The following is a 72,089-nucleotide window of genomic DNA, read 5'->3' as shown; positions in this document are numbered from 1 at the left end:
GTGCATTTGGAGCATACATGCTCCTTTTTTAGGCCTGACAAGCATTGCCCACTTCACTTGTGTGAGTTGCTAACTTGTTGCTGTCATTAAAGCTCTTAATCGCTACCCTTAGATGGCTCTGCTTCTTCTCTTGTATCTTCTAGCTCTTCCACAGCGGCTGCCACTAAGCTAGCACTTTGGAGTCTCACCCCTATGTGACTGTTTTTTTTATTCATCAGTTTAGTGTTATTTTGGGACTTGTAACTTTTAGTGCGCTAGATCTCTTCTCCTCTTGCACAGGTTTGGGAAACAAAGGGCATGAGGAGCTGGGTACTGCCATGGGGGCATGTAACAATGAAAAAAAATTCGAAGAAGTCTCATACAGCGAAAAGAGTGTCGTGCTTTTATACAACATCAAGGACAACGTGGAAAAAAACTATAATATGCTATTACATGTTTGGAAGATGAGATTTGTAAAGGTTTCACAGGATCTGTGGAAGGCAAAATGCGACCCCCCAAGTCTATGGAAGATGAATCTTTGAAAATAAATAGAACAGTAGGCAGCACTCCTTACCACTAAAACTAAATTGTAATAAAGCACCAAAACACAATGTGGAGTTCAAATGGCTGCAGCCCTTTTTTAATGGCTAATGGTGTGTAAACTTGTATAATATTAGGCCATGAGTGGCTTTCATTCCAACATCGCCAAACAAATGTACACTCACATATATTGTATGTGAACTCCGTTACAATGACTTGAGGCTGAATGAACTAAAATTTTGCCATCAAATATAACCAACCACTTCATAAAAATCTGATGAGGATCACGTTGCAATAAGGATGGAGGGAGAAGCTTGCTGAAGATCCAACCACCAGCTGACAACTGCAGCATGTCCCCATCAGTTAAAAGCAGAAGGTCCATGAGTTTCAATCAGAAATCCAGGTGTCTTCTTGAGCATGGATGTTAAATATTTCTGTAGCACTGCCCCCTTAGGGGTCACTGAGTATAGATATATCTTGGGTCTCCCTCTGATTACCCTGTTGCCAGATACCAGGCATTTTCACATACTGCCAGGTACACACACACTTTCCTGCTTGTTGTCTCCAATGACCAGTCTAGGGAATTTGTTTTTGGTCCTTTATTTGGAGAACTTGGATAGGAGAAGGGATTAGTAGAATACTCCACAACTTTGTACAGGTGAGGACAACTCTCACGTGGCCTCATTTAGCAAAACTGAATAGCAAATCTTCTGCTGAATCATACAGCTCTTATTTGAGAGGAATAAGTCCTTTGCCTGTGTTAGCAGCAGACTCTGTATCTTACGGACACAATTAAGTATCCTCTTTAGCTTACATCCAGCACACTGACTTTCTAGCACCCAGAGAGGGGATTTTACTAGCAACCGTCTCCAGGATCCCTTGAGGGGAGTCTGTACTCACATGGCAGATCACCTTCCTCTGTGATACCAGACAAGATCCATGGACATCCTCCCTCGGTCAGCTCTCAAATGAATTCCTGTGTTTCAGCACTTCTGTTTCTTGCCCACAGGTTAACCACCTGAGGCCACATGACATCCTTTGCTGGGGAGAGGCAGCAGCCATCTCCCCACCTGGACCCCGCTCTCCATCCAAAGACCAGAAGCCCCATGTGCCCCCAGATATAAGTACAGTCACCCAGCATGCACCGAAGAACCTCCAATGCTTATTGGCTAGGGCTGTACAGATATCCCCTGCTATTATCTGCATGGCTTCCTCCCACTGTCCAATACACTTTATCACTATTGGATCAGTGTGAAACATCAAGCCAGGATGAGCAGCATCAGAACACGCTGGGCAGGTTCTTTCCAACAATCACAGCTCTTTGTTAAGCATACAGCTCCTAGATTTACATGGCTGTCTCTCTGTTAAGCAGAGAAACTAAAAATGATATACACCTACACTAGCACCTATCTAGGAAGGTGCTAAAAAACACTGAGAATAAACCAAATGCTGCCACAGGACCATGAGAGAAACAAAGCAGTCGCCTATGCTTTTTCTCTTATGGGACTGTAGGCAGCACCCCTTACCAGTATAACCAAAATGTAATAAAACACCAAAGATGTAAACCTCATGAATATTATGCCAAAAATTAATTTCATTCAAACATTCTCGAACAAGTGTAAACTCATACATACAGTAGTTTTAACCTGATTGATGTTGGGCTTTGGCTATATAAGGATAAATCTAACTTGCTTATTGAATTTTACATACTATATTTCTGTCTGATTTTTACTTTTCTTTTAATCTGCATTCCCCTTTTGGAAGGTTCCTTCTTCATGCCATGTAGCACATGAAAACCATTGCATCCAATAAGGTAGCACATACTTTGTACATTTAAACCTTAATGCTAAATATATACAGGCATACCCCACTTTTAAGTACACAATGGGACCAGAGCATGTATGTAAAACGAAAATGTACTTAAAGTGAAGCAATACCTTTTTTCATTTCTCAATGCATGTAAATACACTAACTCCATAGGAAATCTTGGTCAGCTTGACATGGCATTGCTCCCAAACCATGTGATAAGGACACCAAGCTTGGGGAGCATGTTAAGGGGATCCAGGACTATGACATGGTAGATTACCTAGGCAAGCTGGCCGGCCACAAAAAGGATATGTTGTAGTCCTGGGTCCCCTCTCTGTGCTCCCTAAGTGTGGTATCCCTGTCACTTATGGTTTGGGAGCAGTGCCATGTCAAGCTGACCAAGATTTCCTATAGACGCCAATGTTAAAAACCGGGAGTAGTGTCATGCCAAGCTGAACAAGCTGTGTCCTTACTCGCGAGTGTATGTAAAGTGAGTGTACTTAAAGCGGGGTATGCCTGTAATATGTTTTCTGGATAGTATTCTCCATAGTTAACTTCATAAGGGGAAGGATGGTTGGGAGTTTCCATCTTAGGCCCATTCATGGGTTCCTTTCCCTCTCATTAGCACATCCTGGTGATATTCTGTTTGGTGTATCCATATAATGGGATGCTGATTGTTATATTGCAATATGTTGTAATAATTGCATGATCTAATGATTTTGTCTAGACCAGGGATATGCAAACTGTGGCCCTCCAGCTGTTGCAAAACTACAAATCTCATCATGCCTCTGCTTCTCTGTGTCGTGCTTGTGGCTGTCAGAGTCTTGCTATGCATCATGGGACTTGTAGTTCTGCAACATCTGGAGGGCCACAGTTGGCATACCCCTGATCTAGACTATCCACTGCATAAAAATAATGGCTCCTGAGGAAGTGGACTAAGTCCAAGAAATGTGTCGGTGCACAATGAATTACTACTCATGGATATGATGCAATATGATATTGTAATGATTTTAGAATTCTTTTAGATTAACTTTCATTTTTGTAGAAACTCAAACATATATGAGCTCAGTCACTACAACTCAAGCTCAAATAAATATAACTCGCATCTCATCCATTTTCAACAGCGTTGAACATCAATGTTAAATATGTTTAAACCTATATCAGACAAATACACACAATATCTTCTATAAAGGTCCGGATAACCCCCTTTGAGTTCCAATGATGGACGTAAAATCAATTGAGAAAAGGCTTAAATATTTCAGGGGACTTGTTAATTCTCTTTCTAATATTCAGAAAATATATTAATATTATGAAGGAAAGCTAGATGGATTTGGTAAAGGTCACTTTTAAGTTGAAAAATAATATCTTAACTTTGATTTTACCAGTATCATTATCCCTGGGATGAAAAACCTGTACATTGAAGCTAGCTAAACCTAGAGCAAATTTGAAAAAAACATTAAGGACATTGTGAATTCTCTTGCCTCACTGTCTAAGCCAGAAAAAGTTAAATTTATAAGATGATTTCTCCTTGAAGCTTTTAACACATCAGAAAAAAATACTAATATTTATTATTATTTATTTTCATTATATTTATTATTACAGCTATTTAATAAGTTTAAGTAAAAAATAAAATTGCAGCTAAACACCCTTTGTGACAGTACTCACTGTCACTGGGAATGAAAGACAGACAATATGCTAATATCATCAGCTCAACCACCTGTTTTCCAGACATCATTGAATATGCTGATGTACTCACCTGTTATCTACAATAAGTTCTATATTTACACCTATTGTTTGTGTATTGTATTGCAGGAGCTCTAGGACGGCCGTCTGCTCCTTAATTGACTCAGGTTGATTAAATTACTGTCATCTTTTAGTTGCTGAGTGGAAATATACTGTTTGTGTTGGTTGTTCTTTAGATATGTTAATTCTATTTCTGATTACAATTTCATCTGCATAGGATAATGTAGTCACGCAACCCCTGACCTGTGTGTAGTAATTTGATCAGGAGGGGGATGTGCTCATGTGTGTATAAATTGAGTGTGAAACTGTTCAATAAAGGAGAAGGTTCCAAAAACGTGTACAAGCTAAGTTGATGGCTAGCTTTGTATGAGGGCGGCTGAGAAAATCTGGTATATATGTTCATGACTACAAGGAAGCTATGTATTGACGGAAGACCACAAGTACAGTGTGGGTGGGCGGCTCCATTACATTGGTGGCAAGCAACGGGATGCTTCCTGCAGTCAGGGACATCCAAACCTCCACCGGGATCTAAGGTCCAGATAGCAGAAGAGGAGAGGTACAGATATCAGCTGCCATGGAAGAGGAATTCGGAAGGAGGTTGCGACAGATGCGGATACAGCACAGGAGACCAGTGTCAGAGCAGGTCCTGCTAGGATGGGATGATGTAATCAGCTGGGAACTCTGGAAGGAAGCACTAGCCTGTGAGCAGCGACACCAGGGAAAAATCCTCCCCTCCATCCAGAAAAGGTACTTGTTGCAGTATGGATTGCAGGAGCTGTTTTTGGGAGATACTCCGCACAAGGAGCAGACAGCTGAGTTAAGCAGGCTGGTCTGGGCAGAGATGCGGTTGGAAGAAAGCTATAGAGCCCTCCCGTGGCATGTATCCCAAACATGCCCTTGGATAGCAGATGACAGCCCAATGGAAGGCTTTGGCTATGGCGGCAGGGGACTGTTGTACGAGAAGCTGTCAGGGGACCCTAACTTTGGGAGCGAATTGGAGTGGCGGTTAGAGGAAATTATGGATTACAGAGAAAGGATTCTGAACATCTCGGAAGTGTTCTGGGCACTGGAAGATATGAGGTTTTTGGCCATTCAGGAATGGGAGTTAGAGATCGCCTACAGATGGCTTCTAGACTTGGCTCAGTGCCAGGGCTGGGCTCCCCTTGCCTGGGAATATCCAGAAGAACCAGCTGACAGTCCAGAAATCCTGACTGAAGAATCAAGCTTGGATGGAGGAATGCGTCTGTCCAGCCACTGGATAAAGGTATGGGAGAAGAGGAAGCCATCTTCATTCCCCAACCACGGATCACAGATGTAATTGACTTTTCATCGGAGGATGTTATGGATGATAAGTCACCTGCCAAAGTGTTGGCACTGGGCCTAAGTGCCACCAGCCCATGCCCTGGACTTTCAGCAATTCCAGAGACTGGGGATTTAACAGATTTTTCTGCTGAGGAGGAACGTCCCGGTGAGCCTGCAGCAGAAGAGCGGGCATCCAGGCCTATTGCTGCTGACCTTTGCCTGCAACAATTGGTGACCCAGGAAGATGTGTGCAAGGCCACTGACTTTACAGTTTACTTTCCTGCAGAGCAGCTGGCAACAGGGCAGAGTGCTACCAACTTCTGCCCAGCACCTGCAACTGCTACAGAGTTCCAGGAAGCTGGGGAAATCGGCCCCTTGCCCCAGCGACAAGCTGATGAAGTTAAACTTCTACACCCAGCTGAAGTGCTGGCAACTCTCTGCCCCACACCTGAGGCAGTACCGGAGGCCCAGGGTGAGAAGGGAGAGGAGGTTGTTGTCCTCCCTCCCCAACAGTCAGTCAGAGCGGAGGAAACTGTCTTTCCTCCCCTGCCAGGATCTGTGCATCTGGGAGACAGTACCAGAGAAAGGTTGTTCCAACAGCCAGATGAGGGTAAGGAAGATGTAACAGCTAACTTCCCTTCCCAGCAGACGGCGCCCCAGAATGATGACACCAACCCAGCAGAACAGCTGGCAACAGAGCAGAGTGCGGCTGGACTGTGTCCTCAATGTACAAAAGATGGAGTTCCTCAATGTACAAAAGATGGAGTTCCTGTGGTAGTGGATGGGACTACAGTCTTCACTTGTATACCCCATGGATGCTGGACAGTCAGCCCTGATCCCCAACAGCCTGACGAAATGAGCCCCACCACCCTGTCTTCTCTCCAGCGGCTGAAAGGACTCCTGGGAGAAGGGCCAGTCCACGGTTATCCCCAGTGGTGTGTATGTGCTACGAGAGAGGCAGAGGTTGGCTGGGGGAGTAATGCTGTTTTCCAGACAATTTGTTTCGGGTACTGGGTGGGTACAGACATTGGGGGGGCCTGTGGAACACAACCTACCTTAGAGAGGTTGGAAAATCGCTCTCTTAGCCCCCTAGGCCCCTCTAATGTCTAAGTTACCCTGTGTCTATTTGGGACACAGGGTGACCAAGAAGCCCAGTCTGACCTGCCCAAACTAGACTTCCACAGACTGATCGGCTATGAGAGCTCCATGCGCCTTGCCGAGACAAACTTACAAACTATGTGGAACTTTGTCTAGGAAGCTGCCATGATGGATTGACTCTTTGGGACTTGTTACCCGACTAACTCAGGCACAGACCGGTTGGAGGTCTGGTACCTGGTTAGTCTACCCGGGGGGAAGATATGTGACAGTACTCACTGTCACTGGGCATGAAAGATAGACAATATGCTAATATCATCAGCTCAACCACCTGTCTTCCAGACATTGTTGAATATGCTGATGTACTCACCTGTTATCTACAATAGGTTCTGTATTTACACCTATTGTTTGTGTATTGTATTGCAGGAGCTCTAGGACGGCCGTCTGCTCCTTAATTGGCTCAGGTTGATTAAATTACTGTCATATTTTAGTTGCAGATTGGAAATATACTGTTTGTGTTGGTTGTTCTTTAGATATGTTAATTCTATTTCTGATTACAATTTCATCTGCATAGGATAATGTAGTCAGGCAACCCCTGGCCTGTGTGTAGTAATTTGATCAGGAGGGGGATGTGCTCATGTGTGTATAAATTGAGTGTGAAACTGTTTAATAAAGGAGAAGGTTCCAAAACTTGTACAAGCTAAGTTGTTGGCTAGCTTTGCATGAGGGCGGCTGGGAAAATCTGGTATATATGTTCATGACTGCATGGAAGCCGTATACTGACGGAAGACCACAAGTACAGTGTGGGTCAGCAGTTCTGTTACAATCATCAATATGAAAAAAAAGAAAATCCCCTGTTGCATACACTGAATAATAAAAGATAAAAAAAGATTATCAGAAAACAATCTATTGCTAGGAGAAAAGGCAGAAATAAAGGAGCATTAATTTTGCCATGCGGCTAAATAATTAGCCCACGTAGATGAGGGGGGCAATATTGGACAGTATTACATCTAAACTTAGTTCCAAAGGTAGGGAGGGCATAACAGTCCTCCTTAGTCCACTTCTGGGACCAGAAATGGCAATTGCCAAATTTGTTCAAAGATGTCACTCTTTCCTTGGTCAAGTGCATTTGTTTCCTTCACCGAGTTCTTGGATGGTGGGTATCATGATTGACTACAGATTTACAAGAAAAAACATTTTTAGGAATTTTCTTTTTCCTTTTTTTTTTTAATTTAATTTTTTATAAATGGATGCCAAACGTTTGGGTGTCTTTATTTCTAGATTACATTTTTTTTTGTGAATGATTAGGGGTACTCATTCATGTGTGTGTGTGTGGGGGGGGGGGCAGTATATGGGGGCCTCTTATTTAGGTTTCCAGATTGCAGTAAGCCCCCTGCCTACAGGCCTCCACAACTCCTAAGTCAGGGCTGTGGTTAGAAGAGTTTGTCCTCATTATCAAGGGGATAAGCCCCCTCCCCTGGCAAGGTACCCCCCCCCCATATTGAGGGCACATGGCGTGGTATGGTTCAGGATGGGGGAGCACACAGAAGGTGGTGGATGTGAAGGTCGGCACTATAAGATCAGTGGTTTGGGCAATAGGAAGCATGTCAATTCTTTCTGGAAGGGACAGAGGAGGGGGAGCCTGATCATGTAACACAGCCCTAAGGCTTAGGAGGGCAGATGAGTTACGGGGTGGGCCACTGACAGTCAGATTGAGTAGAAAAGGGCTAGATGATGCTGTATTACCTCCAGCCAGGATATAAAGTAGGCTTTATCTGACCTGCTGCAGATTCTAATGCACATTGTGAGAAGCTCACAATGTGCACTGACAGCAGAATAAGCAATATCGGTACAGGAGAGGAGCCTGTACAACTGTGCAAGCTTGAAGAAAGGCCTGAGGTCAACTTTAAAGGATAATTATACAAAAGTACAATTATCATTTAACTATAATGAAGGTTGGAGCTGTATCAAGCAATTTACTATCAGCTGGAGGTTTAGGATTCTTTGGATACACGTTTTTTAATGTATTTATTTTTGTAACTTAGTTGAACTTGATGGACACATTTCTTTTATTAAGCTAGCTAACTTTGTAACTTTAACAAATATCTCTACAAACCACTGGAAACGCACAGCACACATGTCATAGTCACAAATATCACACAAATGATAAAAATAACTCTGACATACAATGTTGAGATGTTATCTTTTAAAATGTTCTTATGTTGTTGGGATTTTAAATACAGATGTAGATGTACCAGATATAATTCTTTTTCACATGGTCTCAATATACACATCAAAGACATATTGTAAATTCAAACAATATTACTATCTCACATCATGCCGTTTTCCTGGGCAAATTGATGAAGCTGTTAGTAACCCATGCAGCTTTCATCTGGAAAACATCTGACTAATCAGAAAAATGTACAACAGGTAACACAGATGGACAGCATGATACAGCTATAGGTACAGAGAGCTGGTTACAAGTTCCTACTGCTGATAAAACAATAGACAATAGTACAATGAGAACAACATTCACAATATAGAAGTGTATCTTTAGGCAAAGCCTTGTTTTTTAATTTTTGGATAGAGTGAAGAAAGTCTTATTTTTTAGCTTTTAGATAGGGTGGGGAAGGTAAACCCAATGTTAAGTCATTATTGCTGCTGTGATTCACCCTTCTATTTGTACTTTTGTACTGGTGACCATTGTCATCAAGGAAAAAAAACTAGGGGAAATCCAAAATGGTAAAGCTCTTGCCAGAACCCATGGTAAAAGGAAATCTTCCAATGGGGACAAATTTCTTCGTGTGTCTTTAATCAACATTACTAACTATGTAACTATGTAATGTCTAAAGCAGATGGTTAAGCCATGTTTTTACTCCCCTCCTCCCCCCAACCCTCCACCTAAAGAAGGGCATGCAGCCACTTAAGGCACCACTCAAGGCTGGCCATGGCCACAATTCTTTGCTTTGTGGTCTGGAACCATGTACAACGTAGCCTTTAAGGGTGACGTATTGCCTCCTCGCTGCCTTTATGCCATGGATTGCTTTTCAGGTGGGCGGCAAAGGCTGTCGCATATGAGAATGAGCACTAAAAGGGGAAGTTAGACCAACAGGAAGTTAGAGCAAATCTCTTAAAGTTAGTGGAATTCCCTCTTCGTTGGCCTCATTAAAAGATTTCCTCCTCACCTCTTCTTTTGGGAGCAACCCTAAAATTTAGAATTTTTACTCAGTGATAATGGTCACCAATACAAAAAAAAGAGTTAAAATCCACTGTAGAGACACAGACACCAATAAAAATTTGACAGAAGGTGTAACTGTAAAAAAAAAAAAAAAAAAATGGGCCTAGATATACACTTGGTTTTTATAAATTTTCTTGAAGTTCTGCTTTAAACCAGTACGTTAACTAATTACCAAGGACACCTAAAGTTGGAAACCTACCCACACATCTATCATTGGTAGTGGGAATCCAAAATTACCTGTTTTTTGAGTACGTTAAATCAGAGATCCCTTTAATAGTATTGGATTTAGGTAGGTACACAGTGTTCAAGGTCAATTGCAGGTTGGAGTGCCAGAATTTGGGCCTGTCAAATGAAAAGGGATGAGCTTCACACAACTGCATGTTGTACTGTAGATTTGAAAAGGTTAATTGTATTTTTTGATGATGGGTGAAGGAAGGACTGGGATGATCAGACTGCCTTTAAACTTGTAGGGAACGGTCTCACAACTCAAGTTTAGGTCCAGTTGGGGAAGGTCCAGTGGCGGCTGGTGCTCAAAATTTTTGGGGGGGCGCAAAAACAAAAATGTAATAGGTATTGCTTCGCGGCAAAAAACGCGGTAAAAAAATTGCATGACTTTGAGGTCATGGTACAGGCATGGCACATGTGATGGAATAGGCATGGCACAGATGGTACAGGCATGGCACAGGTGATGGAATAGGCATGGCACAGATGGTATAGGCATGGAACAGGTGGTGGAATAGGCATGGCACAGGTGATGGTATAGGCATGGCACAGGTGATGGTATAGGCATGGCACAGGTGATGGTATAGGCATGGCACAGGTGATGGAATAGGCATTGCACAGGTGATGGTACAGGCATGGCACAGGTGATGAAATAGGCATGGCACAGATGGTATAGGCATGGCACAGGTGATGGAATAGGCATGGCACAGATGGTACAGGCATGGCACAGGTGATGGTACAGGCATGGCACAGGTGATGGAATAGGCATTGCACAGGTGATGGTACAGGCATTGCACAGGTGATGGTACAGGCATGGCACAGGTGATGGAATAGGCATGGCACAGATGGTATAGGCATGGCACAGGTGATGGAATAGGCATGGCACAGATGGTACAGGCATGGCACAGGTGATGGTACAGGCATGGCACAGGTGATGGAATAGGCATTGCACAGGTGATGGTACAGGCATTGCACAGGTGATGGTATAGGCATGGCACAGGTGATGGAATAGGCATTGCACAGGTGATGGTACAGGCATTGCACAGGTGATGGTACAGGCATGGCACAGGTGATGGAATAGGCATGGCACAGATGGTATAGGCATGGCACAGGTGATGGAATAGGCATGGCACAAATGGTACAGGCATGGCACAGGTGATGGTACAGGCATGGCACAGGTGATGGTATAGGCAGGGCACAGATGGTACAGGCATGGCACAGGTGATGGAATAGGCATGGCACAGATGGTATAGGCATGGCACAGGTGATGGAATAGGCATGGCACAGATGGTATAGGCATGGCGCAGGTGATGGAATAGGCATGGCACAGATGGTACAGGCATGGCACAGGTGATGGAATAAGCATGGCACAGATGGTACAGGCATGGCACAGGTGATGGAATAGGCATGGCACAGGTGATGGTAAGGTCATGGCACAGGTGGTGGAATAGGCATGGCACAGATGGTACAGGCATAGCGCAGGTGATTGAATAGGCATGGCACAGGTGATGGAATAGGCATGGCACAGGTGATGGTAAGGTCATGGCACAGGTGGTGGAATAGGCATGGCGCAGATGGTACAGGCATGGCACAGGTGATGGTAAGGTCATGGCACAGGTGATGGTAAGGTCATGGCACAGGTGGTGGAATAGGCATGGCACAGGTGGTACAGGCATGGCGCAGGTGGTGGAATAGGCATGGCACAGGCATGGCACAGGTGATGGAATAGACATGGCACAGATGGTACAGGCATGGCGCAGGTGGTGGAATAGGCATGGCACAGGCATGGCGCAGGTGGTGGAATAGGCATGGCACAGGCATGGCGCAGGTGGTGGAATAGGCACTTACCTGGCGACGGCTCGGCTCCCGGCGGTGGCTTCTCCCCTCCTCGCGACTCCGACGTCCGTCCTCTTCTGCTCGGCTCCCGGCGGCGGCTTCTCCCCTCCTCGCGACTCCTCTTGTGCGGCGGGCTGCGGCGGGAAAGTGACCGGGCGGTGACGGTGAGTGACTGATGCACGCACCGGCACCGCCCCCAACGAGGTCACCATGGATGTCCTGAATCATGATTGGTCCAGGCTGGAGTCTGGACCAATCATGATCCAAGACATCACAAAAGGGGGTGGTGTAGCGCATTGCTCTGCGCTACAGTTACGCCCCAGAAGGCCGCCAATTGGCGCCTCTGCTGGTGGAAAACCCCACCCCCCATCGGCACCAATGCGACGGACGCCAAAAGGGGGGTGGTGTAGCGCAGAGCTCTGCGCTACAGTTACGCCCCAGAAGGCCGTCTATCGGCGCCTCTGCGGGTAGAAAACCCCACCCCATAGGCACCAATGCGCCCCCTATGGGCCGGCCGCCACTGGGAAGGTCCCCTCAATAGGGTTAGCCTGTCAAGGGTTACACCAGCAGTGATCTCCAGGACTCCTCTAGGCTTTCCTATGGTCTATGGCAGGGGTCCCCATACTTTTCAAACAAAGCCAATTTACTCTCCTTTAGACATTAGAGGGGGGGTGGATTGTGGCCAATGAAGGTGGAAACTGTCTCAACATCAGTGAGAATAAACATGGCTTTAGGGTTTGTGATCAGTAGGAAGAGGAGTAGTGCCTCACTGGTGATATTAGTGGGAGTAATAGTACCCCATCATTGGTATTAGTGGAAGATATAGTGCCCCATTGTTGGTGTCAGTGGGAGGAATATTGCCCCATTTCATTGGCAGGAATAGTGCTCCAAGGGGCAGATAAAGACAAGCAAAGAACTGCATCCGGCCCTCAAGCCACAGTTTGGGTACCCCTGGTCTATGGGAAGGAGAGCTGCTCCTATGTGACTGCACTGCCCACAGACAGACGAAGAAACAGACACAAAAAAAAAGAGTGATGGCAAACTGAATCTCCCGGCAAAACATGTTGCTTTTTCATTTGGGGTAGATCATGGAAAGGTTAGACCTTCTTTCAGGCTTTCATAACTGTCAGTGTCCCTGATGTCCCTATCTGCCCCGGTGACAATTGTCATCAGAACAGAAGGTGATGTCAAATTCAAAATTTTACACCTGTCACTCAGGCTGGAGTAGGTGGAGAAATTCCCCTAATGGGGACACCTGTTCTGGTAACCAGTGTCTACAGCCCTATCACACAGGCGTCAGTCTCTACAGCTCTCTGAAAATTGATCTGCAGTAGACCAGCAGCTTCCAGGCATTCAGGAGGTGATGATACTGCCACCTTTTGAATTCTTGCTTTTTTTTGTTTGTTTTTTTTTTTGTAGATTTTGTTTTCGTCAATTCCAATGGGTATTTGGTATTAAAATATTGCACCACAATAAATTTATTAAATGTGGTGCAAAATATTGCACCACAATCACACAATTGCACCACAATCGCTCATTGGGCAAGTTTGAAAGGCAGTGCTACCTATCAAATTGGACAAGCCTAGTTAAAGCATTGTGGCCCAGTAGGTGTACCAACCCCATCAGCTGTCATGGTGGGCTTTAGGTGAGCAGTTTAGCGGTGGTAAAAAGGAAGGCCAACCACCTGTTTTTACCACTACCTTGCTGCCCATGTGGAAGGGGCAAAAATCTAGCTAAAATTTAGCTTGGTGCTTTTTGAAGTGTAAAGCCCCGTACACACGTGCAGATTGTCGGCCGAAAAGATTCGGCCGATGACCGATCGGCCGATTTTCGGCTTTTTAGTATGATGCTTCCGCATCCGACAGCGCACTTTCGGCCAAACAGAATCTGTCGTGCAGGCATTAAAATTTTTGTATGCCGACACCAGAACGGACGATTGTTCGCCAGTCAGTACAGATTTCGGCCGACAGACAGCAGATTTGCAAGACTGGGCATGCTCAGAAAAGAAAAAAGACAAGGAAAGTTAACAATCACATGACATCACTTCTGCAGTCGGCTGTTGTTGGCCGACAAAATTAGTGTGCAGTCTTTTGCAGTTTTCAACAGACACGACAGCCCTGGACAAAAGACGGCCGATCGTTCGGCCGACAATCTGCACGTGTGTATGGGGCTTAAGAAGACAATGGGGAGTTTAAAATCTGGTGCAGCTCTGGAGCAAAACCAATCAGCTTCCAGGTTTCTTTGTCAAAGCCTAATTGAAAAAGCTAAAGTTAGAAGCTGATTGGCTACCATTCATAGCTGCACCAGATTTTTCACTCTCCAGTTGTAGAAAATAACCCCAATGACTTTTCTAAATTCTTTCTCTGAAGTATTAAAGGGTATCTCCATTTTTGTGGGGGAAAAAAAAATAGCAAACAAAGAAAAAACAATATAGCGTATACAATTGGGACTCAAAATCATATTGCAATTTAATGTTATTAAAAATGACCTTTCCTTTTCAATATGCAGCTGTTGTAATTTTCTGCAAATGCAATACAATATGGCCGCCTGGAGCTGTTCTGTACACAGAATGTATACTGACCACACCCAGAAACATAATTTCCTGCTTGTCTGATTGGCTCACCGATTTTCCCAGAAGTCTGCACTAAGATACAAGTCAGATTTCTGGCATCCCCTGCAACAAAAATGTAATTTTTGGTGAGATACTTCCAAAAGAAACACGTCTAAAGAGATGCAGGCCCAGCAGCTTTTCTCATCAGTGCACTGCAGCTGCCACAGCTGGTTGATAATTATGAAACCTCTCCCATTAGACCCACTCAGCACAGAGGAGCAAACAAGGATTTCTTCAGAATCACAAAAGGTAGGAATCTGCAACAAAGTTTGTTAAAATCCTTGTAATGTACAGAGATCACCCAGAGGGGAATGTTTTTTTGTCAACAAAAGCAGAGTTACGCTTTAAGAGCCCATTCACATTAGTGCGACTTGTCAGCCTTACAAGTCGCGGTATGTCACGGTCCATTGATTAGCACAGGACCCATTCCAATAGGAGCGACACAAGTCGCTCCGACTTAGAAAAAGGGTCCTGTACTACTTTGGGGCGACCTCGGAGCGACTTGCATAGACTTCCATTATGTGAAGTCTCTGCAAGTCGCGCCGAAGTCGCGGTGCACAGTGGTGCACGCGACTTCACAGGTCGCGCTAGTCTGAATGGGCTCTAACACTGACTGAACATGGAAGAAATGGGAAGGATCTAGCTAGGACTAAACTAAATAGTAATAAACGGGAGGGACACAGAGAGAGGTACCAAAAGACATAAGTAAACATAAGTAAAACAAGTTGCCAGAATACTACAGAACAATGATTGCCAGATGCAGTTCAATATAACACCGAAAAATACATATAAAAGGCATAGAGCAGACAGATATCAATCACAGTTTTGGAAAATAATTAAATTGATGGGTTTAGTTCCCCTTTAAGTAGCAAGGTAGACTGACCATCCCATCTGCCTTTTGCTAGATTCATGAGCGATATATATCATGCTTAAATCTATTCTAACAATACAATACCTTTATTTTTTACACTTTTTTAAAATCTTTGAACTGACAATGGTTGAGGATTCCAGAAACTCCCTGGGAACAGAAAAAGGAAGAAAAAAATGTTATGTTAACAGTCAATTCTAGATATGCACAGATATCTTGAAGGAGCAAAGATGTGTTAAACGTGCAGCTACAGTGGGGAAAGAAATCATTTGATCCCCTGCAGATTTTGTAGGTTTGCCCACTTATAAAGAAATGAAGGGTCTATAATTTTTATCATAGGTGTATTTTAAATGATAGAGACAGAATATCAACCAAAAATCCAGAAACAAAAAACACAATACAAATGTTATAAATTGAGTTGCAGTTCAGTGAGTAAAATAAAGTCTCGTACACACGCAATGAATTTCCGCCGACCGGTCGTCCGTCTTTTGTCCAGAGTGGTGTTTGTTGGTTGGAATGTGCTCTAGACTGCACACAAATTTTCCCGCGCGACAGAATTCTACTTCAGTAGTGATGTCATGTGTTGGATTGCTTTCTTTGTGTTCTTTCATCTCTGAGTATACTCATAAGATTTTTCCCCATCGAAATCTGTACTGACTGCACGAAAATCGGACGTGTTTTGACGGAGGACAAAGATTTTATAGCCTGCACACCAGGATTTTTTCGGCCGAAAAGTCGGAGTCGGTTGTCGAGAGCACCATACTAACAAGCTGAAAATCGGCAGATCGGTCGTCGGACGAAAATTCCCGGCCGAATTTCCACTCGTGTGTACGGGGCTTAAGTATTTGATTCCCTACCAACCAATAATAATTCTGGCTCGAACAGACTTGGTACAGTATGTGCTCATGTGGTACACAGATTAGTCCTGTCAATTTAAAAAGGTGCTCCTAACGACAACTCGTTATGTGCATAAAAGTCACCTGTCCACAGAATCTCTTTCTTCCATTCAAACCTCATCATCATGGGCAAAACCAAAGAGCTGTCAAAGAACATCAGGGACAAGATTGTAGATGTGCACAAGGCTGGAATGGGCAACAAGACCATCAGCAAGAAGCTTGGTGAGAAGCAGACAACTGTTGGAGCAATTATTTGCAAATAGAAGAAATACAAAAGAACCATCAATCATCCCCGGTCTGAAGCTTCATGCAAGATATTGCCTGATGCAAGATTTCACCTCATGACGTAAGAATGATCATGAAAAAAGTAAAGGATCAGCCCAGAACTACACAGGAGGAGCTTGTGAATGATCTCAAGGCAGTTGAGACCATAGTCACCAAACATACCATTGGTAACATAATACGCCGCCATAAATTGAAATTTTGCAACACCCGCAAGGTCCCCCTCCTCAAGAAGGTACATGTACAGGCCCATCTGAAGTTTGCCAATGAACATCTAAATGATTCGGAGAAGGATTGGAAGAAAGTGCCGTGGTCAGATGAGACCAAATTTGAGCTCTTTGGCATTAACTCAACTCACCTTGTTTGGAGGATGAAAAATACTGACTATGACTCTAAGAAAATCATCCCTACAGTCAAGCATGGATTTGAAAACATTATTCTTTGGGGCTGTTTCTCTGCTAAAGGTACAGGCTGAAATTTCCACATTGAAAGGCCAATGGACGGGGCCATGTTTTGTAAAATCTTGGATGTGAACCTTCTTCCTTCAGCCAGAACATTGAAGCTGGGTCATGGATGGGTCTTCCAGCATGACAATGACCCAAAACATACCTCCAAGGTAACAAAGGAGTGGCTCAAGAAGAAGCACATTAAGGTCATGGAGTGGCCTAGCCAGACTTCAAACTGTAATCCTATAGAAAATTTATAGAAGAAGATGAAACTTTGAGTTGCCAAGTGACAGCCAAGAAATCTGTAAAAAAGAGTGGACCAAAATCCCTTCTGAGATGTGTGTAAACCTGGTAACCAACTACAAGAAACATCTGTGATTGGCAACAAGGGTTTCTCCACCAAGTACTAAGTCATGTTTTGCTCGGGGTTCAAGTACTTTTTTTACTTACTGAACTGCAACTCAATTTATTACATTTGTATCATACGTTTTTTTCTGGATTTTTGATTGATATACTGTCTGTCATTTAAAATACACCTATGATAAAAATGATAGACCATCCATTACTTTGTAAGAGGGCAAACTTACAAAATCTGCAGGGGATCAAATAATTATTTTCCCCACTGTATTCTATAACAATCTGAGCAAGCAGCAGACAGTAGATCTACTTTCAGAGTATTTGTTGCAATATGAAACCAAAAAAGCTATAAAATGTCTGTATTTAAGGTTCATTATGGTTCTTTCTTTTTTCTTTCTTTGCAGTAAATGTGGTGTTCAGCTGAGGCCATGCGTGTAATAAAGACATATCATTATCTTCGCCATTATGTTTAGTAAGCAGATTGTATGAAACACCACTTTGCTAGTACTTCATAAAACACATATCAAGGTCAAAATCTGTCATTGTCGATACGCTAAGCATAATCCTCTCCATTTCTTTGTGGAATGTCAGTGGTACATGAAAACAATGGTGGCCAAACAAGAGCAAACATATTGCATTGCAGAATAAGAAGAACCAGGCGTCCCTCGCAGATAATATATTATAGATGTGTAGGGCTAATACATGACCTAGTAATGACAAGTGGTGGTGTCAGCGCTGCCATGCAGACTGATGGAGAAATAAGAAGTATCAGGTGCTCTGGTTTTCTATAGACCCATATTTCTTTATTTTGTTCAGTGCCCTTCATAGAGCCATTTTGGACAAGAACTGTCAGGTTGACCTTCTTTTTCTTAAAAAAATAGCCCCTATTGTTTTCATAGGCATTGCGTGTAACATCTAATGGTGCGAAAATAGTTTCCAAGTTTCCTTACATCTTATTATGTATTGTGGGGTTGATTAACTCGGTGGCGGGCGTGGATGACCCCTTGGGGGGATTCGTTACACAGGGAGATAGCCGAGAAGTGGTTGCAAACAACAGTTTGGTTTATTCATGCAATTTTCTTCACCAGACTGCAAGCGTCAAAAATATCAAAATAAAATAAAACACAAAATAAATCCTTGCCACTGTAGGCGGCTACCTTCTCACATACAGGAACCTACCTACGGACTCTGTCTCCAACCTACTGTTGGGAAAACTTTGCTGATCCTACAGCAGACACTCAATAGTCCATGTTTTTTCTCTTCACACAACAAATGTCCATTGAACATGTCCCTTTTCTCTTCACATAGAACACATTCCTTTGTTTGTCTCTTCACATAGCAACCATTCCTTTGCTTGTCTCTTCACATAGCAAACAGTGCATTTATTTCTTTCCCCATAGAAATAGTCCAAGACCTCACCTTGAGTAGTCTTCAGTAGGGTTGAGCGGACACCTAGATGTCCGTGTTCGACGGGTTCGGCCGAACTTTAAAAAAAAGTCCGGGTCCGTGTCCCGGACTTTTACCGAACTTTTCCCGGACACCGAACCCCATTGAAGTCAATGGGGACCCGAACTTTAAGGCACTAAAATGGCTCTAAAACACCAAAGGAAAGGGCTAGAGTGCTGCAAATGGCAGCAAAACGTAATTAAGAGCATGGCAAGTGCTCTGCAAACAAATGTGGATAGGGAAATAACTTAAAACAACAAAAAAAAACAGAAAAATAAAACAATGTTCTTCTTCATCTCTGAAGGACGAGGCCCATATGGAGTAGGAGGGAGGTTGAGGTGGTGGTGGATGTGGCGGTGACATAGGCGTGCGCACAGGGTGTGCTGGGTGTGCCTGGGCACACCCTAATCACCTAGGGCACATAGCATTGCCAGTGAGGAGATGGGAAAGATCTCCCTGGGACCTGCTCTGCTCTATTTCTCCTTGCCTACAGGTACATGGCCCCGATACATTACTCTCCCTGCTGGCAAACACATGCATGTGTATTTCCACTTTGGGGTGCACACCTTAATGCAATAGGCTGCGCACACCTATGGGCGGTGTAGGTGGAAGCGGCGGTGGAGGAGGACCAGGGCCGGATTAACAGCATCATGGGCTTGGTGCTGAGGATTTTGAAGGGCCTTAAGGGCCGTGCCTTGCCATGCACCCAGAGGAGGAAGGGTGCAGCCATGCATGCCTAATTCAACATGGGATGCTGTCTCTGAAGCCCATAAACACATCCATGCATCGCCAACTGTCCCTCCTTGTCCGGCCTTCACGCTGTGTGGGGAGGTTCTGAGGGTGCTGCCTGGGGAAGCGAGCATAGAAGCCAGACTTTTGTGTTTACAAGTGACAGAAGAGCGGTAACAGTGAATATGGCCAACCCGGGGCCTATATAAAAGGTAGGGGCCTGGAGCTGCAGCTCCAATAGCCCCTACATTAATCTGGCCCTGAGGAGGAGGACGAGGTAGCCAACACTGCTTCTTTTCAAAAATTTTAAATGAGGGTACACCCCAAAAGAGTGAGAAAGAGCAAAAATGGAACAATGGGTGGGTAAGGTCGGTATCCATTGCTATTCTGCATAAGGTACGGAAAAGTCCCGTGGGATCCATGCCTGGTTCATTTTAATGAACGTGAGCTTGTCCACATTGTCTCTGGACAGGCGGCTGCGCTTGTCTGTTATAACGCCCCCAGCCGTGCTAAATACCCGTTCAGATAATACACTGGCTGCAGGGCACGCCAGCACCTCCAAGGCGTAAAGGGCAAGCTCAGGCCATGTGCCCAATTTGGAGACCCAGAAGTTGAAGGGGGCAGACCCGTCATTCACTACATGTAGGCGTGTGCACACATACTGCTCCACCATGTTGGTAAAATGCTGCCTCCTGCTAAGACGTTCCATCTGAGCTGCTGGTGCTGCTGTTTGTTGTGGCGTGCTGACAAAGCTTTTCCACATTTCGGCCATGCTAACCCTGCCTTCTGAGGTGCTGGCGGTGCCCTGGTTGCGTTGGCGACCTCCTCCTCCTCCTCCTCTGCCTTGTGCTTCCACTGTGGCCCCGCTGTCAGATGGGAATGCCAGCAGCATGGCGTCTACCAGCGTGCGCTTGTACTCGCGCATCTTGCGATCGCGCTCCAGTGAGTGAATTAAGGACGGTACGTTGTCCTTGTAACGGGGATCCAGCAGCGTGGCCACCCAGTAATCAGCACAAGTTAGAATGTGGGCAACTCGGCGGTCGTTGTGGAGACACTGCAGCATGTAATCGCTCATGTGTGCCAGGCTGCCCAGAGGCAACGAAAGGCTGTCCTCTGTGGGAGGTGTATCGTCCGTGTCCTCTGTATCCCCCCAGCCACGCACCAGTGATGGCCATGAGCTGGCCTGGGTGCCACCCTGCTGTGAACATGGTTCCATCTCCTCCTCCAGCTCCTCCTCCTCCTCATCCTCCTCATCCTCCAGAACTGTGCCCCTGCTGGACAATTGCGTCCCTGGCGTTTGCGTGTGCAGGAACCCACCCTCGGAGCCCCTTGCGAATGACTGCCCTGAAAGCCTTGGAAATGTTACCTCTTCATCCTCCTCCTCCTCCTCATCCTGTGCCACATCCTCTTCCATCATCGCCCGAATTGTTTTTTCAAGGAGGCATAGAAGTGGGATAGTTAAGCTGAGAACGGCGTCATTGCCACTGGCCATGTTGGTGGAGTACTCAAAACAGCGCAACAAGGCACACAGGTCTCGCATGGAGGCCCAGTTATTGGTGGTGAAGTGGTGCTGTTCCGCAGAGCGACTCACGCGTGCGTGCTGCAGCTGAAACTCCACTATGGCCTGCTGCTGCTCGCACAGTCTTTCCAGCATGTGCAAGGTGGAGTTCCACCTTGTGGGCACGTCACATATGAGGCGGTGAGCGGGAAGGCCGAAGTTACGCTGCAGCGCTGCCAGGCGAGCAGCAGCAGGGTGAGAACGCCGAAAGTGCGCACAAACGGCCCGCACTTTCTGCAGCAGCTCTGACATATCGGGGTAGTTTTTAAGGAACCTCTGCACCACCAAATTCAGCACATGCGCCAGGCAAGGGATGTGCGTCAAACCGGCTAGGCCCAGAGCTGCTATGAGATTTCGCCCGTTATCGCACACCACCAGGCCGGGCTTGAGGCTCGCTGGCAGCAACCACTCATTTGTCTGCTGTTCCATGCTCCTCCACAACTCCTGCGCGGTGTGTGGTTTGTCCCCCAAACAGGCAAGTTGTAAAACTGCCTGCTGTCGTTTACCCCTGGCCGTGCTGAAGTTGGTGGTGAAGGTGTTACGCTGTCCGGATGAGGAGGCGGTAGAGGATGAGGAAGCGGAGTAGGAGGAGTTAGGAACAGGAGGCAAACTGAAGCGCCCTGCAATCCTCGGTGGTGGAAGGACATGCGCCAAATTGCTATCCGCCTCAGGCCCATCCGCCACTGCATTTACCCAGTGTGCCGTTAGGGAGATATAACGCCCCTGACCGTGCTTACTGGTCCACGTATCCGTAGTTAGGTGGACCTTGGCACAGATGGCGTTGCGCAGTGCACACCTGATATTTTCCCCCACTTGGTTGTGCAGGGAAGGGATGGCTTGCCTGGAAAAGTAGTGGCGGCTGGGCACGACGTACTGTGGGACAGCCACCGACATAAGGTTTTTAAAACTGTGCGTCTCCACCAGACGGAATGACAACATTTCAAAGGCCAATAATTTTGAAATGCTGGCATTCAGGGCCAGGGATCGCGGGTGGGTAGGGGGGTACTTCCTCTTCCTCTCAAGTGTTTGGGAGATGGAAAGCTGAACGCTTCCACGGGACATTGTGGAGATGGTTGTTGGTGACCCAGGTGGTGGTGTTGCTGACAGATCGTCTGTTTGCGGGGTGGCAGGTGCCGGTATCACTACAGATGTGGCTGGAGCGGCCGAGACTGCAGCAGAAGAGGAAGCAGGATGAGCCAGAGACGTTTCTTGGTTTTGAAGGTGTGTATTCCACTGCAGCTCGTGCTTTGCACTTAGATGCCTGATCATGCAGGTTGTGCTCAGGTTGAGAAGGTTTATGCCTCGCTTCAAGCTCTGATTGCACAGGGTGCAAACCACTCGTGTCCTGTCATCAGCACATTTTCTAAAGAACTTCCACGCTAGAGAACTCCTTTGAGCTGACTTTGGTGCGCTCGTTCCCTTGCTGCGTTGGGCAGTAGCGGGCGTAGTGTCTAGGGCACGGCCGCTCCGCTTCTGCACCCTGCTCCCTCTTCTGCTGTGCTGGTGGCTCTGTGCGACCACCGCCTCTTCCTCCAAACTACTCAGGTCACCTGCATGACGTTCATTCCATGTGGGGTCGAGGACCTCATCGTCCTCCACATCATCTTCCACCCAGTCTTCACCCCTGCCCTCCTTGTCGGTCTCCACAATGCTGAACGCCGCAGCAGTTGGCACCTGCGTTTCGTCATCATCGGAGACGTGCTGCGATGATCCTTGCATGTACTCATCTTGAGAAATAAGTGGTTGGGCATCGCTGCACTCAATCTCTTCCACTTCTGGGGCAGGGCTAGGTGGATGGCCCTGGGAAACCCTGCTGACAGAGTCCTCAAAAAGAATAAGAGACTGCTGTATGGCTTGGGGCTCAGACTGCTGGCCTGATTTGCAAGGGGGTGAGGTGAAAGACGGTTGGACATTGGCTGCAGGTGCCAACTCTGACCTTTCTGCAGTAGACTGGGTGGGAGACAATGTGAAGGAACTGGAGGCACTGTCAGCAGCAAACCAATCTACTATCGCCTCAACTTGTTCTGGCCTCATCACTTCTAGGGGCGTTTGATGCCCTACCAAATACTGATGCAGGTTCTGTCGCCTACTCACACTTGAGGAAGGTGTTTCACTTGTGCGTGTAGCTGGCACAGATCGACCACGTCCTCTCCTTGCAACAGGAGCTCTACCAGCAGCACCACGACCCAGGCCACGGCCCTTATTTGACGGTCTCCTCATATTTCTGTAATTTAAGATCTTGCCCTAGAAAGGTTTTTATTGAATAGCGGAATAGGAAATATGATCCAAAAAAGTGTATGTATCTCGCACGTACAAAACCACACTAGGCCCCAATTACTATTGTTTCTACCCCTAAAAGGATGGATGAGGAGTAGGAGGAGTATGGAACAGACAGCACCCTCAAATCTTCAGAAGTATGAGATGAACCCCAAAAACTTGGAAAGGTGGATCTCACACGTACCGACACAGACTATCCCGCAATTCAATTGATCCTCAAAGGTTTTTATTGAATAGCGGAATAGGAAATATGATCAAAAAAAGTGTATGTATCTCGCACGTACACAACCACACTAGGCCCCAATTACTATTGTTTGTACCCCTAAAAGGATGGATGAGGAGTAGGAGGAGGAGTATGGAACAGGCAGCACCCTCAAATCTTCAGAAGTATGAGATGAACCCCAAAAACTTGGAAAGGTGGATCTCACACGTACCGACACAGACTATCCCGCAATTCAATTGATCCTCAAAGGTTTTTATTGAATAGCGGAATAGGAAATATGATCAAAAAAAGTGTATGTATCTCGCACGTACACAACCACACTAGGCCCCAATTACTATTGTTTGTACCCCTAAAAGGATGGTTGAGCAGTAGGAGCAGGAGTATGGAACAGGCAGCACCCTCAAATCTTCAGAAGTATGAGATGAACCCCAACAACTTGGAAAGGTGGATCTCACACGTACCGACACAGACTATCTCGCAATTGAATTGATCCCCAAAGGTTTTAATTGAATAGCGGAATAGAAAATATGATCAAAAAGAAAGTGTATGTATCTCGCACGTACACCACCACACTAGGCCCCAACTACTATTGTTTGTACCCCTAAAAGGATGGTTGAGCAGTAGGAGGAGGAGTATGGAACAGGCAGCACCCTCAAATCTTCAGAAGTATGAGATGAACCCCAAAAACTTGGAAAGGTGGATCTCTCTCACACGTACCAACACAGACTATCCCCCAATTTAACTGATCCCCAAAGGTTTTTGATTAAATAGCGGAATAGAAAATATGATCCAAAAAAAGTGTATGTATATCACACGTACACAACCACACTAGGCCCCAATTACTATTGTTTGTACCCCTAAAAGGCTAGATGAGGAGTAGGGGGGGTATGGAACAGGCAGCACCCTCAAACCTTCAGAAGTATGAGATGAACCCCAACAACTTGGAAAGGTGGATCTCTCTCACACGTACCAACACAGACTATCCCCCAATTTAACTGATCCCCAAAGGTTTTTGATTAAATAGCGGAATAGAAAATATGATCCAAAAAAAGTGTATGTATATCACACGTACACAACCACACTAGGCCCCAATTACTATTGTTTGTACCCCTAAAAGGCTAGGAGTAGGGGGAGTATGGAACAGGCAGCACCCTCAAACCTTCAGAAGTATGAGATGAACCCCAACAACTTGGAAAGGTGGATCTCTCTCACACGTACCAACACAGACTATCCCCCAATTTAACTGATCCCCAAAGGTTTTTGATTAAATAGCGGAATAGAAAATATGATCCAAAAAAAGTGTATGTATATCACACGTACACAACCACACTAGGCCCCAATTACTATTGTTTGTACCCCTAAAAGGCTAGATGAGGAGTAGGGGGGGTATGGAACAGGCAGCACCCTCAAACCTTCAGAAGTATGAGATGAACCCCAACAACTTGGAAAGGTGGATCTCTCTCACACGTACCAACACAGACTATCCCCCAATTTAACTGATCCCCAAAGGTTTTTGATTAAATAGCGGAATAGAAAATATGATCCAAAAAAAGTGTATGTATATCACACGTACACAACCACACTAGGCCCCAATTACTATTGTTTGTACCCCTAAAAGGCTAGGAGTAGGGGGAGTATGGAACAGGCAGCACCCTCAAACCTTCAGAAGTATGAGATGAACCCCAACAACTTGGAAAGGTGGATCTCTCTCACACGTACCAACACAGACTATCCCCCAATTTAACTGATCCCCAAAGGTTTTTGATTAAATAGCGGAATAGAAAATATGATCCAAAAAAAGTGTATGTATATCACACGTACACAACCACACTAGGCCCCAATTACTATTGTTTGTACCCCTAAAAGGCTAGATGAGGAGTAGGGGGAGTATGGAACAGGCAGCACCCTCAAACCTTCAGAAGTATGAGATGAACCCCAACAACTTGGAAAGGTGGATCTCTCTCACACGTACCAACACAGACTATCCCCCAATTTAACTGATCCCCAAAGGTTTTTGATTAAATAGCGGAATAGAAAATATGATCCAAAAAAAGTGTATGTATATCACACGTACACAACCACACTAGGCCCCAATTACTATTGTTTGTACCCCTAAAAGGCTAGATGAGGAGTAGGGGGGGTATGGAACAGGCAGCACCCTCAAACCTTCAGAAGTATGAGATGAACCCCAACAACTTGGAAAGGTGGATCTCTCTCACACGTACCAACACAGACTATCCCCCAATTTAACTGATCCCCAAAGGTTTTTGATTAAATAGCGGAATAGAAAATATGATCCAAAAAAAGTGTATGTATATCACACGTACACAACCACACTAGGCCCCAATTACTATTGTTTGTACCCCTAAAAGGCTAGATGAGGAGTAGGGGGGGTATGGAACAGGCAGCACCCTCAAACCTTCAGAAGTATGAGATGAACCCCAAAAACTTGGAAAGGTGGATCTCTCTCACACGTACCAACACAGACTATCCCCCAATTTAACTGATCCCCAAAGGTTTTTGATTAAATAGCGGAATAGAAAATATGATCCAAAAAAAGTGTATGTATATCACACGTACACAACCACACTAGGCCCCAATTACTATTGTTTGTACCCCTAAAAGGCTAGGAGTAGGGGGAGTATGGAACAGGCAGCACCCTCAAACCTTCAGAAGTATGAGATGAACCCCAACAACTTGGAAAGGTGGATCTCTCTCACACGTACCAACACAGACTATCCCCCAATTTAACTGATCCCCAAAGGTTTTTGATTAAATAGCGGAATAGAAAATATGATCCAAAAAAAGTGTATGTATATCACACGTACACAACCACACTGGGCCCCAATTACTATTGTTTGTACCCCTAAAAGGCTAGATGAGGAGTAGGGGGAGTATGGAACAGGCAGCACCCTCAAACCTTCAGAAGTATGAGATGAACCCCAACAACTTGGAAAGGTGGATCTCTCTCACACGTACCAACACAGACTATCCCCCAATTTAACTGATCCCCAAAGGTTTTTGATTAAATAGCGGAATAGAAAATATGATCCAAAAAAAGTGTATGTATATCACACGTACACAACCACACTAGGCCCCAATTACTATTGTTTGTACCCCTAAAAGGCTAGATGAGGAGTAGGGGGAGTATGGAACAGGCAGCACCCTCAAACCTTCAGAAGTATGAGATGAACCCCAACAACTTGGAAAGGTGGATCTCTCTCACACGTACCAACACAGACTATCCCCCAATTTAACTGATCCCCAAAGGTTTTTGATTAAATAGCGGAATAGAAAATATGATCCAAAAAAAGTGTATGTATATCACACGTACACAACCACACTAGGCCCCAATTACTATTGTTTGTACCCCTAAAAGGCTAGATGAGGAGTAGGGGGGGTATGGAACAGGCAGCACCCTCAAACCTTCAGAAGTATGAGATGAACCCCAACAACTTGGAAAGGTGGATCTCTCTCACACGTACCAACACAGACTATCCCCCAATTTAACTGATCCCCAAAGGTTTTTGATTAAATAGCGGAATAGAAAATATGATCCAAAAAAAGTGTATGTATATCACACGTACACAACCACACTAGGCCCCAATTACTATTGTTTGTACCCCTAAAAGGCTAGATGAGGAGTAGGGGGGGTATGGAACAGGCAGCACCCTCAAACCTTCAGAAGTATGAGATGAACCCCAAAAACTTGGAAAGGTGGATCTCTCTCACACGTACCAACACAGACTATCCCCCAATTTAACTGATCCCCAAAGGTTTTTGATTAAATAGCGGAATAGAAAATATGATCCAAAAAAAGTGTATGTATATCACACGTACACAACCACACTAGGCCCCAATTACTATTGTTTGTACCCCTAAAAGGCTAGGAGTAGGGGGAGTATGGAACAGGCAGCACCCTCAAACCTTCAGAAGTATGAGATGAACCCCAACAACTTGGAAAGGTGGATCTCTCTCACACGTACCAACACAGACTATCCCCCAATTTAACTGATCCCCAAAGGTTTTTGATTAAATAGCGGAATAGAAAATATGATCCAAAAAAAGTGTATGTATATCACACGTACACAACCACACTGGGCCCCAATTACTATTGTTTGTACCCCTAAAAGGCTAGATGAGGAGTAGGGGGAGTATGGAACAGGCAGCACCCTCAAACCTTCAGAAGTATGAGATGAACCCCAACAACTTGGAAAGGTGGATCTCTCTCACACGTACCAACACAGACTATCCCCCAATTTAACTGATCCCCAAAGGTTTTTGATTAAATAGCGGAATAGAAAATATGATCCAAAAAAAGTGTATGTATATCACACGTACACAACCACACTAGGCCCCAATTACTATTGTTTGTACCCCTAAAAGGCTAGATGAGGAGTAGGGGGGGTATGGAACAGGCAGCACCCTCAAACCTTCAGAAGTATGAGATGAACCCCAACAACTTGGAAAGGTGGATCTCTCTCACACGTACCAACACAGACTATCCCCCAATTTAACTGATCCCCAAAGGTTTTTGATTAAATAGCGGAATAGAAAATATGATCCAAAAAAAGTGTATGTATATCACACGTACACAACCACACTAGGCCCCAATTACTATTGTTTGTACCCCTAAAAGGCTAGATGAGGAGTAGGGGGGGTATGGAACAGGCAGCACCCTCAAACCTTCAGAAGTATGAGATGAACCCCAACAACTTGGAAAGGTGGATCTCTCTCACACGTACCAACACAGACTATCCCCCAATTTAACTGATCCCCAAAGGTTTTTGATTAAATAGCGGAATAGAAAATATGATCCAAAAAAAGTGTATGTATATCACACGTACACAACCACACTAGGCCCCAATTACTATTGTTTGTACCCCTAAAAGGCTAGATGAGGAGTAGGGGGGGTATGGAACAGGCAGCACCCTCAAACCTTCAGAAGTATGAGATGAACCCCAACAACTTGGAAAGGTGGATCTCTCTCACACGTACCAACACAGACTATCCCCCAATTTAACTGATCCCCAAAGGTTTTTGATTAAATAGCGGAATAGAAAATATGATCCAAAAAAAGTGTATGTATATCACACGTACACAACCACACTAGGCCCCAATTACTATTGTTTGTACCCCTAAAAGGCTAGGAGTAGGGGGAGTATGGAACAGGCAGCACCCTCAAACCTTCAGAAGTATGAGATGAACCCCAACAACTTGGAAAGGTGGATCTCTCTCACACGTACCAACACAGACTATCCCCCAATTTAACTGATCCCCAAAGGTTTTTGATTAAATAGCGGAATAGAAAATATGATCCAAAAAAAGTGTATGTATATCACACGTACACAACCACACTAGGCCCCAATTACTATTGTTTGTACCCCTAAAAGGCTAGATGAGGAGTAGGGGGAGTATGGAACAGGCAGCACCCTCAAACCTTCAGAAGTATGAGATGAACCCCAACAACTTGGAAAGGTGGATCTCTCTCACACGTACCAACACAGACTATCCCCCAATTTAACTGATCCCCAAAGGTTTTTGATTAAATAGCGGAATAGAAAATATGATCCAAAAAAAGTGTATGTATATCACACGTACACAACCACACTAGGCCCCAATTACTATTGTTTGTACCCCTAAAAGGCTAGATGAGGAGTAGGGGGGGTATGGAACAGGCAGCACCCTCAAACCTTCAGAAGTATGAGATGAACCCCAACAACTTGGAAAGGTGGATCTCTCTCACACGTACCAACACAGACTATCCCCCAATTTAACTGATCCCCAAAGGTTTTTGATTAAATAGCGGAATAGAAAATATGATCCAAAAAAAGTGTATGTATATCACACGTACACAACCACACTAGGCCCCAATTACTATTGTTTGTACCCCTAAAAGGCTAGATGAGGAGTAGGGGGGGTATGGAACAGGCAGCACCCTCAAACCTTCAGAAGTATGAGATGAACCCCAAAAACTTGGAAAGGTGGATCTCTCTCACACGTACCAACACAGACTATCCCCCAATTTAACTGATCCCCAAAGGTTTTTGATTAAATAGCGGAATAGAAAATATGATCCAAAAAAAGTGTATGTATATCACACGTACACAACCACACTAGGCCCCAATTACTATTGTTTGTACCCCTAAAAGGCTAGGAGTAGGGGGAGTATGGAACAGGCAGCACCCTCAAACCTTCAGAAGTATGAGATGAACCCCAACAACTTGGAAAGGTGGATCTCTCTCACACGTACCAACACAGACTATCCCCCAATTTAACTGATCCCCAAAGGTTTTTGATTAAATAGCGGAATAGAAAATATGATCCAAAAAAAGTGTATGTATATCACACGTACACAACCACACTAGGCCCCAATTACTATTGTTTGTACCCCTAAAAGGCTAGGAGTAGGGGGAGTATGGAACAGGCAGCACCCTCAAACCTTCAGAAGTATGAGATGAACCCCAACAACTTGGAAAGGTGGATCTCTCTCACACGTACCAACACAGACTATCCCCCAATTTAACTGATCCCCAAAGGTTTTTGATTAAATAGCGGAATAGAAAATATGATCCAAAAAAAGTGTATGTATATCACACGTACACAACCACACTAGGCCCCAATTACTATTGTTTGTACCCCTAAAAGGCTAGATGAGGAGTAGGGGGAGTATGGAACAGGCAGCACCCTCAAATCTTCAGAAGTATGAGATTGTGTTCACTGTACCCCACAAAGATTGAGTTCACTGCACCCCACAATGATTGTGTTCACTGCACCCCACAAAGATTGTGTTCACTGCACCTCACAAAGATTGTGTTCACTGTACCCCCCAAAGATTGTGTTCACTGCACCCCACAAAGATTCTATTCACTGTACCCCACAAAGATTGTGTTCACTGCACCCTAAAAGGATGTTGTTCACTGCACCCCACAAAGATTGTGTTCACTGCACCCTAAAAGGATGTTGTTCACTGCACCCCAAAAAGATTGTGTTCACTGTACCCCCCCAAAGATTGTGTTCACTGCACCCCACAAAGATTGTGTTCACTGCACCCCAAAAAGATTGTGTTCACTGTACCCCCCAAAGATTGTGTTCACTGCACCCCAAAAAGATTGTGTTCACTGTACCCCCCAAAGATTGTGTTCACTGCACCCCACAAAGATTCTGTTCACTGTACCCCACAAAGATTGTGTTCACTGCACCCCAAAAAGATTGTGTTCACTGTACCCCCCCCAAAGATTGTGTTCACTGCACCCCACAAAGATTCTGTTCACTGCACCCCACAAAGGATTTTGTTCACTGCACCCCAAAAAGATTGTGTTCACTGCACCCCAAAAAGGATTTTGATCACTGCACCCCAAAAAGGATGTTGTTCACTGCACCCCAAAAATGATTTTGTTCACTCCACCCCAAAAAGATTGTGTTCACTGCACCCCACAAAGATTGTGTTCACTGCACCCCAAAAAGATTGTGTTCACTGTACCCCCCAAAGATTGTGTTCACTGCACCCCACAAAGATTCTGTTCACTGTACCCCACAAAGATTGTGTTCACTGCACCCCAAAAAGATTGTGTTCACTGCACCCCAAAAAGGATGTTGTTCACTGCACCCCAAAAAGGATGTTGTTCACTCCACCCCAAAAAGATTGTGTTCACTGCACCCCACAAAGATTGTGTTCACTGCACCCCAAAAAGATTGTGTTCACTGCACCCCAAAAATGATTTTGTTCACTGCACCCCAAAAAGGATTTTGTTCACTGCACCCCAAAAAGGATGTTGTTCACTCCACCCCAAAAAGATTGTGTTCACTGCACCCCAAAAAGATTGTGTTCACTGCACCCCACAAAGGATTTTGTTCACTGCACCCCAAAAAGATTGTGTTCACTGCACCCCAAAAAGGATGTTGTTCACTGCACCCCAAAAAGGATTTTGTTCACTGCACCCCAAAAAGATTGTGTTCACTGCACCCCACAAAGGATTTTGTTCACTGCACCCCACAAAGATTGTGTTCACTGCACACCAAAAAGGATTGTGTTCACTGCACCCCAAAAAGATTTTGTTCACTGCACCCCAAAAAGATTGTGTTCACTGCAGCCCAAAAAGATTGTGTTCACTGCAGCCCAAAAAGATTGTGTTCACTGCAGCCCAAAAAGATTGTGTTCACTGCAGCTCACACACAGAAAAATGGATGTGGATCACTGACACCTGCCTATCTCCAATCCCACACCACACAGCAATATCGATTGTAGTTTGTAGAACACAGTTTCCCTAAAATTCAGCAGACTCTGTCCCTAACAGGATTGAGAAGAGATCGTAGATCAGGATTGAGTGCAGATTCACCCCACCCCCCACACAGCAATATCGATTGTAGTTTGTAGAAGACACTGACCCTATAATTCAGCAGACTCTATCCCTAAAATGCCTACAACTCGCCCTGCCTAAACACTCCGACCTGTCCCTCAATTCTATCCGGACACAAATGGTTTTTTCCTGCCTATCTTTCCCTAATCAGCAGCCAGCACATTGATGTGTGCTCTGTCCCTTAGCTAAGCAGCAGAATGACGCTGCTGCGGCGGCTGCCTCGAACTTATAAAGACTTGGTCACATGCTTCAGACGGCCAATCACAGCTACTAAGACATTTGCAGGCATGGCTGGGATGGCTTAAGGCACACCAGTTAAACGATTGTTGATTGGCTGTTGAAAGCCCGCCATGAAAAGAGCGCCAAAGCATGCAAAACCCGGAAATAAAACGACCGAACACGGATTTTTACCCGAACATACAGTAAAGTGTCCGTGTCCGTGTTCGGGTAAAAAAAATCCAATTATTCGGTACGAACACGAATAATACAGTCCGTGTTCGCTCAACACTAGTCTTCAGTCTTAATTAATTTCCCCTTCACACAGGAAATGTCCATTGGTTTCTTTTCACATAGAAACGATCCTTGAGTAGTCTTCACACTTGTTACCCTCCTCAGCACACATAGCTTCAGGAGGTCTTCTCCCATGCTCACACAGCGTCGGGAGGCACACATCTGACTGTCCTCCTCTCCCCAGCTTCACACAGCGTCAGGAGACAGCAATCCTTCTCCCAGGCTTCACACAGCGTCGGGAGGCACACATCTGACTGTCCTCCTCTCCCCAGCTCACACAGCGTCAGGAGGCAGCAATCCTTAGACTTCCTTTGGACAAATTATAGAGGCCTTAACTTCCTCATTCCGAACAGCTGAATGGTTTTCAACTTCTTTACACCTTCCTGCTGCCTTTGCAGCCGACACCCTATAGTAATTGGTGATTTGTCTAACCCAAGCAGAAGTGTATCTCCTGTCTGTGACAACATCCACAGATTTACCTGACTTCCTGTCACAGTATGTTCTATGTTTTTATTAAAATAGGAAGCATGAAATATACTGGGTTATTTCAGAGGAATGCAAAAAAAGATTTGGTAACAATATTGTACAAAGCAATAAAAGGATTTAAACAAGTCTCAGGGTCTTGACTTCTGTGCTTGACATCCAAACATGTGAAAATGTGGTGAAAATCACCTACTGCTCTCAATTAAGGAAATATATCAGGTAACATAAAAGGGAAGACTATGGAGTAGGGAGAGAAGCAAGAGGATAGAGGGAAGGAATAGTGGTCCGTGAAAGATGGGGAGAATCCAGTGGAAGTGGAAAAAGTTAAGGGAAAAACTAAGCAATAAGGAGAAAAGCAATAGGATGGGGGGTGGAGGTGGGTGGGTCAGAGAAAGAAGGGAATAAGAGTTCAGTGGAAGTGGAAAATGGGAACCCAAAAGAAAAAACTTTGGAATAAGGGGAGAGAAAAGGAGGAATGGTGGACAGGGGAAGGAGGGAAAAATCCAGAGGAAGTAGAGAAAGGTAACCCAAAAGGGAAGACTGGGGAGTAAGGAGAGAAGCTATGGGATAGAAAGAAGAATAGTGATCATAGAAGGAAGGGAAAAATTCAATGGAAGTGGAAAATGGTAACTAAAAATGTAACAATGGGGAGTAAGGAGAGAAGGAAGGGGATAGTGGGGAGGAATGGTGGTCAGGGAATGAATGGGAAGAATCCAGTGGAAATGGAAGACGGTAACCCAAAAGGGAGAATTGTGGAAAAGGTAATCCAAAAGAAAAAAACTAAGGACTAAGAAGAGAATCAAGGGAAAAGACGGAAGGAATGGTGGTCAGAAAAAGAAGAGAAGAATGCAGTGGAAGTGGAAAAAGGTAAAGTAGTGTAGCTGAAGGCTGTAGAGAGGAAAAGTAAGCTTCTGAAAAGTGTATAAGAACAGGGTAGGATATACAAATATAAAGAAGGGGAAATATACTCAGCAAGAACTCAACAATTGAATGGAAGATGAATCCAGTTGTTTGAGATTGGAAAATGGCAAACATATTTCCAATTTTCACTCCTTGACATACCCCAGCAAACGATTACAGATCAGCTTACATTTTTAAACAGCTGCAAATATTTTCTGAGATCTCTTTTTGAAGGAACACTTCAGACAAAACTGCAACCATTAAACGAGCAGGGAGAAAACTCTACTGATTGATTAGTAAAGATTTTTATTAATAAATTACTGTATTGCTGTGCACAAAACTCTCTTCTATTTGTAATCTGGTGATCCTGGAGCACACACCTTGGTGAAGATAGAACGCTATTAATGCCTGATGTAGAAAAACATGTAAGTACTACGAAATGTATCCTGGTTATCAACTTTAACCACTTCCGCACTGCTCACTGTGCTGCTACTGCGGCACAGTGGCTCGTTATCGTCTGGCGACGTAGGTCTACGTCACCAGACATCCCCCTCCCTCGGCGGCGCGTGCGCGCGCCGCCAGAGGCTCACTCCCACTGTATTCAGTCACAGCGGGAGTCGGGCCAGGGGAGGAGCGGCGGTGATCACCGCTGCTCTTCCCCGATCGTCGGGGATCTAGTGTGGAAATCCGCCTGCTTGTGTAAACAAAGCGGGCGGATCTCCTAAGTGACAGGCAGGTTAAGATGGCCTCCTGAACTCCCATGGGAATTTGGCATCAAATCAGATTTCTACCTTCCCAGAGGGGACAATTCCTTTATCAAACTCCTCTTCCTCCTGCAGCATTAGCACAGTCAGGGCCGGCCTTTGGGGTGTGCGAGCTGTGCGGCCGCACGGGGCGCCATGGGCAACAGGGGCACCGTGCGGCCATCACAGCTCGCAGACTGTGAGTTGCAGACAGTTAGTTACTCACATCAGTGGAGTGGAGTCTGAACGAGTCATACCAGCAGGCGCTGTCAGGTCCCCCTGCCCTGGGACTGGGTGAAGACAGAGCATCGCATCGGATCGGATCGGCACCTGAAAAAAAAAATATGGCTGCTGCCGGCTCCCGAAGGGCACACTGCGCAGGCGCCGCTGCTCGAGAAAACCCAAACACGCTCGGCTATTCTCGGGCAGACGGCGCATGCGCAGTGGCGTTTAAGCGCCGGGAGGCGCCATTTTTAAATGCAAAGCCACCGTCCACAGAACGTTAAGTGTCACTGCTGTGTGTATCTAATTTTTAAGACAAATTAGGCTAAATACTTTTTATTTTATTGACAATGAAGGGGAGGATATAAGGGACTTAACTGTCTTAACATAAGGAAAAAAAAAAAAAAAGAAGTAAAATACAATAAAATAATACATAAAAATAATATGTTTACTACGTAATTGCATTGGTAATGGCAGTTACATACATGTATGTATTGTATACATGTATGTAATGCAATGTATGTATGTAATGTAATGTATGTATGTAATGTAATGTATGTACCGTATGTAATGTATGCATGTAATGTAATGTATGTAATGTATACATGTATGTATGTAATGTATGTAATGTATGTATGTAATGCAATGTATGTATGTAATGTATGTATGTAATGTAATGTATGTAATGTATGTATGTAATGTATGCATGTAATGTATGTATGTAATGTGTGTAATGTATGCATGTAATGTAATGTATGTAATGTATGTACCGTATGTAATGTATGCATGTAATGTAATGTATGTAATGTATACATGTATGTTTATGTGACCAGGGGGCGAGGGGTGAAGATGGGTGGGGGGGGTTGCCACAGGATTAGCTCGCACAGGGCGCCTGAACACCTAAGACCGGCCCTGAGCACAGTGCCACCTACAGGTAGGAAGAATGCCTGTGCCTGCTTGAACACATGGGAGTTACTTCTCAATGGCACAGAATCATGCCAAGACTATCCATTGAGCTTCAAATGTACGGCTGTACACTTATAACAATAGAGGCATGCACGGTCTCCTCTGTCATAAAAAAAAACCTACCTGTCAGCACTTGTTAATAAATGAACTTTAGCTCCACTTTAAGAACTCAGTAAACCCTCCCTATGAGAGTGTAAAAGGCCGATTACATTGTGCAGGTGAAAAAGATTAGAAAATGTTAATTTGTAAGAGTTTAATAATAACACACAAAATATACGGCTTGCAATTTAACAATGTTAAGTGGGAATTAAGTATTTTATAAACAGTGCAGAAAATGTACTTGTAAAATAGATGTCAGTGGGGACCAGGAGGGAATGGACTCTACTATTTCACTGTGACTTTCTGCCAATTGTTAAAAATGTGCTGTCCATATGAAATCTTATAATAAGCTGGAATGTTGGGAAAACCAATAAAGCTTTAGTGGTTTTCAATGTAATGAATAGAGTTTGGTGCTTAGCCTGCGTTTCATGACATGGTGAAATGAATCATAAAAGACTGTACCCTAAAACTTCTGCGTCTTTAACAATAGCCCAGGGAAAATTTACACTGTAATGAATTGTAATTAATCCACCTTCACAGTTCTTTTTATGGCTATTTTTGCCAATTACGATCATGTGTTTGGTAATGATTCATGAGGAGTGCGTGCCTTTACAAAATCAGGGTTTCTCTAAAGCCTATTAGCATGCAAAGCAATGCTAAGTATGTGCAGAGCAAAAAAAAATATATACTCAGGTAATATCGTCACTGAAGTGTGACAGCACCAAGTAATCTCTAAATGTTTTTCTTAGCTGCTTGATTACTGCCCACGGTATGCATAAGTCGCTAAAAGGGAGTCATGGCACTAAAAGAATGTTTATATAGGACACAGCATTTTTACTAGGGGGGGTAGGTGTGTCCCCCAGTGGGCACCTGAGGCTTGAGGTCAGGGTGTCACTGAACAGCCTCATGAACACAGTAAAAGCCTGGACAGAGTCTCCCACCTCAGCTGTAGATCTCCGCAGTTCATCCAGAGTGATCATGGGCCTCTTGGCTGCATCTCTGATCAGTCTTCTCCTTGTATGAGCTGAAAGTTCTTGCCCATGTGATCACTGTGAAAGCCAATAGAGTTGATCCTGAAATTCAAATGACATTAGATTTTAACCAAATTTTGTTAATTTCGTTGTCCCGAGATGTATTTGAATTTCTGTGTATAATATTTAAGTAGTTACGAGTCTCTAAAGCAGCCTTTCTGAACCTTTTTAACTTGGAAGAACTCTTGAAAGTTTCTTGAAATAACTTTCCAGGCTTGGGGGAACTCCTACTAATATTAATATATCTACAGCTCACATTACATTAGTGTGATGGTCAGTGGGAAGAATGCTCCTTACATTTGTGGTCATTAGGAAAATCCCCCCTGACAGATAGCTAAAAAGATCACCGGTGTCACTGGTAACTTACTCCGCCCACATCTGGGGTGTTCTGTCCAGTTCTGGTTGCCAATCCTCAGAAGGGATGTGCTGGAACTGGAGAGAGTCCAAAGAAGGGCAACTAAACTAATTAGGGGATTGGAGGACCTTAATTACGAGGAGCGACTACAAGCACTTCATTTATTCTCCTTGGAGAGGAGACGCCTGAGAGGGGACATGATAGCAATTTACAAATACCTCAATGGTGATCCCAGTATTATTAAGAAAACTATTTAGTCTCAAGGAGTGCAAGAGGACACATGGCCACACAATGAGATTAGAGGAGAGGCAGTTTAACCTTAAGCTGAGTAAGGAGTTCTTCACTGTAAGGGCGGTGAGAATGTGGAACTCTCTTCCACAATTGGTGGTAGCTGCGGAGAGTATGGCTACTTTTAAAAGACTCTTGGACGTACATCTCACAGATCACAACATTCAGGGGTATGGGAAATGATCACCCCACTGACACACACACACCTGCACAGGTTGAACTGGATGGACTGTTGTCTTTATTTAACCTCAAATACTATGTAACTATGTCATTTGAGAGATAGGAATTGCCCCTTGCTCAAAGAACCCCTGGCAACCTCTGGAGGCTTTTGAAAGAGGGGCCAAAGATTGCTCAAAAGGTTGTTTCTGCCTTATATTGTCTTCTGTCATCACCTGGGCATGCTTAGCCTGACTGCAAGAGCCACCAGTTCCCACTCTTCTATCTTAGTATCCTCCAAATATTTTTTTAGGAAGTGGCTCTGAGTTCTGAGTTATGAATATATGTCTGCCTGGCCACTAGAAGGTTTATTGCACACTGGAAGAATATAAATATTTATGATGACCTTGCAGAATCTCTGTTGCCTCCTGGGCATGTCTCAGGAGAGGAGGCTTTATGTCAGAGATTTGTGCCTTCCAGAACTGGGGTGAGGGCTCAGGCTAGAAGTGAGGCCAGGGTTTGTGGCTTAGAAGAGTCTGGGTTACGTTACTGAAGCATATAGGAAAGAAGTGTCTTGCTGAAGAGTATCCTGGAGAGCTGGATTCAAGCTGCTGCCAGTGGTCATTACAGAGGGGTCCCTTTATATTTTTTGCAGTGGGCATGTGTGCTGTACGAAGCCGGCTAGACTAACTAATAACCCTGTTTCACTTGCTCCATCAGCTCATCTCCCACAGCTATTGCCTTTTGTATCAATTGACCCTCCCTTTTAGATTGTAAGCTCTAACGAGCAGGGCCCTCTGATTCCTTTTGTTCCAAATTGCAGTGTAACTGTAATGTCTGCCTTCATTTTGTTGAGCGCTGCGCAAACTGTTGGCGCTATATAAATCCTGTATAATAATAATAATAATAATAATAATAAAGTCTGAAGAGTAGAGTGCCAGTTTCAGCTTAACCACTTTACCACCGGAGGATTTTGCTGTCTTACGTCCAGGCCACTTTTTGCGATTCAGCACTGTGCGATTTTAACTGACAATTGCGTGGTCGTGCAACGCCGTACCTAAACGAAATTTACGTCCTTTTTTTAACCACAAACAGAGCTTTCTTTTGGTGGTATTTGATCACCTGTGCGATTTTTACTTTTTGCGCTATAAACAAAAAAATTATGTAAATTTTGAAAAAATAACAATATTTTTCAAATTTTTTTATATGAAATTCCCCCCCAAAAAAATGTAAAAATTTTTAAAATTTTTGTCCAATTTGTTTTAAGCTACCTATGTTTGGTAAAAAAAATCACAATAAGCGTATTTTGATTGGTTTGCGCAAAAGTTATTGCGTTTACTAACTAAAGGAAAGATTTCTGTCATGTTTGGTGTTTTTTTTTTAACGAGTAATGGCGGCGATCTGCGGTTTTTTTGCGGGACTGCGACATTGCGGCGGACAGATCGGACCCTTGACTGACATTTTTGACACTTTTGGGGGTACCAGTGACATTACTGCAGTAATCAGTGCTATACATATGCACTGTTACTGTAAAAATGACACTGGCAGGGAAGGGGTTAATTTTATTGGAGAGGGAGGGGTTCATGTATGCCTGGTGCTTACTAATGTGTGTGGGGGGAGGTGACTGAGTGACACAAGGACAGATCGCATGTTCAGCTATGCAATCTGACCCTGCCTGTCACTTACGAGATCCGCCCGCTTTGTTTATGTAATGTAATAGAGCAGCACGAAATGCCAGCAGAATGCTTGGATGTATAGGGAGAGGTATAAGCAGTAGAAAGAGAGAAGTGCTTATGCCGCTGTACAGAACACTGGTGAGACCTCACTTGGAGTATTGTGCGCAGTACTGGAGGCCATATCTCCAGAAGGATATAGATACTCTAGAGAGAGTTCAGAGAAGAGCTACTAAACTAGTACATGGATTGCAGGAAAAAACTTACCAGGAAAGGTTAAAGGACCTTAAGATGTATAGCTTGGAAGAAAGAAGAGACAGAGGGGATATGATAGAAACTTTTAAATACATAAAGGGAATCAACTCGGTAAAGGAGGAGAGCATATTTAAAAGAAGAAAAACTACCACAAGAGGACACAGTTTTAAATTAGAGGGGCAAAGGTTAAAAAGTAATATGAGGAAGTATTATTTTACTGAGAGAGTAGTGGATGCATGGAATAACCTTCCTGCAGAAGTGGTAGCTGCAAATACAGTGAAGGAGTTTAAGCATGCATGGGATAGGCATAAGGCTATCCTTCATATAAGATAGGGCCAGGGACTATTCATAGGATTCAGATATATTGGGCAGACTAGATGGGCCAAATGGTTCTTATCTGCCGACACATTCTATGTTTCTATGTTTACACAAGCGGGCGGATCTCCAGACTCAATCCCTGACGATCGGGGAAGAGCGACGGTAATCGCCGCTGCTCCTCCCCTGGCCCGACTCCCGCTGTGACTGAATACAGCGGGAGCAAGCCTCCGGCGGCGCGCGCGTGCCGCCCACAAGGGGAAGAGTCCAGCGACGTAGGTCTACGTCGCTGGACGGGAACGAGCCACTTTGCCGCAGTACAGTCAATGTGACTGGTCGGCAAGTGGTTAAAGGCCTTTTTTTCTGAATTTACATTTTTGACCATCTTTGAGTATCCTCTGCCGAAACCCTTCTATCTCTGATTTTCTTGTGTTTTTTAAAAAATCTTTTAAAATTTCTAAAGTATATGGAACCCAATTCCTTTTTCCTTTCACCTGGGGGGCCCTAACTATCTTGGACTGTCTATACCTGCATTGTGTTTTTTTTCTCTCTTATTTTCTTTACAGGTCCTATTTATCTCAACCTGCTCATCCTTCTGTATGTTACAAGTCTGCTTCTGCACTATAAAGAAATTAAGTTTTATTTTTAGTGGGGAAGAACAATGCCCTCTGTTAAGTTTGCATTGCAGTCTGTGTCCCAGTTGAGGAGATTCACCCCTCTATTTATACTGAGGATCATTGCCACTCAGGAACAAAAAGTGAAGGGAAGTCCAAATTTTGAAAGTTGTCTCCAGAACAAGAGGTAAAACAGAATCCTTTCAATGGAGGCACCAATTCTGGTGACAGCCATCTGGGGAAATTCCTCTCATTTTGGCAAATTTCCTCTAACTTCCTGTTGTGTCTGTGGGAGAGTAAAGGAAAATTTCCTTAATGGTACACAAGCAAAAAAAAAGCCTACATCCTTACTTTCTCTACCCAAAACGACAAAAACTTTTGGCCATACATCCAGCTTAGGTTTACTATTTGATCATTAATTTGCCTTCCTTATTGATTATTTTAAAACACTGAGTCCTAGATCTACCTCAACATACTCCAACCCAATGCTCGAAGCGTTTTCTCATTCACCTATAGTAATTAACAATCTTCACATTTTTATTTTTATTGTATTTATATTATTATTTTTAGCATAAAGGAATGTAAAAGTCCAGTTAATATAAATAGGACAAATTATAGATTGTGCTTGCGGATTACCTTGCTACTCAATGGTCAAAATGCCATGACATTAAATTGTGCATTAGATGTAAGGCAAAGTACACTATATTACTAAAAGTATTGGGACACCTGCCTTTACACACACATGAACATTAATGGCATCCCAGTCTTAGTCCATAGGGTTCAATATTGAGTTGGCCCACCCTTTGCAGCTATAAAAGTTTCAACTCTTCTAGGAAGGCTGTCCACAAGGTTTAGGAGTGTGTCTATGGGAATGTTTGACCATCCTTCCAGAAGTGCATTTGTGAGGTCAGGCACTGATGAGAAGGCCTGGCTCACAGTCTCCACTCTAATTCATCCCAAATGTGTTCTATCGGGTTGAGGTCAAGAATCTGTGCAGGCCATTCAAGTTCCTTCACCCCAAACTCGATCATCCATGTCTTTATGGACCTTGCTTTGTGCACTGGTCCAAATCATTTAATGGAGGAGGGATTATGGTGTGGGGTTGTTTTTCAGGGGTTGGGCTTGGCCCCTTAGTTCCAGTGAAGGGAACTCTTAAGGCGACAGCATACCAAGACATTTTTTGACATTTTCATGCTCCCAACTTTGTGGGAACAAATTGGGGGTGGCCCCTTCCTGTTCCAACATGACTGCACACTAGTGCACAAAGCAAGGTCCATAAAGACATGGATGAGTGAGATTGGGGTGTAGGAACTAAACTGGCCTGCACAGGCCTTCTTGTCCAACATCAGTGCCTGACCTCGCAAATGCGCTTCTGGAAGAATTGTCAAACACTCCCATAGACACACTTCTAAACCTTATGGACAGCCTTCCCAGAAGAGCTGAAGCTGTTATAGCTGCAAAGGGTGGGCCAACTCAATATTGAACCCTACGGACTAAGACTCTGATGCCAATAAATTTAATGTGCGTGTAAAGGCAGGTGTCCCAATACTTTTGGTAATATAGTATATATCCAATAAAAACTTTATACAATGATAAATCATTAAAGAGTAATTTCTAAGGATATATACCCTCTTGTATAAAAATAAATCATCTAAGTAGCCTACAACCAAAATAGAGGGACACTTATAGATTTTTCTCTATAAGCATCGGTTTTTAAAGCTTTGGATGGTTTTAGATAATCACATTTCTGTTTTTAATATTAAGTTCATTGCAAAGCAACCTCTATTTCCTGCTTTTCTTTTAGCCTCCCTTCACTGCTTACAAAACACATTAAAGGACGTTTTGGTTTCTACTTCAAGTGGACCTTTCATAACCTTACAAGTCACATTAATTATTACTTGACATGTCGAAATATACAGCAACAGTATAGTTTATAATTAAAAAGCACTTGAGATTCAGTCAAGTGACTTTGCCTAGGCTGGGATCATGCTGTCAGTATGCTACAGGCATGAAGAAGTGTGTCCTCAGTCTTCTCTACCCCAGTCAACATATATATATATATATATATATATATATATATATATATATACATACACATATAGGTGTGAAAGGAGCGGAACCCCATCCCTGCAAATAATTTCATTAGCGCAGGGATGGGGTTCCGCTCCTTTCACACCTATATGTGTGTATGTGTATATATACATATATGTGTGTGTATATATACCCCTACACAGAAGTTCAGATGTCATGCCTACCTCCAAAGACGCCCAGAAAATGCCCGATAAACGCCTGCAACAAAAATGCCCAGGTGTGAAAGGAGCTGAGCCACATCCCTGCGCTACTAAAAATTCTAAGAAAAATTATCTTTTTTTCTGGTTCAGGACCATTTTAATGGAAAGTCGGATCACAAGTCGCTTCAAATAAGATAAGGATCCGACTTGGAGGCGAATCCCATTGAAATCTATTGGGACAAGTCGGATACAAGTCGCCTCAAAGTAGTACAGGACCCTTTTCTGAAGTCGGAGCGACTTCAGTAGTGCCAATTAAGACGGCTCTCATTGATTTACATTGCTTTTGTTATGCCAAGCGACTTGGGCAACTTGAGGGCACAGAAGTTGCCTCACAAGTCGCGGCAGTGTGAATGGACTCTAAGGTTAAACCGCTTCTCCTCCAATTTCATTGAGTGGCCCCGTGTCATTCTTTACTCCCTGAGACTGAACATTTTTCTTCCTACGCTGGGATCACCATTGAGGTACTTGTATACCACTATCATATCTCCTCTCAAGCATCTCTTCTCCAGGGAGAATACATTTAGTGCTTGTAGTTATTCCTCATAACTGAGGTCCTCCAGTCCCTTATTCATTTTTTTGCCCTTGGACTCTCTCTAGCTCCAGCACATCCTTCCTGAGGATTGGTGACCAGAACTGGATGGAATTCTTAAACCCTAAAGCGGAACTTCACCCAAAAGGGGAGGTTTTGCTTGTTTGCACCCCCCCCCCCCCTTCTGCTGCCACATTTGGCACTGTTTTGGGGGGAGGAGGGAGTGGGTACCTGGTTTTGTTTTCACAATGCAACAGCCACTTAGCACAAGATCCAATAACTAATGGAGATCACTGGAGTAGCAGTGCCTACTACTGTGATTTCCGGCTTCCATGGGGATCCCAGAGATATGACATATGCATAATTTCATTGGTCCAAGATGGACCAATATAACTATGTCAAATATCCATACCTGGAATTCAGCTCTTAAAGTTATTGTAAACCTTTACACATAGCCAGTGAAGTTACTAGCCACATGTGATACACAGAGATAAAACAAATCCTTGTACCTATTTATCTGTAGTCTGTAGAATTTATAAAGCTTGTCTGAAAAAAGAGGTTGGAGAGCTGAAATTACACAATGCAGAGCTCAGTGAGAAGTGCTCTGGGAGCTGATTGGAGGGAAGCCACCCCCCACACACACAGCACACAGGAACAGAGCTGGGGCTGTCAATCACAGGCTGTGTGGTGAAGCTCCCTCCCCTGTCACCATTTTCTCTTTGTGTCAGGAAAACTTGTCAGAAGTGACTCATGCAGATAGCAGAGGAATGGGGCAGTAGACAGAAATAACACTTAGTGCTCTTAGATATACACTATAGAGTGGGGGGGGGGGCAGAGGACACTACGGTGGGGGGGGGGGGGCAAAGGGGACAAAGGACATTGCTTTGGGGGCAGAGGGCAGTACAATGGGGGCAGGGTGTGAAGGGGACAGAGGACATTGCTTTTGGGGGGGGGGGGGGCAGAGAGGACTACAGTGGGGGTATATCAAGGGGACAGAGGACACTGATTCAAGGGGGCACAGGGCACTGGTATGGGGATGCAGATGACACTACAGTGAGGGGGTTGTGATGTGAAGGGGACAGAAGACACTGCTATGGTGGAGGGGGGGCAAAGGACACTACAGTTGGGGGGTGATGTGAAGGGGGACAGAAGACAATGCTTTGGGGGGCACAGGACACTACAGTAGGTGGAGGGGCAGAGAACCCTACTTTGGAGTGAAGGGGGAGCAGAGGACACTGCTATGGGGGGCAGGGGACACTATAGTTGGGGGGAATGATGTAAAGGGGGGCAGAACACTGCTATCGGGAGTCACAGGACACTACTTTATGGGGGGGAAGAGGTCTCTACTGTGGGAGAGGAGGGGAGGAAAACTACTGTGAGGGGATGATGTTAAGGGAAGAATAGGACACTAGTGTGAGTGGGGGGGGGGGGGGGCACAGGACACTATGTTGTATTTTTATTAGGCGCTTGACAGGTATTTTTTTTAAAGGACATCTCCCCTGTTCCCCCGGGGATCTATGATTTCCTCCATGTTGTCCAGGTAGATCTCAACCTCTGAAAGGTTGCCTACCCCTGCTATGGAGGGATATGCTTTGTTCATATCTCATGTCTGAGGTTTACAACCACTTTAAGTATTACTTGACATATACTTAACATGAAAAAAAATCTCTCGGGTACTAGGTACACTTTAATATAAGCAGATAAGCAGAACGTGCCATTAGACACATAGGACAGCTTGTTCAGACCGGAGCCCTTCTTTATGTGTGAGAATTTTAGCTTTGGCCCGCATGGTTTACTGACCATATACAAGAAAGAGGAATGAAAGCAAATGCACTTTCATAAACTTTTGTCAACATCTATGGTCCCTGGTTTGCAAGGAATTTGTTGGGAACCAAAAGAAACATCTGTTACTACTTAACACTAACATATATAATGCTGTTAATTGCTGAGCCATCTTGTTTTTTCTTACTTTTTTTTTTTTCTGCACTAGGGTTAACATCGTTCTATATCCGTGGTTTCTGGCCCGCTGCCATCTGAAACACAAGAATACTGTTAAAACCAGGGAAAAAAAAAACTCCTACCAAGTTTGCTATATTTTAAAGTGGCGATAATGGAAATATAGATCTACAGATTCATCATCATCATTCATTCCTAATGGTAGTGCAATACCCTTAAATATTTGTTTTCATAAAAAAGTTTACATTTTTGCAGTCATCCAGTTTAAATAGAGGTTGCTGTGTATATACAATTCAACATAAAAATGATAGCTATAACATATGACATATATATGTAAACTATAGACTATATTTCTGAATGAGCTACCATGGAATTTTATACTAAACATTATAAGGACTGGATTTGTAAATTGTTTACATGTTTAAAGAAGAGCTTTGGAAATTAACATTCAAAATGGCAGAGTCTCTTGAGAATCAGAACCCCTTCACCACCCTCTTATAAATATCTTTGCGCGTTACCCCGGCATTCTGTTCTTCCATCAGAGTCAAGGACTGTGTAGGCTCCATATTGGATCATATGGCCGAGAACAACATACTCAAAGAGGCTCTGGGAAGTTTTAGACTTGCACATGTAATCATAAGAAGGATAACATGGAAAAGCTTCCCTCAGTTGGGCACCCAACAGTGGTTCAAACCATAGAAGTACAGAAAGGAGTGCCAGGAAGCAGACTCGGCCCCCCAATGCAGCCATGTGGCTGGCCAAGGTCTAGGAAGTGAATAGAACAGAGGACCTCATTTCAACGATTTGAGGGACTGGAAACAAACTCCTGAATAAGTGGTTTTACTGGCACAAATATACATTCTCTGCTGAGTACAAATCTATTCAGGAGAATTCAGAAACCAATTTGGTAATGGAGTAGGACGCTAGGGGGAGGAGGGGTATCCTTCCCCTTGTCCTTATCCCTTCTTTCTCTCTTCCACTACCTCCTTTTCTTTCTCTTTTTTCTTTCCCTTCCCTTACCCCCCTTTTTTCTCTCTTTCTCTCTCTCCCTCCCTCCTGGGGTATTCTGAGAGGGCCCCAATGGCAGGGGCTGACTGGCAACTTTTGGCCCCAGGGGCAAGTACAAACCAGAGGCCCATGGTGCATCAACTCGGCCTCTATCCCATTCTTTCTCTTCCTGACCTCCTCCTGACCCCCGTTCCAGGTTTAAGCTCCGCTCCAGGTATTCTCTACTCACCGGCCGAATCCGGGTTCCTGACCTAGCCAGCAGGGGGCAGCTGGGACAGCTCGGTTGGGGCTGCCTTGGGGAGGAGAGTCTCCAGTGGGGCATGGAACCATCCTCTGCTCAGACACAGTGTACACCATCCTTACTGGGGGAGAGGCCTGCACCCTTGTCTTCAACCTTCACTCAGTAGGTCAGTGGCGGGGACTTTTTACTTCTCTTCACCATGAATCCTTTAGGCATGTTTGTGGCAGAAGCAATGCAGCCTTTTTACAGAGCATCAGAATGGACTGGGGGGCAATTGCCCCCCTGCCCCCTGGCCTAGTCCTCTCCTGCCCAATGGGGTTGGGACAATTTTTGTTTGGCTGTTTTACACCCTTTTTGAGTTTGTTTAAATGAGTTATAAAGGCAGAGTTTTTTTTTTTTATCTCTAAGATAAAAAAACCTTCTGTGTGAAGCAGCCTACGTCAGCCCCCCTAATACTTACCGGAGCCCATCTTTATCCAGCGATGTTGCAGGATTGTCTTAGCTGCCTGGGACTCCCCTCCTCATTGGCTAAGACAGCAGGGCGGTGCGATTGTCTCCCACTGCTGTCAATCAAAGTCGGTCAGCCAATCAGGAGAGAGAAAGTGCAGGCCGAGTTGCGGCTCGGGTGCCCCCATAGCAAGCTGCTTGCTGAGGGGGCACTGAATAGGAGGGAGGGGCCAAGAGAACAGAAGAGGGACCCTAGAAGAGGAGGATCTGGGCCACTCAATAACTTTAAGTCCACATTAAAAAACAATGTAAAAGGTTTGGGAGAGATACATGCCAGTCTCCACATGATTATACCTTCACTGGCACATGCTACATGTGGATTTCTACCTGTGTGTAAAGTTTTCACTGTAAATGGCTGAACATTACATATGTTGTTTTTTTGGCTTGTCCCTTTGATTAGGATATATTCTTTCCTCAGTTTACAGTATATTCCCCTGTTACACACTGTATACCATGGTACGTAGACCAATTGCCTATAAATAAAGAATAAAAAAAAAAAAAGGAAAGTAGCACCAAACAAAAATTGGATAAGGGTCCAAAATAATTATATTTGTTGATAAAGAAAGATAGTAGCCATGTTTTGTCCTGTGTTGAGCCCTGATGAAGAGGGGGGGGGGGGGTTCCCTCAAAATGATTTGGCTGTTTTCATATTCGTTTTTTTTTCAATCAACAATTAAAATTATCTTATATGATACTGGATGGCATCACCCACTTGGCCATGTGACAGTGTAACGGCCTTGGGCTTGAGTAGTTTTTGCCTGAAAACTGCATCATGAGAGATGGGAGATCATATGCTACTTAAAGCAACAGGTATTGCATGAGGGTAAAAAAGCATCCGGGGTACATGGCGAATAAGTTGAAAATATTTTTTTTTGGGGAGTGGGCAAAGTGAAAATAGTCTCTTAAAATCTGAAAATGCATAAAGGGTGCATAACCTAACGTAGCGCACTCCTAGGTAGATGCTAGAGAGAGAGTATGGTTTTGAATCCTGTTTGCTTACCAGATGGATTGCAGGTAAATCTATATTTGTTCTCTGCCTACCAGAGAGCAGGATCTGCTCAGGTGCAACTCAGTCTGTCTGCAGATTGTTTCACACTGATCCAATAGGGAGGCATATTGGACAGTGGGAGGGAACCTGATGAATGAGTGCACAGGCGTTTAATACAGCCCTGATGATTTGGCAGGGGAAGTGCCTCAGTGCATGCTACGATACTGTATAAAAGACAGGGGCACATGTGTTTGGGGTCTTTCGCCTGGATAGCAGAGTCTAGGAGGGAGGGGGCGGCTGCCTCCTCCTCTGTAGAGGTGCCATGCGACCTCAGGTAGTCTACCCGAAGGTCTAGAGAGAGCTAGAGAGGAACTGAACCCGGCAGTCCTGTGGAGATGACTGAGAGGGGAGACACTGAAGGATCAGATTCTGCAGTACAGTGAGTACAGATCTGTGTCAAGGGGCCTGACCTGAGGGGGGCCACCTCTGCAGCTAGAAGAGTCAGTGGACGGTTGTCAGTAAAGGGGATGCTAGAGAGTATCATGAAGAAAATATAGTTCACCAAGTCTATTGCTGGAGAGAGAGAGCAAGGAGACTTAACCCTTTCCATACATGTGGCAGTATGGTTCAAGCAGTGCAGCTGCTTCCACAAGCAACCTGGTGAGGCCAAGTGAGAGTTGTCCTTATCCAATGTACATAGTTCCAGTTGGACTATCCTACTATTCCCTTCTCCCATCCAAGTTCCACAATAAATACTAAAAATCAACACCCCTGGACTGCTTATTGAGTAATGAGCCATTGGGAGTAAGGATGAATGTGTGAACTGTACCCTAAGTGACTGTGTACTGGTAATCAGAGTAGGCCCAACAAGTCATCATACAGCAAGCCCTACGGAGACAGTGCTACACTACCTTCTGAGATCTTCTTTATTTATATTGTTAAATCGTCTTGTAATCGAAAATCTAGGGTTGAAGGAACATCTACTGCTGAGTGATGTGAGTATGTGAGCCAGACATTTTTAGTCATAGTAGTGAACTTGGACTTAATTTTACATCTGGAGGCAAGGAGGCAGAGTCTCTTGAAAAGCACACCCCTTCCATCACCCTCTCAAAATTACCTTTGCCACATTCCACTACCACTCTGCAGATGTCAGGAGTCAAGAACTGTGTAGGCTCCATATTGGATGGTGTCACCTCCTTGGTTATGTGACAATGTTGAGGCCTGGAGATTGAATGCTTTGGCCTGAAAACTGCATCACGAGAAGTAATTATGTACTGTACATGCTCTGTCTTACCTTAAAGCAGCGGTTATTGCATAAGGGCAAGTGAGCAGCTGGGGTGCATGGTGAATTAGTTGGTTGGGGATTGAGCAAAGTGACAGTAGTCTCCTAAAATGCAAAATGGGGCAAAACCTACCTTGTGAGATCTTTATTTTACATTACTTTGTAAAATCATTTGTTGACAAAAAAACTGAACTTCATGAAACATCTACTGCTGCGTCCTGGAAATAAGCCAGGATTCTTGTCTTGAAATATCTATGAAAATAAACCAATTAGGTACAGTAAGTGATATGAATCTCAGATGACAGATACATTGATGTAGTGTAGCTCCTTCCTTTTCCAAACAGAAGCTGGGGTGAATGGGTTGTCAAGCTGTATTTCCTCAATGGCAGTGAAAAGAAGTAGGGGTCACCAACCTGGGTATGCAACAGGTTTTTGGATAACAAGGCTGGCTCAAAATAATGTTTGGCCAAAAAAATAGTTACGTTTATACATTCATACTGTGCATTTAGCTGTTTGCCAGAAGCTCAGATTTACCTAATAAAAACAAGCAACCTTGACATAAAAAGATATGTCACCTAGACTATAGCATAATTCAATGGAGCCAGGTGTCAGGACACTGGAGCAAGAGGTACTAGTAGGGGGGGACCTATATATCTTCCCAGCAGCCAGCATCAGCTGAAAACTGCTGGAATCTGGTGGGAGACACCTGCTGATGGACACCAAAACTACAACCTTCCGCTCTGGGAAGCACAGTGCCACCAGCAGGTGATCCAGGTCGTGACAGAGGCGTAACTAGAACCTTCAGGGCCCTGTTGCAAGAAACCATGAAAGACCCCCTGGACAGCTGGCGGGGGCCCTTCAAGCCTGGGGCTCTTCCCACTGATCCTGGGGCCCTTTACTCTCGTTCCGGGGCCCTTTATAACGGTCCGGCAGCAGGACCCTTTCACAAGTTCTGCAGTGGACCCACTTCCTGCCATCTTTGGGCCTCCCCACGGTAGCGGAATGCCAGGGCCCGGTCACAAGTGTGACCTTTGCGATCCTGGAAGTTCACCCACTGGTGTCAGTAGTTTTTATTTTTTGGTATATTAATTGTATTATTTTTTATCATTTTATTTTATTTTTTTACAATGTCACTGACTATGACTCTGTCCATTCAGAAAAGGAAGGAGCTGGTAAATTACATATCTACCGACCCCCTTCCTAGTTCTCTATAGTGACACATCCCCTGCAGCAGCCGGCAGGAGAGGGAAGGGATCAAAGTGGGACCAGGGGAGCACACAGGGGCCCAGAGACAGCAGTGCCATCTTAAGAGCCTTATAGGCCCCCGGGCAATGCAGTGTACTGGGGCCCTGAGAGAGGGAGAGAGAGAGAGGGAGAGAGAGGGAGAGAGGGAGAGAGAGAGAGGGAGAGAGGGAGAGAGAGAGAGAGGGGGGGAGAGGGGGGGAGAGAGAGAGAGAGAGAATAGGATGGCACACAGAGGATATATAGGGCAGGAAAAGGATGGCACAGACAGTCGATGAAGAGAGAGTGAGAACAAAGAAATCAAGCAGCTGCAGCAGTCTGCTTACCTTCCACAACAGCTGCACAGCACATGAAGGGAGAAGGTGGGGGGAGCCAATCTTCTAGGCGCGGAGAGAAGAGGACGAGCTGAGGAGGAGTATCCTCCTCCGCTGTGCATGATGGGTCCTCTCAGAACGTCACTGGTTGCTAGATGCCAATTGGCTGGCCAGCGGACAAAAGGGGGAACACTAGACCACAAGGTAAACTAATCTGGAGACTGGCCTGGGGGGGACAGTGTAATTGCCACCCTGTGTGGGGCCCCTTGGCAAGTGGGGCCCTCGGGCATGCCCAATGGAAAAGACGGCCCTGAGGGACAGCAGAACACAAGTGAACTGGATAGGAGGAGTGCCGGGGGCAGCATAAAGAGGAACCAATCTCCTCCAATTTCCTCCTGCAGCTACAGGAGGAAAAAGGAGGACAGTGATTTCTCTACATGCTGCCCCCCCCTTCTATCCAGGTGTACAGGGGAGCTGCAATTGCAACCCCTGTAGTTACGCCCCTGGGTGGTGATACCAGGTCTCTTCTATCTCTGGACAACAGCCTAGATTAGGATCAGGTATTACTTTAATATATTATTAAAATGCAGTTTACATACAAAATGTGTAATAAAGAGTTATGCTACCAAATGAATAAATGGAAGTTCAACCAGCGAGTGAAGATACATACAGATGCATAGTTAATATATTATAATACCATATATTTATTTATTCCCTTTTTAGAGATCTGAATATATAAATTTCTGTGTGCAAGTGCACACCTTTTATCAATCACTGCTACTGTGAAGTGCCACCTGCACAACAGTTTATTCCAGTAGCAATAACATGACTTAATGTTATCCTGCTTCCCAATGGAGCATAGCAATACCTCGCTCACACTGGGCCATAGTACCTAGAGCAGGGAATAAAAGCATTCCGTCACACCAAGAATGGGATCTGGACAGACCCTGAAGAGTTTGCCTAAATGACACAATAAAAGTTAAAGTACACAATCCAGTATTTCATGACAGCCTATTATAGAAGAAGTTCAGGATTACTGGGATGAGACCATGATCCACTTACATGCCACTAACTTAAAGTGTTACTAAACCCAGAAGCCCGCATTCACTATATCTGCTCTCCCACAGTACACTGAACATGGAGATGCAATTATTTTAGTAAATATAAACTGCTAAATACCTTTTCTCATCAGCAGTATATAGCAGTCTTGTGACTTCTATCAGTGTCTGGTAAAAGCTTGTAGGAGGAGTTTTCATTCAACTCTGACTGTGCTATGAGGCTGCAGGACCCCTGACCCTCTGTCTGGACAGTGCTGATTGGCCCTGTGATGATCACATGCACCCTTCTAAGAAAGAAAAAAACTCTCTAGCAATACAAACCAAAATGAGAATGTGCAGAGTGACTCCAAAGGCCCTGTCTTATCAGAAGATGGATTGGGGACAGTGGAAGAAGGGGAGAAGACAGGATCAAACAGCCTTTTTACACAATGCGGAGGATTGATCTCCTAGTTTTTTTTATATATATATCTTCCATTGGACGCCTTCTACAATTGATAGGAGCTTGCAGGCACGCTGTCATGCAGCATTACCTCTTAAATTATACTTGACCATGTGAAGTATTGATCGCTTGATTTGTCCCGTTGCCCCGGTGCCCGTCCCGGGGAGCCTCTCTTCTTTGCACACGTGCCTGAACCTAGGCAAGCGAGGCCTGTTTTCTTCATATATCACCCTTATGTGTGTCCTGAGGAAGCGCATCAGCGAAACCCGTTGAAGCACAGGGGCTCATTTACCTATCAACATGCAATTTGTCAGTATGTGGCTGTCAAGGACCAAATCTTGTACAGATGTGTGCTTTTAAATGTTGTTTATTGATATGTCTTTTATGCTTTTCTATGTACAAATAAAGTATAGAACTTTTTATATATATTTTTTTGGTTCAGTTTTGCCTCTAAAGTCCTAACCAAAAAGGGATTTATTTTTTTTTTTTATGTGGGATAACCCCTTAGGTTCCACAGTGAGTATACCAAGCAAGCTTTACTGCATATACGGACTGATATTACTGTTGTGGGTTTAGTAACACTTAATTTTCTTGCATACTAACTTGATTAAAAAAAAAATACTGTATGTTACCACTGGAGGTCTGTGAGCTGAACTGAGTGACTGGCTCTCTGGTCATCCTTGGGTAGATTTTATACAGTTGGTTTCTGTATTCCAGACTCCAAACTCCAAAGAATAAGCCCACCAGTGGCAGCTGGTGCTCCAGGGGGGGGGGGGGGGGGGCGGCAAAGGGACTGCACCATACACCCCCCCCCCTCCGGCCGCACACCAGGACCACGGACCGCCCCAAGACCCCGCCCCCCCCCCCCCACGGCTCACTCACTCTCAGCGGCAGTGGCGGCAGCGGCAGCAGCATCGGCTTCTTCCCCCTCAGTAGAAGCGCCTCCTCCCCCATGACCAATGGCATGGCTTCTACTTTTGGCCAATCAGGAAACAGGTCTCAGGATGCGCTTCCTGATTGGCCAGGAGGCGCTATTGTCACACAAGTGGGTGGGCTTTTTTTTAGTCTGTGAGAGCCTCTGGCTCTAGTCACATGGCTAAAAAAAAAAGCCCCATTGAACTCCATGCGTCCGGCGCCCCACATGTAGATTAGGGGGCCGGACGCATGGATGGGGGGGCAGTGCCCCCAATACACCAGCCGCCACTGAAGCCTTCTAAAGTTATTGGTGGGCTTCTTTTTTCAGGAGGGTCAGCGGGTGTCGGACATAGTGATGTGGATCTTCATTATGTTGGACACTGGATTTTTTAAAAATTTTAAGTATATCTCATAAACTGTGCTTGTGTTTTTTTCTACACTTTACATTTTTTTGTGCACCCCTCACTCATTCACATGGAGAAGGGTGTTATCTGGGGGTTCCCTATTGCTATAGGGGGCTTTCAGATTACAATAAACCCCCTTCCCCTGCTCGCAAACCCCCTCAACCACTGGCCCAGGGTTTTTTGGGGACGAGACCCTTGTCCTCATCAACATCGAGAGAAGGTGCCCCCCCCCCCATGTTTAGGGCATTGGACCTGGTATGGTTCAGGAGGGGGAGGGAATGCTTGTCTCCCCCCATTCTTGGCCAGCCAGACTGCATGGCTGAGATGGCTCAGATAAAGGTGTGCATTTTTGGGGGACCTCACACTTTTTATCTTTCATTTTTGTGTGGGGTTTGCCCTTTCTGGCTGGTATAAAATTTGGGGGGACCTCAAGCCATTTCTTTTTGCCTGAGATCCCCCTTAAAATTCATACCAGGCCTGAAGAACGACAATTTTGAAAAAAAAAAAAACATTTTTTTTTACTTTCTGCTATAAAATATATCCAATAAAAAAGTTTTAAAAATCAAATTTCTTCATCAAGGACAATATAAAATCTGCTACATATTTTTGGTAAAAAAAAAAAAAAAAAAATCCTAATTAGTGTATATTTATTGATTTGCCCAAAAATGATAGCATCTACAAACTTTGGGATATATACTGTAATTTTTATTTATATATTTTTATACTAGTAATGGCTGCGATCAGCGACTTATAGTGGGACTTCAATATTGCGGCAAACAATCTGAAACTAACTGCCACTTTTGACACTTTGCGGGAACCAGTGACACCAATGACACCAAAGCAATAACACTCACTTGCGTGCCCCAGATGACGTCAGGGCTACCATTATTTTCCAGCACTGCCTCAACCCTCTTGGGCATGGAGTTCACCAGAGCTTCACAGGTTGCCACTGGAGTCCTCTTCCACTCCTCCATGATGACATCCCGGGGCTGGTGGATGTTAGAGACCTTGCGCTCCTCCACCTTCCGTTTGAGGATGCCCCACAGGTGCTCAATAGGGTTTAGGTCTGGACACATGTTTGGCCAGTCCATCACCTTTACCCTCAGCTTCTTTAGCAAGGCACTGGTCATCTTGAAGTGAGTTTGGGTCACCAAAGTGAGTACACCCCTAAGTGAAAATGTCCAAATTGGGCCCAAAGTGGCAATATTTTGTGTGGCCACCATTATTTTCCAGCACTGCCTTAACCCTCTCGGGTATGGAGTTGGCCAGACCTTTACAGGTTGCCACTGGAGTCCTCTTCCACACCTCCATGATGACATCACGGAGCTGGTGGATGTTGGAGACCTTGCTCTCCTCCACCTTCCGTTTGAGGATGCCCCACAGATGCTCAATAGGGTTTAGGTCTGGAGACATGCTTGGCCAGTCCATCACCTTTACCCACAGCTTCTTTAGCAAGGCAGTTGTCATCTTGAAGTGAGTTTGGGTCACCAAAGTGAGTACACCCCTAAGTGGAAATGTCCAAATTGGGCCCAAAGTGGCAATATTTTGTGTGGCCACCATTATTTTCCAGCACTGCCTTAACCCTCTCGGGCATGGAGTTCGGCAGAGCTTTACAGGTTGCCACTGGAGTCCTCTTCCACACCTCCACGATGACATCACGGAGCTGGTGAATGTTAGAGACCTTGCACTCCTCCACCTTCCATTTGAGGATGCCCCACAGATGCTCACTAGGGTTTAGGTCTGGAGACATGCTTGGCCAGTCCATCACCGTTACTCTCAGCTTCTTTAGCAAGGCAGTTGTCACCTTGGAGTGAGTTGGGGTGACACTTGGGGTGTGTTTGGGGTCGTTATCATGTTGGAAAACTGCCCTGCGAACTGTATCTGCAGTGGGTGGTCAATTCTGTTCGGTAAGCCTCGTGTTTTATCACTTGGTGGAAGTTTTGGACACAGCACTCTCTCTTTTTCTCTTCATTGAAAACGGTCACTGCAATTTTGCTTCACAGACTGATACTGGGATTACTATGGACTTTATTTGATTTATTTAATTAGATTTTTTACCATTATTCAATTCACATCACTGTATAGGTGATAGGTGGTTTATTTATTTTTTTTTTTTTTTTTAGCGCAACATTTTTTTATTTTAAAGTAGAAATTCACATTTTTTAATTGACAGATATTTCTAATGCTTCAGAACTAGCAGATGCGTTATATAATCCCGTCAATATTACAGAAAACGTAGGTGCTATAGGTGACTCAGTATTGTCAAAATACAGTATGTATGTTTCCCTGGAAACCAAGCAGCTCTCGTGTAAAGGGTACAGACGCGCCTTTTGGCATACAGATACATCTGTTTAATAGACCCGTAAATGGCATTTAAATGCTCATTAAAACATTTTTAACGTGTAATGTAATTTTGTTTGAAGCAAATAAAATTAAAAAAAATAATTGCAGATGAAATGCTGCTTTTCATCACGTAGAAAGTTACATTTGAAACTTATTTTTCTCCTGTAAAAATCTCTATCTATAAATAAATCTGAACTCTTAGAAGATATAAAAAAAACACTATTCAAAGCGGAACTAAACTCTCTCAATCAATATTAACCACTTGCTGACTGCCTAACGACTATTTACGTCGGCAGTCAGCCCCTCACAGGCAAAGCGATGTAAGTCTACGTCGCTAGCCTGTGAGGCTCTAGGGAGCGAGTGTGCGCTGGAGGCGTGCTCCCGCTCGCTCACGGATCACCCCGCGCGAGTGACTGGCGGACCCGATGTCCGCCGGTCACTGAGTCGCGATCATCGGTTACAACGGGAGAAAGGCAGGCGGCTGATGTAAACACAGCCGCCTGTCTTTCTCCCCTGTGTAACAGCAGAGATCATACGGTCCTGCTATGTAGGACCGTAGATCTGTGCTGTTACACACACAGCCACAGCCAATCACAGTAAGAAACACGCCCCTAGAGACACACTTAACCCCTACTTCTCAAATAAAGTTAACCCCTTCCCTGAAAAAATTTGATTTTAAATTTTTGGGGGGAATGTTATATAGCAGAAAGTAAAAAATATTGTTTTTTTTTTTTCTCCCTTAATAACCAGACCATTTTTGGCAATTCGGCACTGCATTACTTTAACTGACAATTGCGCGGTTGTGCGACGCTGTACCCAAAAAATTAGATTTTTAAAAAAAAAAAATTATTTCTGAATGTTATATAGCAGAAAGTGAAAAATATTGGTGTTTTTTTTTTTTTTCAAAATTGACGCTCTTTTTTTGTTTATAGCGCATAATCAAAAAATCGCAGAGGTGATCAAATACCACCAAAAGAAAGCTCTGTTTGTGGGGAAAAAAGGACACATTTTATTTGGGTACAGCATCGCATGAAAATGCAATTGTCAGTTAAAGTAACGCAGTGCCAAATCGCAAAAAGTGGCCTGGTCATTAATGGGGCAAATCCTTCCAGTTCCTGAAGTGGTTAAGTACCATTTGTCGCTATTCCATGAGTGTGTGGACTTTTAGAGCGTGACATGTATCTATTTACTCAGCATAACATCATCTGTCATATTTTACAAAAAAAAAATGGTATATAACGTGTTTTGTTTTTTTAAATTTATTAACCACTTTACCACCGGAGGATTTTGCTGTCTTACGTCTGGGCCACTTTTTGCGATTCGGCACTGTGTGACTTCAACTGACAATTGCGCGGTCTTGCGATGCCGTACCCAAACGAAATTTACGTCCTTTTTTTCCCACAAAAGAGATTTATTTTGGTGGTATTTGATCACCTGTGCGATTTTTACTTTTTGCGCTATAAACAAAAAAAGAGCGTTTATTTTGAAAAAATAACAATATTTTTAACATTTTTTTATATGAAATTCCCCCCCCAAAAAAATGTAAAAATCAAAATTTTTTTACATTTTTGGCCAATTTGTTTTCTGCTACCTATGTTTGGTAAAAAAAATCACAATAAGCATATTTTGATTGGTTTGCGCAAAAGTTATTGCGTTTACTAACTAAGGGAAAGATTTTTGTCATTTTTGGTGTTTTTTTTTTTGTTAACGAGTAATGGCGGCGATCTGCAATTTTTTTTGCGGGACTGCAACATTGCGGCGGACAGATCGGACCCTTGACTGACATTTTTGACACTTATGGGGGTACCAGTGACATCACTGCAGTAATCAGTGCTATACATATGCACTGTTACTGTAAAAATGACACTGGCAGGGAAGGGGTTAATTTTATTGGAGAGGGAGGGGTTAATGTATGCCTGGTGCTTACTAACGTGTGTGGGGGGAGTGAGTCAGGGACAGATCGCATGTTTAGCTTTGCTGAACACTGCAATCTGTCACTCCTTGTCACTTAGGAGATCCGCCCGCTCTGTTTACACAGGCGGCAGATCTCCAAACTAGATTCCCCGACGATCGGGGAAGATCGCCGCCGCTCCTCCCCTGGCCCGACTCCCGCTGTGACTGAAAACAGCGGGAGCGCGCCTCTGGCGGCGCGCGAGCGCCGCCTACAGGGGGAGGAGTACAGCGACGTAGTACTACGCCGCTGGACGATAACGAACCACTTTGCCGCAGTACGGTCAACGTGACAGGTCGGCAAGTGGTTAAAGTGTATTTTTTTAAATAAATTGCGTTTGAAAAACCAGTGCTCAAATACCGTGTGATATAAAAAATGTGCAATTTTATTCCCTAGGGTGTCTGCTACAAAATATATATAATGTTTGGGAAGGAGGGGGTTATAAATAATTTTATAGCAAAAAAAAGTGATTTAAACTTGTAAACAAAAAATGCCAGAATAGGCCTGGTCTTCAAGTGGATACACATTACACAGGTAATTGGACCTGGCAAGTCATATATCACAGTTATGCATCACACTACAGTATTTACAAAAATACTTTCTTCCCGCAGTTTGCATTTGCAAAATCTTTAACTAACTTGTATCATCTTGACGACATTTATTTCAGGTACTTATATAGCGCTGTCAATTTACGCAGCGCTTTACATATACATTGCACATTCACATCAGTCCCTGCCCTCAAGGAGCTTACAATCTAAGGTCCCTAACTCACATGCATACACATACTAGGGCCAATTTTTTTTATACAAGATCCAATTAACCTACCAGCATTGCTCTCCACAGCCAGTAGGCACAGAGCACTTAGTCCTTCAATTTTTTTTTCTTACCATATTTTTGGTAAAAAAAAAAATCGCAAAAAGCGTATTTTGATTGGTTTACGCAAAAGTTATTGCGTTTACTAACAAAGGGAAAGATTTTTGTAATTTTTGTTGTTTTTTTTAACGCGTAATGGCGGCGATCTGCGATTTTTTTTGCGGGACTGCGACATTGGGGCGGACAGATCGGACCCCTAACTGACATTTTTGACACTTTCGGGGTTACCAGTGACATTACTACAGTAATCAGTGCTATACATATGCACTGTTATTGTAAAAATGACACTGGCAGTGAAGGGGTTAATTTTTTTTTTGAGAGGGAGGGGTTAAGTGTGTCCCTAGGGGCGTGTTTCTAACTGTGATTGGCTGTGGCTTGATGTGTAAGAACAGTGATCAATGGTCCTACATAGTAGAACCGTTTGATCACCATTCTTACACAGGGGAGACTGACAGGCGGCTTTGTTTACATCAGCCGCCTGCCTTTCTCCCACTGTAATGAATGATCGCGAGTGCCCGGCGGACATCGGTTCTGCCGGGCACACGGGCGGGGGGGGGGGTCCGTGACCGAGTGGGAGCGCGCATCCGGCGGCGCACGCCAGAGCCTCACAGGCTAGCGTCGTAGATCTACGTCGCTTTGCCTGTGAGGGGCTGACTGCCGACGTAAATAGTCGTTAGGCAGTCGGCAAGTGGTTAAGGTTGGTGGTGTAATGGTGTAGGGGATATTTTTTTGGCACACTTTGGGCCCCTTAGTACCAATTGAGCATCGTTTAAACGCCACGGCCTACCTGAGTATTGTTGCTGACCATGTCCATCCCTTTATGACTACAGTGTCCCCATCTTCTGATGGCTCCTTCCAGCAGGATAATGCACCGTGTTACAAAACTCCAATCATCTCACCACTGGTTTCTTCACCATGACAATGAGGTCACTGTACTCCAATGGCCTCCACACTCACCAGATCTCATCCAATAGAGCACCTTTGGCATCATGGATGTGCAGCCGACAAATCTGCGGTAACTGCGTGATGCTATCATGTTATGGAGCAAAATCTCTGAGGAATGTTTCCAACACCTTGATGAATCTATGCCATGAAGAATGAAGGCAAAAGGGGGTCCAACCCGGTACTAGCAAGGTGTACCTAATAAAGTGGTTGGTGAGTGTATATTCTAAGAGCTACATTAACACCTGAAAAGGTATCAGCAAACCCTTCATTATGGAAAAGAACTGCTTGTTGAGATGGAGTGAGATATGAATGGAGCTTGGCAAAGGTTGCAACCTAGACAATTTCCTAAACTAAAACACTACTGAAGTCTTCAGGGAAATTAAGTTTAATTTTTATAAAAGGAATTCTGAGGCCCCCTGTGGCAGTGGGGCCTGAGGCAATTTCCCCTTTTGTCCCCATATAAATCCAGCACAGAATTCTTTCCAGTTTGCAGCTGACTTGCACAGTGTGCAGCATCCCCCCCCCCCCCAAAAAAAAAAAAAAAGCAAGATTGCTGTGTTCCAAAGGTGTATGGCCTTACATACCCTAGAATGACCCTTGAATGACCAAAAGTAGGATCTAATAAAGATCTCACATTTAAGGCCATTGAGACTTATTTGGTGAAAATGCCTGCTTTTGTGACATTTTTTGCAATATTAATTAAAAAAGCGACAATTTTGAAAAAATAACAATATTTTTCTACTTTGACAGTTAAAAAATATCCAATATATTCAATTTTTGTCATATATTTAGGCCAAAAAGTATTTAGCTACATGTCTTTGACAAAAAATTCTCAATGAGCGTATTTTTATTTGGTATATGACCGTAAGGTTTTACCCTATTCCTGACCAGGCCATATTTTGCGATTCGGCACAGTGTTATTTTAACGGACAATTGCGCGGTCGTGCAACGCTGTACCCAAATTAAATTTATGTTCTTTTTTTCCCCACAAATAGAGCTTTCTTTTGGTGGTATTTTATCACCTGTGCGACAATTTTGAAAAAATAACAATATTTTTCAAATTTTTTTATATGAAATTCCTCCCCAAAAAAATGTAAAAATGACAATTTTTTATAATTTTAGGCCAATTTGTTTTCTGCTACATATTTTTGGTAAAAAAAATCGCAATAAGCGTATTTTGATTAGTTTGCGCAAAAGTTATTGCGTCTACTAACTAAGGGAAAGATTTTTGTCATTTTTGGTGTTTTTTTTTTTTTAACGAGTAATGGCGGCGATCTGCAATTTTTTTTGCGGGACTGCGACATTGCGGCGGACAGATCGGACCCTTGACTGACATTTTTGACACTTTTGGGGGTACCAGTGACATTACTGCAGTAATCAGTGCTATACATATGCACTGTTACTGTAAAAATGACACTGGCAGGCAAGGGGTTAATTTTTATTGGAGAGGGAGGGGTTAATGTATGCCTGGTGCTTACTAACGTGTGTGGGGGGAGGTGACTGAGTGACACCTTCCCCTCTCTCGCGCCGCCGAGAGAGGGGAATGTCTGGTGACGTAGGTCTACGTCGCCAGACGATAGCGAGCCACTTTGCCGCAGTACAGTCAACGTGACTGGTCGGCAAGTGGTTAAATTAGTAATATGCCTATTATGTGCTATCCTAATAATAAAGAGGAGGTCAATACTTTAGCTGGTGACTTTTAATATACACACTCTTACTGACCCAGGGATCCAGGTTCTGTCATCACTGGTCTTCAGCTCCCCAGCACCGCCATCTTGTTTGTGGGAAACAAGCTGCGTCTTCTAGATATTTCACAGCCGGCTTCCCACTGTGCATGCGTAAGATGTGCTTCACATTCTCAATGGTCCTGCTGTCTCCTAGTTACAGCATGCCTGCACCCCGGTGCACAAAGCCAGTTCCATAAAAAAATTTCTAATGAGTTTGGTGTCGAGGAATTTCTCAACCCTACTGAACACCTCTGGGATGACTATGAAGCCATATTGTGAGCCAGGTTTTTTTTATTCGATGTCAGTACCTGACCTCAGAAATATTCTTTTGAAAAATAGACAAAAATCTGGTTAAATACTCTCCAAAACTTGTTGAGAGAAGCTTAGAGGCTGTTATAGTTAAAACAGGTGTGGACAACTACAAGGAAAGTCCAACAAGATCATAAAGTACCTTGACAACAGGGGAGGACTGGGTCAGGGGGCAGAGGGGCAATTGCCCCCCGAGCCGCTTTGATGCTCTGTAAACAGGCTGCACTGCTTCTGCCACAGACATGCCTAAAGGATTCCTTGTGAAGAGAAGTAAAAAGTCTCTGCCACTGACTTACTGAGTGTGGGTTGCAGCCCCCCAGTATGGATGGTGTAAACTGTGTCTGAGCAGAGGCCGGTTCTTTTCCCTGGCCAGCCCTGACTGAGCTGTCCCAGCTGTCCCCAAACACCCCCTGCTGGCCAGGTCAGGAACCTGGATTCAGCCGGTAAGTAGAGGGTACCTGGATCAGGGATTTAGCTAGGAATGGGGGTCAGGAGGAGGACAGGAAGAGGGAAAGTGGGAGGGGGGCAGAGTTGTTGCACCATGGGCCTCTGGATTGTACTTGCCCCCTGGGCTGAAAGTTCCCAGTCTGCCCCTGCTTGACAGTATTTATACCCCTTGAAATTTTCCACATTTTGTCATGTTACAACCAAAAACGTAAATGTTTTTTTTGGGATTTTATGTGATAGACCAATGATGGCGAACCTTGGCACCACAGGTGTTTTGGAACTACATTTCTCATGATGCTCAACTACACTGCAGAGTGCTTGAGGATCATGGGAAATATAGTTCCAAAACATCTGAGGGGCCAAGGTTTGCCATCACTGTGATAGACCAACTCAGAGTGGCACATAATGTGATGGTCAGCTATGTAAAAAAATACCGGGGTTATGGCAGCTGGGGACATGAGCGGAAAGCAACGGGGAGGAACCTCACCCACTATCCATAAAAGTGATCCCGTGGCACCAGGAACACTTTTATTGGATTCTGAATCGTCAGCTGTGTAAAAAAATACTGGGGTTAAGGCAGCTGGCTGCTGCCATAACCCCGATATTTAACCACTTGCCGACCGCCGCACGACCATATACTGCGGCGGTCAGCCCCTCTTGGGCAAAGTGACGTACCGGTAGGTCACTCGCCCATGAGTCTCTAGGGCGTAAGCGCGTGCCGCCGAAGGCGCGCTCCCGCCCCCGCTCGTTCCCCGACATCCCCGCGCTAGTGACCTGCGGCTCCGATGTCCGCCGGTCACTCGCGATCTCCCGCTGGAGAGGGAGAAAGGCAGGCGGCTGATGTAAACAAAGCCGCCTGTCAGTCTCCCTGATGTAACTGCAGAGACTATACGATCCTGCTATGTAGGATCGTATGTCTCTGTGGTTACATCACTAGCCACGCCCCCTACAGTTAGAATCACGCCCCTAGGGATACACTTAACCCCTTGATCACTAATAAAGTTAACCCCTTCCATGCCCGTGTCATTTTTACAGTAACAGTGCATATTTATAGCACTGATTACTGTAGTAATGTCACTGGTACCCCCCAAAGTGTCAAAAATGTCAGTCAAGGGTCCGATCTGTCCGCCACAATGTCGCAGTCCCACAAAAAAAAATCACAGATCGCCGCCATTACTAGTTAAAAAAAAAAAACAATAAAAATGACATAAATCTTTGCCGTAGTTAGTAAACGCAATAACTTTTGCGCAAGCCAATCAAAATACGCTTATTGCAATTTTTTTTACCAAAAATATGTAGCAAAAAACAAATTGGCCTAAAATGTTAAAAAAATTTTGATTTTTACATTTTTTGGGGAAATTTCATATAAAAAATGTGAAAAATATTGTCATCTTTTCAAAATTGTCGCTTTTTCTTTGTTTATAGCGCAAAAAGTAAAAATTGTACAGGTGATCAAATACCACCAAAAGAAATCTCTGTTTGTGGGGAAAAAAATGACGTCAATTTCATGTGGGTACAGCATGGCTTGACCGCACAATTGTCCGTTAAAGTCACGCAGTGCCTATAGGAAAATAGGCCCTGGTCTTTGAGCAGCCAAGTCCTCCGGGGCTTAAAGCGGACTTCTGGCCTCAAATATCTTTTTTAACTAAAAATACCCCTATAATACTAATCCATCGCCCTTTACAGAACCGCTATTCTCATACTTACAAGGTGTACAGTATTGGATTTTAGTCAAAATCTTACTTTTAAAAATGCTGTCTGAGCGCGGCCATCTTGGATGTGGGCATCTGAAGCCGCAGTGTAATCTGCTGTGTCCTTCTTCCTGATTCCAGGGAGTGTTCTGGGATTTCTTCCTGATTCCAGCCTCCTGGGAGTGATGACAAACAGCTCCCAGGATGCAATGCAAAGGTGGAAGTGATGTCGGTGGCCGCGGCCACAGAGGGGGGAGAAGGAGGAAGTACAATCAAAAATGCCCTGGAAATAAGGTAAGGGACCCCCGAAAAAAATGGAAAATGCCCACTTGTTGATCAGCATAGCGAGCACTCCAGGAATCATTAAAGTTGCAAAATAGGCCGGAACTCCGCTTTAAGTGGTTATTGTCAAAGTACTGATGTACATACACGGTGGGCAGTCCAGAAGTGGTTAAATTGTGCTAATTTATTAGCTCATCTTTTTTCTGAAGCAGTAAAGATTCAGGGAGGCATTGATAGGGGCATCGACAACAGTCACTGGCAGCGGGTGCATTCAAAGTTAGTCCAGCTGCCTGAAGACCTCGTCTTTGCACTCATTGTAACTCTTCAATCATCTCTAAGCTCATAGAACCCTTTTCATCTTCTACAGAAGAGGAAGAATAGAACAGAGTATCTGGAAATCTGCTCTTCCCTCCCACTGGCCAACGCAGAAGCCATAACTGTTATCAGAGAATCAAATGCCTTGTCAGCCATTTCTAAAAACGCCAAGCTATAGTAAATCATAAAATATCTTTTTATTAAACATGTTTTAGAAATCATTTGCACAGCTGCGAGCCGTAATCCACACTACGTTGGCTATACGTTACAACTCACATATGCATGCATGATCATTTAAAGATGTTTAAATAATTCATTTAGATTCCAAACCTGATTAGGAGGACGTTGAGTGGTGGGGTGTTTGTGAAGGCTTGTACCCCCAGTGTACTTACATGTATTGGCCACAAGGTGAACACGTGTCACCAAACCACATGGGCACCTGCGGTGAACATATGTATCTGAACAGCATGAACCTGGAGATAAACAATCTATATTTTCCTTCGTCTTAATTTGGAACATATTAAGATGCTAATACTGCCTCCCCAATGCCAACTGAAACCTATTTTAAGAATAATGTATTTTTATATTACAGCCATAGTAATCTGGAAATATATAAAATAGTTGTTCGAATTTTCTTTTATTGCTACTTTGATTTGCATGTGTTAGATCTACTGATTTATTTACAGGGCTCTGAGTTGGAGCAATTATTGCCCCGGCTGGCAACCTGGAAGCAATATCTGCTGGAAAAGGTTTAAATCAAAATGTGCGGGTCTCTAATTAAGGAGCATGCAGAATTTATATTCAGACCAAGCAAATACTGTATATTCATAAATATGAAACAGCGCTAATAATTCCTTCAAGTATAACTAATGGAGAACTTGTTTTGTTTTTTTTTGTTTTTTTATAGATTTGGATTTGGAGTGGAGAGGGATTAGAACACCTGTCAGGTTTTTATTGCTATATAAAGTGGGGTTGTTTAGTAGCTTTGGCGAAAATCCCATCCACACCACAGGGACCTATCAAAAATATCAAACAGATCATCAGAATAAAACCCTGACTCCGAAACAATGGTTCAGTGGGGTAATCATATGTATTTTCAGGCGTCCTCTACCACACATCAAAAAAACAAAAAGTAGAAAAAAAAACTAAGAAAAACTCTTTACCACAAAAAATGTGTAACACTGTGCATTGTTACTGTAATGCAGAGCTTTATTTTGACCAAAAGATGGCAGTGTTCATCTACTCTGTTCATCATATGTTCCAATACAGGAGTGCAAAGGCCCGTGGGACTTCTATGCTGGAAGCAGAACTTCTCCTACAGTTTAACTAACACCAAACTACACAGCCCAGGAGCAATTGCCAGTAGGTGGGGGCACATAAAAGGAAAAGCCCGGGAACATGAAGAGAGAGAGACTGGAAAGATGTGTGGAGGAGAGCTCTGCAGAGACATGTGGGCCCGGACTGGACCAGGTTGGGCCAGGAGGCCAGGAGTGCCATCAGAAAGCCTGGTGACCAGAGGAGGCAGATTGGTGGAGACCTGCTTGCTGTGGGAGCAAGAGGTCATTATCATCACTGCCACATTTCCAAAGGGCCCCCCCCCCCCGGGCCCCCCCCCCCCAGCCGGATGCCACCCTTTTCTTGGCATAAGGGCTGGGTGAGAGAGTTCCTAACCCATTTAACATTATCCTTGATGCAATGTGTTTGCTGTTCAAGTTGCCCTAAGTTTAAGGATGCTGTAAGGACACAGATTCCAAAGCCCATCTATTGCTACAGTCTGCCATGCTTATGCCATCTACACATGTGCCACAGCTCATTCATTGCTGCAGTCTACAATTCTCAAACGTTTCTAGCAACACTGCCTGCAGGTTTGAGTTTATCATGCTATTCCCTGCTGGGCAGAACTTTGTGTTCACTTTAGTTAAAGTGTAAGCCACCTAAGTAAAAAAGTAGCCACTCAAGTTCAACTTCTTCATTTCAAAGGGACATACATCTTACAATCCCCCACTACTTCCTAAAGTGACCACTACCAGCAATTTAATCGCCAAAGTGACTCTTGCCTACTTATGAACATTCCTAAAGTGACCCTTCCCACCAATTCTGTATACTAGGGAGACCTAGATCTGCAAATTACTTTACTTCTAAAAAGGGATTAATCTGTTTCCATAACATCCTAAAGAGACTGCACCTTTCACTGCGCAAACTTAAGAGCCCCAACTAAGCCGGCAGAAGAACCCAACACACAGTTTAGTTGTGGGTGGTAGCTTTGACAAACTTGCTAAGGCTGAAACGTTGTCTCTTCTGATTGAGGGTCCACATGTGAGTTAGTCTTGCGTTTTTGTTACCCCTATTTGCTCACTTGAGGAACTTCAGTCCTAGAGCTATTATTTACATCTTCAGTCTTGCAGAATGAGTGGGCATGTCTTAAAGTGAAATTGTACTGTGTTGCAATATTGTACTACCGCAATTTACTGAATGATTTCCACTCAAATATGGACACACCATGAGTTTGGCAGCTGATTTCAGGGACATTAGCTGCATGGAGTTTGCATGCGTTTCCTTCCATACTTCAATCACATGCTGGTAGGTTAATTGGCTCCGGTCTTAAACTCACCCAGCTATGTGTATGTATGCATGTGATTTCGGGACCTTAGATTGTAAGCTCCTTGAGGGCAGTGAAGGAGTAAAGGTATCTAAGAGAGACAGCAAAATGTCCAGTGTGCATGCAGCCTTAACCTCTTAATGACGGCCAGCCGCAGTTTTACCCGCAGACCACCCACGACTTAACTGTACGTTGCGCTCCCATTTGCCACAGGGAAGGCCGATCAGCGTGTCCGGTGGCCGCGATTGCTTCCGGGCACCCGCAATCGCTCCTTGTGGAGACAGAACGGCGGTCTGCCATTGTAAACACGGCAGACCGCTATTCTGTCAGTAATGAACACAGGGATCCTGTGTTCCTCCTATTTAGGAACACAGGTCTCTGTGTTCATGCAGAAAGCCCATCCCCCCACAGTTAGAAAGCACCCTCTAGGGACACATTTAACCCTTTGATTGCCCCTGGTGTTAACCCCTTCCCTGCCAGTGTCATTAGTACAGTAACAGTGCATATTTTTTAGCGTCAGTTAAAGCTGAGTTCCAGCCTAACCACACACTCACCTGTCCCACGGTCCAGCGATGCGCCGTCTTCTCCCTCTCTGCGGCGCCGGCATCCCTGGTGTGGGCACCCGGCTGTGACAGTTTGCGGCTTCACAGCCGGGTACGCACTGCGCATGCGCGAGTTGCGCTACGCGTCGTGAATGGCCGGCAATCTTCTGGGACCTCTGACATGTCCCAGAAGATTGCAGGGAGGGAGGGGGAGAGGAGAACTTCCGCTCAGGCGCTCCGAGCGGAAGGGGGAGCGAGTACCTGTCAAAACTAGGTACCTGCTCCCCCCCCCCAAATAAATGACATGCCAAATGTGGCATGTCAGGGGGTTAGAACTACCTAAATCGGAAGTTCCACTTTTGGGTGGAACTCCGCTTTAAGTAAGTACTGTAAGTGTCAAAAGTGTCAGCTAAGTGTCCAATCTGTTGGCCTAAAATGATGAAAAAATTAGATTTTTTTTATTTATTTTTTATTGGGAATGTTATATTGCAGAAAGTGAAAAATATTGTGTTTTTTTTGTTTCAGAATTGTAACTCTTTTTTTGTTTATAGCGCAAAAAATAAAAATCGCAGAGGTGATCAAATACCACCAAAAGAAAGCTTTGTTTGTGGGGAAAAAAGAACATCAATTTTTTTTGGGTGCAATCGTCAGTTAAAATAACTCAGTGCCGAATGGCAAATAAAATGGCCTGGTCATTAAGGGGGTAAAACCTTCCGGTCCAGAACTGGTTAAAGGGGTTGTAAAGTCAGAAGGTTTTTTTATGTTAATGCATTCTATGCATTAAGAAAATAAAGCCTTCTGGGTATAGCAGCCTCCCCAGCACCCACTATTACTTACCTGTGCCCCATCTCTTTCCAACAATGTCCACGGGTCCCTCGGCCATCTGGGACTCTCTCACCTGATTGGCTGAGACACAGTCGCAGCGCCATTGGCTCCCGTGGCAGTCAATCAAAGTCAGTTAGCCAATCAGGAGAGAGAGGGGGCAGGGACAAACGGCAGCTCCGTGTCTGAATGGACTCAGGGAGCTGTGACTCGGCTCGGATGCCCCCATAGCAAGCTGCTTGCTGTGGGGGCACTTAACATGAGGGAGGGGGCCAGGATCACAAAAGAGAGAACCGAGAAGAGGAGGATCTGGGCTGCTCTGCGCAAAACCAACTGCACAGAGGAGGGAAGTATAACATTTTTGTTATTTTTTTTTTTTAAAATGAGACTTTACAATCATTTTAAAGTTTAGAAATAAACTTAGCAACAAGGATGTCACCTAGCACTGAAAATGTAAATGTTTCAAAAAAAGGTTAAAGTAATTCACATTAAATCAATGCTGCAATCAAGTTCTACTGGTTCTCTAATGTAGATGAAAAGATACAGTGGGTACTCATGTTTGTGTTTTTCTTGTTGATCTACAGATACAAAATTACCAAGCATACAGAAAGCACCTTGGTTAAAGTGGAACTGTAGTCAGAAAATGAAGTCCTGCTAGATGACTTCAGGCTGGCCCATCTTGCAGGTACAGCTATGTTACACATTAAAAATAGGCGTCTATACTGTGTAAAATCCAGTAATACACCATCTCACCCTGCTCTGCACATGCTCAGTTGCTCTCCATTTTTAAGCATTTTTAGGCACTGCTGAGTTTGTAGAGGTCCATCTGCTGACATCGGAATTAAACCTTCTTATCCTTTACAACCAAGGAAGATGCTTCTGTTTGATCTGCAACTGCCATGGTGCTGCACATGTGATCAGTTATGACACCAAACATTTAATGGTTTGACAGTTTGGATAAGGACAGTGAGCAGTGCCGGCGCAAGGATTTTGCCGTCCTTGGCAAAATAAAAATTGCTGCCCCCCCATATGCTCTCCACCCCCCATCCTAAGTTGCTGAAGGGGTCAACTTGCCTCGGCGCTGGGTCAGGCTCTGCCTATTCTTCTCCCCCCCGACATCATACGGCAGGGGAGACCTAATGTGCATGCGTGGCAATGGCCGCGCGCACGCATCACTGTAGACCTCCCCATAGGAAAGCACTATTCAATGCTTTCCTATGGGGATTTCGGGGACACTGGAGGTCCTCACATAGCGTGGCTTGCAGTAGCGCTCAGGTGGCACAGCATGAGGAGTGCCACATCGGCAGGGCGGCCGGTCCATTACTGATTCTGGGTGTAGGATGACGGCGCTCCCTGCTAAATTGCGCCCCTAGGCGGCTGCCTAGGTCGCCTTACAGGTAGCGCCGGCCCTGACAGTGAGGACAGTTTGGTTGAGGACACAAGCAAATGTGACAGTTAGCAATCCGGACATTCCAGGAATGTAACAGTTTTTTTTAAACTGTTAAATCAATGGGTCTAGTTCTGCTTTTTGATTTACTGCTGTTCAGGGGCTCTGGGCTTCAGCAAAATGGCAGCCTCCAGCAAGAAGAAACAGGAGCAATGCTGGAGACAATTTACAGCACATACAAATCATTTGGTGGAGGGGGGATTATGGTGTGGGGTTGTTTTTGAGGGGTTGGGCTTGGCCCCTAAGTTCAAGTGAAGGGAAATCTTAAGGCGTCAGCATTCCAAGACATTTTGGACAATTTCTTGCTCCCAACTTTGTGGGAACAGTTTGGGGATGGCGCCTTCCTGTTCCAACATGACTCTGCACCAGTGCACAAAGCAAGGTCCATAAAGACATGGATGAGCGAGTTTGGGGTGGAGGAACTTGACTGGCCTACGCAGAGTCCTGACCTCAACCTGATAGAACACCTATGGGATGAATTAGAGTGGAGACTGTGAGCCAGATCTTCCCTCCAACATCAGTGGCTGACCTCCCAAATGCACTTCTGGAAGAATGGTCAAACATTCCCATAGGCACACTCCTAAACCTTGTGGACAGCCTTCCCAGAAGAGTTGAAGCTGTTATAGCTGCAAAGGGTGGGCCAACTCAATATTAAACCCTACGGACTAAGACTGGGATGCCATGAAAGTCCATGTGCGTGTAAAGGCAGGCGTCCCAATACTTTTGACAATATCAAATCTCTTCTATGACGCTGCTATGACATAACTTGCATTTTCCATTGTACATGTAAGACTGGGATGCCATGAAAGTCCATGTGTGTGTAAAGGCAGGCGTCCCAATACTTTGGGTAATATAGTGTATATGTAATGTGTAAATTGTTGGCACTATATAAATACCTATAATACTTATTAATATGTAACATTTACCTTATTAAATAGAAATACAATAAAAAACATATTACTTATCAGAATAGAACATTATAAAGAAATAAAGAAACTCTATACATTTCCCTTAATATACAGGAAAATATTCATAATATACTTCTAAATGAGCAACAATATAAAGTATATATGAATAGCTCAAAACAACAGTTCTCAAGTGTATCTAAGCATTGACTTTTTATGGACAAGCAATGTTTAAGTAGTATTCTTGTTTATTAAAGTGACGCTTGTTATTCCTTATGATACCCCATCTAACAATATCCATGCATAGGGGCTGTTGTAAGTTTTCAGTTCTTTAGCAATCCCTAGATAGAAGCTGTAACTCTGCCTAAAAATCAAATTTATCTTCAGAAGTCTTATGTGTATGTTTAACCACTTCTGGACCGGAAGGCCTTAATGACCAGGCCATATTTTGCGATTCGGCACTGCGTTACTTTAATGGACAATTGCGCGGTCGTGCGACGCTGTACCCATATAAAATTGATGGGGTTTTTTTTCCCACAAATAGAACTTTCTTTTGGTGGTATTTGATTATTATTATTATTATTATACAGGATTTATATAGCGCCAACAGTTTGCGCAGCGCTTTACAATATGAGGGAAGACAATACAGTCCCGCCCCTGTTCTGACCTTGGCTAACATACCCGCCTCAGCCCCGGGTGAGACAGTTGCTATCGGGGTTATTCCCTTTCCTCCCAAGTTTTTGGGCTATTATAGTAAGTAGCCAAAATCCTTTTTTATTTATATTGGAGCAAGTTGTTACATTTCCCACTAGATATCTGAAAATCGTTGTACTTTTATGATATTTTCAGAGTCAAGTTTTAATCAGCTCCTGATGAGTGGACGCAGAGCCACGAAACGCGTCGAGCTTATAAGATATGAAGATAGCTTACTTGAAGACTGTGTACATGTCTGTTTTTACATGTATTATGTACTGATGAATTGAAGTTATTTATTGACTTATTCTCATGGAAATATTTGTATGAATTTATATGTTTCATGTTCAGTCTTTGATTATGTATGTCTACTTTTTGTACTCTTTATGAAATATTAAACAAATTATTTATTATTCTACATCTTTTGTACAATTGATATCTATTAATGACCAACCTCACTCAAAGTCCCACAACCCTCGTTCTTCTCTTATTTTTATATGTATATTAGGGATGGAGGTTGAGTCATCACTTATACCTCAGATCATGTTTATTATATTTTATCTCTTAAACAGTTACAATACAGTTCAAAACAGGAGGAAC

This window comes from Pelophylax lessonae (assembly GCF_965119305.1).
Source record: "Pelophylax lessonae genome assembly, chromosome: 3".
Taxonomy (NCBI): Eukaryota; Metazoa; Chordata; class Amphibia; order Anura; family Ranidae; genus Pelophylax; species Pelophylax lessonae.
The sequence above is the reverse complement of the archived record's forward strand: the minus strand, read 5'-3'. Positions refer to the sequence as shown.